This window comes from Coregonus clupeaformis, chromosome 5 (genome assembly GCF_020615455.1).
Source record: "Coregonus clupeaformis isolate EN_2021a chromosome 5, ASM2061545v1, whole genome shotgun sequence".
In the NCBI taxonomy this organism is placed as follows: Eukaryota; Metazoa; Chordata; class Actinopteri; order Salmoniformes; family Salmonidae; genus Coregonus; species Coregonus clupeaformis.
The window spans coordinates 11,825,885-11,886,832 of record NC_059196.1 but is presented as its reverse complement, the minus strand read 5'-3'; the positions used below and the strand labels follow the sequence as shown (position 1 = coordinate 11,886,832).

At 45.5% G+C, this 60,948-nt stretch overlaps 3 protein-coding genes across 5 annotated transcripts; 1 reads left to right on the top strand and 2 right to left on the bottom strand.

Annotated features, from left to right (window-relative positions):
* Positions 1–270: 270 nt before the first annotated feature.
* Positions 271–24,774, bottom strand: LOC121557026 (striatin-4). Its single transcript, XM_041870917.2, has 19 exons — positions 24,298–24,774; positions 15,222–15,325; positions 15,014–15,090; positions 14,192–14,270; positions 13,842–14,036; positions 13,422–13,599; positions 13,147–13,319; positions 12,866–12,871; positions 12,430–12,524; positions 11,976–12,094; positions 10,163–10,338; positions 9,843–9,890; positions 9,616–9,737; positions 7,254–7,421; positions 7,032–7,172; positions 4,572–4,670; positions 4,331–4,417; positions 3,832–4,039; positions 271–3,714 (listed from the first exon to the last, which is right to left on the bottom strand). Exons 1-18 carry the CDS (start codon positions 24,586–24,588, stop codon positions 3,870–3,872), a joined length of 2,328 nt encoding a protein of 775 aa, XP_041726851.1. The 5' UTR covers positions 24,589–24,774; the 3' UTR covers positions 271–3,714; positions 3,832–3,869.
* A 77-nt stretch (positions 24,775–24,851) lies between these two features.
* LOC121562124 (fukutin-related protein-like) lies at positions 24,852–29,033 on the top strand. Of its 3 annotated transcripts, none has more exons than XM_045212580.1 (2): positions 24,852–25,071; positions 25,731–29,033. In XM_045212580.1, the coding sequence occupies exon 2, from the start codon at positions 25,885–25,887 to the stop codon at positions 27,490–27,492; it is 1,608 nt and encodes a 535-aa protein (XP_045068515.1). In that variant the 5' UTR covers positions 24,852–25,071; positions 25,731–25,884; the 3' UTR covers positions 27,493–29,033. The 3 variants fall into 3 exon arrangements, with proteins under 3 accessions (XP_045068515.1, XP_045068513.1, XP_041730429.1); XM_045212578.1 differs by having other exon boundaries at positions 24,852–25,085; XM_041874495.1 differs by having other exon boundaries at positions 24,866–24,910.
* Positions 29,034–31,680: 2,647 nt separating this feature from the next.
* On the bottom strand, positions 31,681–45,568 carry LOC121562113 (neutral amino acid transporter B(0)). The gene is made up of 8 exons (XM_041874487.2): positions 44,540–45,568; positions 36,122–36,164; positions 35,591–35,659; positions 35,276–35,442; positions 34,727–34,960; positions 34,250–34,444; positions 33,899–34,033; positions 31,681–33,736 (listed from the first exon to the last, which is right to left on the bottom strand). Exons 1-8 carry the CDS (start codon positions 45,067–45,069, stop codon positions 33,499–33,501), a joined length of 1,611 nt encoding a protein of 536 aa, XP_041730421.1. The 5' UTR covers positions 45,070–45,568; the 3' UTR covers positions 31,681–33,498.
* Positions 45,569–60,948: the final 15,380 nt, after the last annotated feature.

The window sequence follows — 60,948 nt, the reverse complement described above, 5'->3', positions numbered from 1 at the left end:
AACATTTTTTAATTTTCTATGTGGTCTATATTAAAAAAGGGCACTACATTTAATATAACAGGCTTTTAAAATTCAATATTGGTGCGAAATGTCTACTTAAAATATCAAAGCGATGCAAAAGGGCTCATTTCATGGAACAACCCTACTATGTTGCTATTCAAGTAACATATAAGAGGGAAACCCTGGATCATTAGGTAGATCATTAACATGTAGTAATACAGTAATAAATTACAGTTGACAAAATACAATGAATGACAACATTGCTCTCAATTCCCTGTACAAAATCGTTATTTTATTAGAATGTTTTGTGTTTTTCTTCTTTAAATGACACGAGACCCGCAAAGTAAACAAACCCAAAGAAGAGAAGGAAAATCTGTCATTTGATATAAGCTAGAATGCAGTTCGAAAAATATATATAATAAAACAAACTCAATAAAAAGCAGGTCTCTTATCCCTTGTAGTTAGAGGAAATTGTTTGAATACAGCTTAATATGATGTACAAAATATCACACAGTGATAAGTTGCTATTAAAAAAATAAAAACACAAAGAAACAAGAGTCCTTTACCTTGGCCTCGGACTGATCACTTTTTGATGTTTTTGTTTTTTTGTCATTTTTCTGATTTGTTAACAGTTTTGTTTTTTTACAAGGTATACATTGTCATTATCAATCACAAGCAAGTTCTAAGCCTAGCAAAGAAGAATGATTTCACTTATGATACTACAGTATTCTTACATAATAATTATAATCAAAGGGAAAAAAGCAACAAATAAAAAATGAAAATGGACATGTACATCACATAATGGCAGCTCTAGTCTTTTATCATTTACAGTCACTTTTATTTTCCTCTCGCTTTTTCACATTGATTTGTCTATTCTCAGAAGAGGGACATATTTGAGCATATCAGGACCAGTCTATAGCTCAATGCTGCAGATGTACATGTAGACTCTGACTGACACACAGACACTGAGTGCAGAGTTCGTCCAACACAGTCATGCAGTCTTAATATTTACGTGAAAGGAGGAAAAATACCAGTGAGACACTTCAGGGCCTGGTTTCCCGATAGCGATGAAATTTAGGCTTTCAAGTGTTTTAACAACGCATCGTTCCTACAACGGCCGAAGATGTAACATGCGTTTTCCAAAACACCACGCAGAAAGAATGTTCGCCAAGTGCCTCGTTAGAGCATGTGTTGATACTGATAGGATAGAAAGGCAACGCTGCTCTCAGATCAGCTTTCTCTATTCATATCTTACCTTAACATTAGAATTATTTCACAATACTGACAACGGATCAGCTCCTAGAGAGATTATCACCTAATGGCTGCAAATATTGAGGTGGCTTATTCTAATGCTTACCCAATAACAAAGCACAAATCACATATTTGGCATATCATTGTGCAACAATAGCACTTAGGCATTCTTTCTGCCTCATCATATTCAATACATCTTAAACCATCATGTAAAAGCACATGAGGCTGACATTTACCAAACCAAGCCCACAGATACCTGTCTGACCAGACCAGAGAGTGTTTTCCCATAAGGAGTTGCAGTGGAGAGGAAAACATTGACCTCTGTCATTTCTACCAGTAACCTTTGATTCTCTGACCCCTGTAGTGACCCTGTTGAATGTAGGGGCTCTTGGTTAAAGTTGACCTTATCCACATTTCTAGGATTAGATTACCCTAACCCCAATGCTGACTTTAACCATTAAGCGGATAAAAAAATACCTGATCTGGAATCAGTGGTTTGGGACGACTTCTACCCCCCTCACTCTGGCGTGTGCTAGGGATTGATTAGTAGGGTTGGGGGCAGCTCGGGGACAGTTAATGATTGACATGGTGCTACTGGACCATTCATTCTTTACTGCCATGCCCTGCTCTGCCCTGGACTGGCGGAACCATGTTGAACCATGTTTCCACAACCAGAGATCTGCCCTCAGGGCTCCCCCGCCTCTGTTCCACCCTGGAAAGTTCACAAATAATCTTGAAGGATCCAGGAGGCCGGCTACCCAACGACATCACCCCTGATCTCTGACCTATATGTCAGTCTTTAGCGGACGCCCACGGCTCCGCTCTTTGTCCAACCTTGTTTTCCCTTCCAGGAAAAATAGCTCCACAATAATCCAAGCACAAAGTGACCGCTTGGTGAACAGTCACCTACCCTGTCTAGTTCAGTCTTTGTCGGAGGCCAATGTAACGGGGCTTGGGGGTTAGGTAGTGTTTGTTCTTGTTTCCTCTCTATCTTTATGTGGCTTTTGTTCCCATATCCTGGGGGCAATTTCCCCTGCTGGCTCCACTGACACGGGAGAGGCGCCACTTTCCCACTATGAGCACTATGGGCAATTCAGTGCAGTGCAACTGCGACCCGCCTCGCACCAGAAACAGAAACCTAATCAACAACAGTCATTTCAATGGATAATATGATTGTTTCCAAGCACAAGCCTAAATAAATACACCAAGGACCATTCTGACTTGATGCCGACTAAAGGAACGGAGAGAGAATACAGGACGCCATCTTGGGAGTAGTGCCACTTTCTGGTAATGTCAACCGTTTCAGTCAGAGGGCTCCACTGTGGCATCAACGTTAAATTACTCCCATTATCTCCACATACTCTTTCACAAACCAGCTATCCTGATGAAATGACAAAGGCCAACTTCACACACACACACACACACACACAAATATTAAAGGAAACCAATAGAAAAGTGTCTGCTTAGCATAGCGTGTTAGTCTTCCTATGAGATAAAAATGACCCATACAGTATCTCAACACAAACAGATGGCATGGCTGGAGAGTGACGCATGATACAAGCCATATCACACTACTGTTGATGACAAATATCCCAAAGAGAGAGAAACAGGACCCACACACACCTCGAATGCAAACAGGTCCCTGATTCAGACTCGGACTGACGAGGTCTTAGCACCAAGATTAAACAAGTGCAACACACACACACACCTTTCCTATCACACTTGATTCTACTGAAATGGATGACCGTACAATACTGGACACACAAACACTCAGACAGTGTCTTGGCGATGAGGCTGAAATTAAAGCTGTTTGTCCAACACCGGTTAGGAGGCGCCTCCAAAACACACACAAACTAAAACCTTCAGAAGTCTTTGGAATGAAATGCATTGTTCCCCCACACTGTAGTGCAGTAGAAAATGGCTACTGCCATCACTGGGTGGGTACTGGACTCTACTGTAGTTAGGTACTTATGTGTGTTAGCAACTGGTGAGCTAAGCTTCTTATCTCTAAAAGAACAAGTTTCAAACAGAAAGTGAACCTGTGTGCGCGCCTGTCACTCTAGTTGTAGTAGGTGTTGCATCAGCATGCGTAGTGATCAAAGTCAACACACACCGCCTTATAATAACCATGAGTGGACTGTAAAAGTTGAAATTAATAGAGTATTGTAGTGTAGTAAACTGACCTAATAAATCAAGCAGTCAGATGAGTCGTTAGAAAAGCAGTATGGTTAGTATCGCAACAAGTTACTGAGGCATCATGGGACAGCTAGAGAACTGTGGGTAATAGTGTCCTGTGGCGATGACCCAGCCAGTGGGGTGCAGGACACAGTTTTGTGTGTGTATATGTAACTGTGAATGTGTAATTGTGTGTGTGTAACTGTGAATGTGTAATTGTGTGTAGAGGCAGGTGAGGTTTGTCCATTGTAGTCATCACTCTCCTCTGGCCAAGTTCTTTTAGTCAGGCTGTAATGAAAAGGAGGCACAAGTTCATATAAGTAGAAACTGTAAAGAAAAGAAACTCAAACAGATTGTAAGATAAAGCACACACACACACTCTCTCTCTGTACCCTAGTGTCTCACCAGTGAGGATGATGGTGAATCCCTGTCTGTGCCTCCTCTCAGACGAAGATCTTGGCGAGTGCGTCGGCGCCGGCCGACGCGATGAAGGGCTGCGAGGGGTGGAAGGCCACGTCGTGAATGGCCTCGTCGTGCTTCTTCCTGTGGGCAGTGATCTCCTGCACACACGTCCTGTTATCCAGCATCCACAGACGCACCGAACAGTCGTGGCCTGCAGAGGGAAGCGGAGAGCACAGTTAGAGTACAGGGGAATCAGTGTTGTGGTTAGAAACAGCGTTTCCTAATCCTGGTCCTGGGGACCCAAAGGGGTACACACTTTTTTTTTTGCCCTAGCACTACACACATGATTCCACGACTAATCGACTCATCATCAAACCTTTGATTAGTGGAATCAGGTATGTAGTGCTAGGGCAAAAAATCTAAACATTACAGCCCTTTTGGTCCCCAGGACCAGGATTAACGAACACTGGGTTAGAGTTCCAATACAAGACAAGGTACTTACTGCCAGAGATGAGGTAAGTGCCTTTGGGGTCCGTGGTCAGACAGGTGACAGCATCCAGGTGTGCCACCATGGAGTGGATCACTTTACCTGGTAACACACACACAGATGGGCATTCAATTAAAAGGAAAAAGCAAGTTATGGAGCTATGGGCTAGTTCGACCCAGATAAAGCAGATCAAGCACGAGGCCTAATTCTGGCGTAGTTACATAAAGATAGGATTTAGCAGTGGACAGGGGCTGACCTGTCTTGTTGTCGAGATAGCGGATAGTGCGATTCTCGTGTGCGGTGATGGAGATGGGCTCAGAGGGGTGGCTGACCACACAGTTAATCAGCTCACTGCCTGCAGGGGGCGACACACAGATAATAATAATAATAATATGCCATTTAGCAGTCAGAGCAGCTCACAGACCCACTCAGATCAGCTTACAGACACACACAGATCAGTATTGAGGGAGATCCTCCTGGCTCCTCTCAAGGAAGGGAGGTACAGAAGGATTGATTTGTTCAATATATATATTTTAAGGTATTTTATTATTTTATTGTACAGAGAGAGGATGACAGTGGGGAAAGATAGAGAGAGGTTGCGTCCTAGGACAGTATACCTGATTTGAACCTATGCCGACTAGGGGTGTAAGGGTACAGGTTTTCGTACCGAACCGTTCGGTACAGGTACCTCGGTTCGGTCCGTACTGTGAACCCGAATGAATACATAAAAAATATAAAAATACAACATTTAAACACTAGGCCTACAGGCTTTGCCGATGATGCATTGTAGGCCTATGCTTCTTGAGTAAATCTGAGCTGAAAAAAACAATTTAGACCATTCCGTTAACAACTAGAGCCAATATGCACATTGTAATCAAAATTCTAATCTTAATTGGCACATTTTAAAACTGTCATTTTGTGAGGATACTCCATCATTGTTTAAATCTCCAGTTTGGGAACATTTTGGTTTCCCAGTATATTACAACGGCGATGGACAGAGAGTTGTGGATAAAAAGTTAACAGTATGTCGCCACGTGCAACGAGAATAGCCTATGCAGCTGGCAACACCTCAAATATGTTGACACGTTTACGCCGACATCACCCCAGCAAAACAGATACGCAAAGAAACAACAACACAACACAGTCTCCCCTTGGCAGCTGATTCTGACCGGGCCAAAGAAATTACAAGAGCGATAGGTAGGCTATGTTTATATATTTTACAGTCTTTGGTTTATAGCCGCGGATATGCGCCCATTCTCAGTGGTTGAGAATAGGGGGTTTCAGCACCTCGTGAAAGTGCTCGAGCGACATTACGAACTTCCCTCTTGCACCCATTTCAGCAAACAGGTAGTACCCGCTCTGTATAAGCAAGCCAAAGCTGACGTTTTCAATGAATTGGCCAATGCACCCTGTGTTGCGCTTGCTTAACAGTGACAGCCCATCACATTACTCTGCAGTGGGAGATGTACAGTGCTACAGACACGCCCCTTTATGAGAGTCACAAGTGCGTATCTGGCACTGAAGGAGGCAATGTCATGGTGCGTTCGTAACCATGTGGGAAGTGGGAATTTACCACATACGACTTGGAAAAATCCACTTGAATGGCCTTCCAACTGGTAATTACTATGGGAAACTCATCTACCATTCTAGGCACCCACTTCTCCCACATGTTGACATCTGACATCATCTACTAAGGAAATGGCCTCTATAACAGCATTTTTGGCAGTTAAATGCAACAACAAAATAAGATATATAAAAAGCAATCTATAATTTTGTATTTCTTTACTCTATAATTTGTTTAAAAGCATGATAGCTGGGCCTCCCGAGTGGCGCAGCGGTCTAAGGCACTACATTGCAGTGTAGCGGCGTCACTACAGCCTGGGGTTCGATCCCTACAGCCTGTGTTACCAGCCGTGACCGGGAGTTCCATAGGGCGGCGCACAATTGGACCAGCGTCGTCCGGGTTAGGGGAGGGTTTGGCCAGGGGGGCTTTACTTGGCTCATTGCACTCTGGTGACTCCTTGTGGCGGGCCGGGAGCCTGCAGGCTGACCTCGGTCGTCAGTTGAACGGTGACACATTGGTGCGGCTGGCTTCCGGGTTAAGCGAGTGGGTGTTAAGAAGCGCGGTTTGGCGGGTCATGTTTCAGAGGACTCATGCCTCGACCTTTGCCTCTCCCGAGCCCGTTGGGGAGTTGCAGCGATGAGACAAGATCATAATCACGAAATTGGGGAGAAAAAGGGAGTACAAAAAAATAAAAATAAAAATAAAAAAGCATGATAGCTGTACTTTTGGTTTATGGTTTCCGCAGCTTGTTGGCCATTAGCCAATCGCCTTTTCTCAACGAGTTCAAATCACATGAATGCATCCAACTGGTATCTACAACCTCACAACTGGTAAATTCCCACCTCCCACATGATTACAAACGGAAAATCAGAGTGGAAACTTGAGAGGCCCAACAACAATCCTGTCACAACAGACAATGGCAAGAAACATTGTGAATGCTAAACATTGTGAATTGCATTTAATTTTCCCGCTGTACTGAAATTGAATCGAACTGTGACCCCAAAACCGCAATAGGTACCGAACCATGGGTTTGGTGAACCATTACACCCCTAGCCAACACGTACACATGTGTGCCAGAGGCTGCGCCATTAACGCTAGACCAGCCAGGCCACAGGAAGCATTCTGATAGTTAGAACAGGCCCTAGGACTCACCGTCCTTAGTCCCAGTCTCCAGGACCATGATGCTCTGCTCTGTGTTGAGGTCATAGAGCAGCGTCTCGCCACCGTCGAATGACACCACCGCCTGGTCGGGGTCAGAGTTCACAAAGGCCACAGAGGTGGGCATTCCGTGTTCTGAGGGAGGGGGGGAGGAAAGCGTTAAGATATAAACAGACATACATACACATACACACACACACACACACACACGCTCACCTTTCTCCTTGTTGAAGACGGAGAGACAGGGGGTAGAGTTCTGGGGGTCCCAGATGCGAATGGTCCCGTCTGCAGAGCAGGAGGCCAGGCGATGGTGGGTGGCAGAGTACGTCAGACTCCACACTGAGTCCTCATGACCCGACAACACACTGCTCTCTATGCCCGGGTCTACACAACAAAGAGACACACAGACACAAATGGATTCTACAACGTGATGGAACTGTGTTGCTCCTTGCTGAAACAAGCAAGGTGTTGTAGCTAACGAGTCTACGGTTGACTAGGCCAGGGATTTCCAAACTGGGGTCCGCGGCCCCTATAGGGGGTCTGTGATTTTCTTTTGGGGGTATTTTTTTATGTGGAAAATAATATTTTTTATGAATATCGCTAGCTACAACAGAATACCATCGTGATGTCTCTGCGTCCAGTATGAAGGAAGTTAGTGGTAGTTTCACAAGCAAATGCTAACTAGCGTTAGTGCAATGACTGGATGTCTACAGGAACAGTTAGCATGCTAGCTGTTCCTGTTCATCTGACTCTGGGGAAGTATGGAGATAAATGGCTTCATTGCCAAAATCTCTAACTATCCCTTAAATATGGAGGAAATTACAGTCATTGGAGCTAATTACAGGATTTTTTTCTGCATAGAAGATTTTTAGGCGGGCCGTCTAAGTGGTAATTTTCGGGATGGAAAACAGTTTGTGTCAACTTAAACAACCAAATAGAAATCATGCAGAAAAGATATTGAACTATATATTTTTTTAAATAATACAATCTTTCAGAAATAAAATAAAAGCTAGACAGTCAGGGATAATGAAAAACTCCAAAAACCGGGCATTCAGAGCACATGCCCATTGATTTTGTTCTAACGTTTGCGCAGAGGAACACAGCATTAGCCATGGCAAAATGCATAGAATTGCAGGAAATGTGCTTTAATACTGCAAAATTGTCTCTCAGCTCCACGCCAAACTGGAAATTGCTGAAAATGTGCTTCAAATCTGCAAAAAAATGCTAATTTATTAAAAATACAAAACTAAATATCACATTTAGATAAGTATTCAGACCCTCTACTAAGTACTTTGTTGAAGCACCTTTGGCAGCGATTACAGCCTCGAGTCTTCTTGGGTATGACGCTACAAGCTTGGTACACCTGTATCTGGGGAGTTTCTCCCATTCTTCTCTGCAGACCCACGCAGGCTCTGCCAGGTTGGATGAGGAGCATCACTGCACAGCTATTTTCAGGTCTCTGCAAAGATGTTAGATCGGGTTCAAGTCCGGGCTCTGGCTGGGCCACTCAAGGACCTTCAGAGACTTGTCCCGAAGCCACTCCTGCATTGTCTTGGCTGTGTGCATAGGGTCGTTATCCTGTTGGAAGGTGAACCGTCACCCCAGTCTGAGGTCCTGAGCGCTCTGGAGGAGGTTTTCCTCAAGGATCTCTCTGTACTTTGCTCCATTCATCTTTGCCTTGATCCTGACTAGTCTTCCAGTCCCTGCCGCTGAAAAACATCCCCACAGCATGATGCTGCCACCCCCATGCTTCACCGTAGGGATGGTGCCAGGTTTCCTCCAGACGTGATGCTTGGCATTCAGGCCAAAGAGTTCAATCTTGGTTTCATCAGACCAGAGAATCTTGTTTCTCATGGTCTGAGAGTTCACTTTACGTGGCTTTTGGCAAACTCCAAGCGGGATGTCATAGCAAAGGGTCTGAATAGTTATGTAAATAAGGCATTTCTGTTTTGCTTTGTCATTATGGGGTTGTGTGTAGATTGATGAGGGATTTTTTAATTTTTAATCCATTTTAGAACAAGGCTGTAACATAACAAAGTGTGGTTAAAGTCAAGGGGTCTGAATACTTTCCGAATGCACTGTATGTTAGAGTTTACACTTCCTCTTCCAACAAACTGTGTGGAGGTCAAAATAAGGAAACTGTCCACCAAATCTATTCATTTTAAAATTGATTACTTTTACTTGCCATTATCATTCACCTGATGATAAGGCATTATTTTTTGCTAACCGGTTTTCCTGGGCGGGGGTCCCTGGGCAAGAAAAGTTTGAAAACCCCTGGCATAGGCAACGCCCCCTTCCCTGCAGCAGCACAAAATGTGTGTCTTAAAAAAAGAATACAGTTATTATGGTGACCGTGGTCATTTGGCTGACCAATAACCGCCATCCAAAATTCCATGACCGTCACAGCCCACTGTCAGTCAATCTGTTTTCATGGAGATAATAGATGATCATGTGTAATCCACTGACTCAGAGCTGAATATGTTAGCTGGGGATAAACCTGGCTAGTCCTGACTGGTTGACCAGAGGTGAAAGGAGACAGGGGTCAGACAGAGGGGTCCGACAGGGGTCAAGGACTGACCGTAGTTATCGTAGGGATCCACGTTGATGTCTGGGATCTTCCAGCAGCGCACGGTTCCGTCCAGACCCCCGCTGTAGCATGAGTCGCCGTCCTCACCCATGGCCAGAGACAGAACTGCACCACTGTACGCACACACAATTACACAAAGATTAGCTATTAACCCAGAAACACACCAAAACACGTGATAGTTGCAACAAATGTGTGTGTTTGCATGCATGCATGCTCACCTGTGGGCTCTGAAGGTGTAGATGGGCTCAACGTCCAGCGCTGCATTTCTGTGGCGGCAAAGACCAAAATCCATTTACACATTACAGCAGTGTTATAGCACACTACCAAACCACATTCAGTTTCTTTCCCACTCTTGGGCCTGTATTCAGAAAGCATCTCAGAGTAGGAGTGAGTGCTGATCTGGGATCCGTCTTTCCCTTTAAATAACAATGAATAAGATTTACATGGACAGGAGGGACCTGATCCCTTTATGATACACTTTTTGAATACAGGCCCTGATATTCGTGTGTTATGTTCCTGCTATTCCTTAGGCTCTTACTTCTTGGAATGTATGGCCTTGTTGAGGTTCCACAGCTTCAGGGTTCCGTCCTCGGAGGCTGTGAGTAGAACGGCCTGGCTGGGGTGGAACGTCAAAGCTCTGATGGCATCAAAATGGCTACGCAGCGTGAAGCGAGGGTTCCACGTCTTCTTGAACTCCTCCCGGTTATCCTGCAGCTACACGCACACAGGTGTCATAGTGTTGGTGAGTGTATTAATTTAGCAGCAGCGGGCCGCCACTGCTAAATTGTTGCAGCCAAAAATATATATACACACTACCGTTCAAATGTTTTAGAACACCTACTCATTCAAGGGTTTTTCTTTATTTTTACTATTTTCTATATTGTAGAATAATAGTGAAGACATCAAAAATATGAAATAACACATATGGAATCATGTAGTAACCAAAAAAAAAGTGTTAAATAAATCAAAATATATTTTATTTAAAAAGAATACACATGCAGAGATCATCCGTTCACCCACACCGCGTCTCACAAAGACACAGCGGTTGGAACCAAAAAACTCAAATTTGGACTCCAACCCAAAGGACAGATTTCCACCGGTCCATGTCCATTGCTCTTGTTTCTTGACCCAAGCAAGTCTCTTCTTCTTATTGGTGTCCTTTAGTAAATTATTTATTTGCAGCAATTCGACCATGAAGGCCTGATTCACACAGTCTTCTCTGAACAGTTGATGTTGAGATGTGTCTGTTACTTGAACTTTGAAACATTTATTTGGGCTGCAATCTAAGGTGCAGTTAACTCTAATGAACTTATCCTCTGCAGCAGAGGTAACTCTGGGTCTTCCTTTCCTGTGGCAGTCCTCATGAGAGCCAGTTTCATCATAGCGCTTGATGGTTTTTGCAACTGCACTTGAAGAAACTTTAAAAGTTATTGACATTTTCCAGATTGACTGACCTTCATGTCTAAAAGAAATGATGGACTGTTGTTTCTCTTTGCTTATTTGAGCTGTTCTTGCCATAATATAGACTTGGTCTTTTACCAAATAGGGCTATCTTCTGTATACCACCCCTACCTTGTCACAACACAACTGATTGACTCAAACGCATTAAGTAAAGGAAAGAAATTCCACAAATTAACTTTTAACAAGGCACACCTGTTAATTGAAATGCATTCCAGGTGACTACCTCATGAAGCTGGTTGAGAGAATGCCAAGAGTGTGCAAAGCTGTCATCAAGGCAAAGGGTGGCTACTTTGAAGAATCTCAAATATATTTTAATTTGTTTAACACTTATTTGGTTACAACATGATTCCATATGTGTTATTTCATAGTTTTGATGTCTTCACTATTATTCTACAATGTAGAAAATAGTAAAAATAAAGAAAAACCCTGGAATGAGTAGGTGTGTCCAAACTTTTGACTGGTACTGTATATGCGGTGAGGGGATGGTCCAAATGTTTTTAGTGTAAACTTAAACGACTAAAACCAGATATAAAGTACATAAAAAAGATAATGGAGCTGTATATTTATAAAATCATCTTTGAAAACTAACAACCACCTAAATAAAAACTAGACGGAGGGAGAATCTAAAATTCCCAAAATGTCATTGCATGGGGCTCCCATTGATTTTGTTATAATGTTTGAGTCATTCAGATAGCATAAGAACACGGCTTAAGCCATGGCAAAATGTGTAGAATTGCAGGAAATCAGCTTTAAAACTGCAAATGTTCTCTCAGCCCCATGGCAAAATGTATAGGATTTTAGGAAATTAGCTTTAAAACTGCAATTGTCTCAGCCTCACCATCCCCTCCTCTGTTGTATGTGTGTGTGCACGTGTGTGTTCAAGTACTCACATCCACGGTGAGGTCGTTGTCATTGGCGACGGTGAGGTCAGCCAGCTCTCCCAGGTTCATGTCTCCACCCCCGACGGCGTCCAGGATGAAGACGTCAGAGGAAAAACCCAGAGCGCCACCTTAAGGAGCGGAGGAAGAACAGCTCTCAATCCTAAACCCACTACCACATTAACCCACAATCTTATCAAAAACATATCCCTTCCCCTTTTCTAATACTAAAACAATGACCTCTTCAGAGCAGTATCCCTTCAGATGAGAGAGAGAGAAGCAATTGAGCTACTTTGGTATTTATTTATTTTTTATCAGGATCCCCATTAGCTGTTGCGAAAGCAGCATCTACTCTTCCTGGGGTCCACGCAAAACATGAAACATGACACAATACAGAACATTGTTGAACATTTGGCACAGCCAGACAGGGAGAGGGGGAGAGTTTTGGGGGCGGGTGTTGGCTTACCTTCCCCGGAGCGAGACTGTCCCGAAACAGAGGGGGGCGGGGAGGGTTTGGGGGGAAGTCCGACATCATGCCCTGGAACTTGTTCCTGCGGTTCTCTGAACCAAGCCAGAGGAGAGAGACAAACACACACAGTCATGCAGAGGGAGGGAGGGAGGGAGGGAGGGAGGGAGGGAGGGAGGGAGGGAGGGAGGGAGGGAGGGAGGGAGGGAGGGCAAGAAAGAAAGGAGAGAGCGAGAAAGAGAGACAGAAGGAAAAGAGACGAACAGAAAGAGAGAGAACACATGGCCATGCATACAGAAGGAGAGACGATGAGCGAACAGAGAAGTAGAAAGAGACAAACCCACAAACAAACGAAGAGACACGGACCGAGAGACAGGAGGTGGATAAAGAGATAAAGTAGACAGACACCAAACAGCATGCTTTATGCTAACAGAACACATTGCTCCAGATAGAGAGACACACGTGGATGACAAAGGCACACATCCAAACAACAAATGTGATAGTGAGACACAGACAATGGTTCACTATTGCAATGGTTTATTGGCAGTAGAGGTGAGAGTACAGAACATATAACTCCCTAGAAAGAGAGAGACGGATAGGGATGAAGGGAGAAAAGGACAGACAGACAGACAGACAGACAGACAGACAGACAGAAAGAGAAGACAGACAATAAGCTAGACAGACGGAGAGACAGACAGGTGTGGTTGAGGCGGTTGCTATGATGATGGCGTACCTAACTCCCGGCCGTCCCCTGAGATACGGGCCTCTCCCGCCCCCTCCCCCTCCTCCCCTGATCCCAGGAAGTCAAACTCGCTCAGGGCATCCTCAGAGTCGTCTTCATCCTCCTCATCATCAGGGTCCAGGTCTGTGGTCATGGGCTCAGTCCCTATCTACACACACAGAGAGAGAAGGGCTTTAATACACACACACACACACACACAGGGGGGTATAATCTAACACACAAACACTTTGCCGTGTTGACGTGCTCGAACCTTAACGCGGGGCTTCTTGTTCTTGTTGCGCTGCCCGTCTATACAGTCCGTGCCCTGGAAGTCATCTTCCTCATCACTGTCATCCTCATCATCATCCTCACAGCCATGTAGGAAGGGGATCTTATCCAGCACCGAGCCGCCCAGACGCTCCTTAGAACCATCCTTCCCCGCCGCGTTCCTACTGACACACACACACACACACATCAGAGGCGACACACACATACACACATCCGAGGCAACCTACAACAATACTGACAGTACATTACTGACAGTTATAAAAATATGACAAAAATATGCAATACACCACCACAGACATACTACTGATCAACTTCACAGCGACTACTGTGGAGACAAGCTTTGATTCATCACTGTCCACAGCACCCTACACCGAGGACAGGGGTGTGTGTATGGGGGTCTCACCTCTTGATCTGCTCTTCTATCTGTCTGATGAGGAGTGGCTCCCCCCCTGCCAGGGGCTCGGGGTCTGGGGTGGGCTGCTGCTCGCTGCTGGCCGGGGCACCGTTAGCCTCGGGGCTGGTATGACCCAGCAGTGAGCGCACACGCTTTGAACGCATGTCCAGGATGGTGTCCGAGTAGCCCACCTCCTCCAGGTACCTACACACACACACCCCGAACACAGACACACACACACACACACACACACACACGCAAACCATGGCCACACACACACACAATTAGCCTCTTCATTCAGACTCAACAGTTTATTAAAAGAGGACAGTGCTGCTCTTGCTATGGGGAGGAAGCCTTACTTGCGCAGTAGCTGACGGCCCTCCTTCCAGGACATCTGATTGGCTTGCTCAGATTCAGACTCTGCTGGCCCATTGGGCACTGCGGGGTAGAGGAAGAGTCAATCAGAGGAGGAAGCTCTGATGTAACAGAAGCAAGCACCGGAGCAACCCTCAAAGCTCTGTGCATCCGCCCCACACACAAACACACACAGTTAAATGGGACAGATGTGGAAACATAAGCATGGGGAAGTTACTCGTTCTGCTTTAGAATACATTAGATTAGATCTAGGCTACATAGAATCAATCACTGATGCAATCATTAGACCATCCAGACATTCTCCACAGTGAAAAACCCAAGTCTGGTATCAAATATAGTGAGCTGACATAAGAGGGATGCCGTGACAGTTTTACATGTCTAGAGCAGGCCTGTCAAACATACGGCCGTGTGCCGGATCTGAGAGGGTCCAATCCGGCCCGCGGGTGGTTTGAGTTGTTTTTTGTGTGTTTTCTTATATATTTTTTGGGGGGTATGGAGGAACAAACCCAATATACTTTTAAATGACTGAAACCGAGTGTAGAAATGATAATGGACCTACATTCATACAGTTTCTTGACTGTGTCCAGCTCGCTAATAATCACCGACATGAAAGCTAGAAAGTCAGGGAGCCTCAAAAACTATGGCTAGAGGACAATTTTTTTGCAAATCTTGACGGCAATGAAATATAACGAATTTTCAGCGACGCCCTCCAGACCTCGTTGAAGATAGAATGCGGCCCCCGGGGCAAAATGAGTGTGACACCTCTGGCCTAGAGCATACATAGAGGCTACATAGAGCCTGCATACCTTGTTCTGCCTCGGTTTCTGGTTTCTTCTCCCCTGGGCTCTGGTCACTGCCTGTCTTCAGCTTCTGGTGTTTGGTCCTGCAGAGAGAGAGAAAGAACCACAAGATGGCAGTGTTACCCAAGCCCTACACTGTGTGTGTGGTGTGTGTGTGTGTGGTGTGTGTGTGTGTGGTGTGTGTGTGTGTGTGTGGTGTGTGCACGCGTCTGACCTCTCCTGTTTAAGGGCGTACTCCAACATCTTGATCCGCCTGACCAGGTCCTGCTTCATGTTCTCCTGCCCCTTCCTCTCACCCTGCAGGAAGGTCACCTGAGCCTGCGCGCACACACACACACACACACACACACACACACGCACATGTCAAGGATATGCACACACAACTTTATCTGTTAAAATACCAATCATCACAACTGAATTGAGTATACCATTTCACAGTTATTTTGAGTGAAATTTGTTTGGACCCACTAAACAAATACAATGTACAGTGCAGAAATACTGTTTGTTTGGTTTCGCAACCGACGTTCCTTACAAGTCCCAGGCTAAGTAGTGGGTTGTGGAGGGAGCTGCGTTCTGTATTTAGAACTTCTCCTGACCAGCAAACCCTACCCAGACATCTGGAGGGGAAACAATCGTGAGGAGTGCATGTGTGTGTGTGTTGCGTGAGTGCGTAGTCCCATTGCTCTTCCGAGACAGCAAAACACACACTCGCTAACACACAGAGCCCCAGAAAAGTATATCCGTCTAAAAATGCCATCTCATCAGGTCTGCACGACGCCAGCAAGATCATACAGCTGGGACACACAAACCGTACTCATGAAAACAAAATAAATGTCAATGTGCTACTTCAAAAACGACCTCTGCTGATGGCGCATCACTTTGATTACTGGGACACGCTATATCTGTTAAACTGGCTATTTTGAGAACACAGCATCTCCTCTGTGTTTCAGCTAGAACTGTCTATCTGGTTTAGCAGCAGCTACAGTCATGCCTACAGACTCCAGGTACTAAAATAGACCTGAAGCGCACCATGCTCAGGGCTGTTTCTGTCTAAGGTGGCAGCGGAGCAGCCAAGCCAGGTAGTGAAGGAAGCTACTAGTAGATGCACTGTGCTGGGTGCAGCCAGGAGAGCAGAGCCCTGGGAGACAGAGAGGGGGCGTTGTGGAATGGATCTACCTCGTCGTTATGTGGGTGGGGTTCTCACAGGGTTCTGTTCCTTCCCTGACAGAGGGACGAGCTGCGACCTGTCATTCTAATTATTTTTCTAACTCTTTTTACACATACGTTTGTGTTGTGCCACAGTGTACACACAGGAGGAGCATGTCATCTGTCCATGTCAGAGTACATGATGATCCATGAACATCACGTCCACTCCCTGTCTGAACAACAGGACTTTGTCCAATCCAGGGCCCCGTTTGAACACTTCAGACATGCACCTTTCCTTCCTTCCTTACTTCCTGGAAGAGCTGGACTGCAGACAGAAATAAGGTGGGAATTGAACTTCACAAAGGCCATCCAATCGCATACAGATCAGCAATGACCTCATGGGAGGGAGGAAGGAAGGAAGCATTTCAAATCCTGAGTTTGGAAGTGTGGCCAGTAGAGGTCAGAGAAGGAGTAAATGAGTCTACTGTAGGTGATTTAGTTCACTGAGAGGGCTTCCCTACAGATCAGTGACCTGTGATCAACTACACATCATGAAATGTTCAAGCATATACACTATATATATACACAAAAGTATGTGGACACCCCTTCCTATTAGTGGATTCGGCTATTTCAGCCACTCCCACGGCTGACAGGTGTATAGAATCGAGCACAGCCATGCAATCTCTATAGACAAACATTGGCAGTAGAATGGCCTTACTGAAGAGCTCAGTGACTTTCAACGTGGCACAGTCATAGGATGGCACCTTTCCAACAAGTAAGTTCTTCAAATGTCTGCCCTGCTAGACACCTTCTACCACTCTAAATTCCAAGCATCTGCCTCTAACCCTAGGAAGCTCTTTGCCACATTTTCCTCCCTCCTGAATCCTCCCCCCCTCCTCTCTCTCTGTGGATGACTTCGTCAACCACTTTGAAAAGAAGGTTGACGACATCCGATCCTCGTTTGTTAAGTCTAATGACACTGCTGGTCCTGCTCACACTGCCCTACCCTATGCTTTGACTTCTTTCTCCCCTCTCTCTCCAGATAAAATCCTGCGACTTGTGACTGCAGGCCGCCCAACAACCTGCCCGCTTGACCCCATCCCCTCCTCCCTTCTCCAGACCATCTCCGGTGACCTTCTCCCCTACCTCACCTCGCTGATCAACTCATCCTTGACCGCTGGCCATGTCCCTTCCGTCTTCAAGAGAGCGAGAGTTGCTCCCCTTCTCAAAAAACCAACACTCGACCCCACTGATGTCAACAACTACAGACCAGTATCCCTTCTTTCTTTTCTTTCCAAAACTATTGAGCGTGCCGTCTTTAGCCAACTCTCTTGCTATCTCTCTCAGAATGACCTTCTTGATCCAAACCAATCAGGTTTCAGGACTGGTCATTCAACTGAGACTGCTCTTCTCTGTGTCACGGAGACTCTCCGCACTGCTAAAGCTAACTCTCTCTCCTCTGCTCTTGTCCTTCTAGACCTGTCTGCTGCCTTTGATACTGTGAACCATCAGATCCTCCTCTCCACCCTCTCCGAGCTGGGCATCTCCGGCGCGGCTCACTCCTGGATTGCGTCCTACCTGACCGGTCGCTCCTACCAAGTGGCGTGGCGAGAAGCTGTCTCCGCACCACGTGCTCTCACCACTGGTGTCCCCCAGGGCTCAGTTCTAGGCCCTCTCCTTTTCTCCCTATACACCAAGTCACTTGGCTCTGTCATATCCTCACATGGCCTTTCCTATCATTGCTACGCTGACGATACACAACTAATCTTCTCCTTTCCCCCTTCTGATAACCAGGTGGCGAATCGCATCTCTGCATGTCTGGCAGACATATCAGTATGGATGACGGATCACCACCTCAAGCTGAACCCTGGCAAGACGGAGCTGCTCTTCCTCCCGGGGAAGGACTGCCCGTTCCATGATCTCGCCATCACGGTTGACAACTCCGCTGTGTCCTCCTCCCAGAGTGCGAAGAGCCTAGGCGTGACCCTGGACAACACCCTGTCGTTCTCCGCCAACATCAAGGCGGTGACCCGCTCCTGCAGGTTCATGCTCTACAACATTCGGAGAGTACGACCCTGCCTTACACAGGAAGCGGCACAGGTCCTAATCCAGGCACTTGTCATCTCCCGTCTGGACTACTGCAACTCGCTGTTGGCTGGCCTCCCTGCCTGTGCCATTAAACCCCTACAACTCATCCAGAATGCCGCAGCCCGTCTGGTGTTCAACCTTCCCAAGTTCTCTCACGTCACCCCCCTCCTCCGCACACTCCACTGGCTTCCAGTTGAAGCTCGCATCCGCTACAAGACCATGGTGCTTGCCTATGGAGCAGTGAGGGGAACGGCACCTCTGTACCTTCAGGCTCTGATCAGTCCCTACACCCAAACGAGGGCATTGCGTTCATCCACCTCTGGCCTGCTGGCTCCCTTCCTCTGCGGAAGCATAGCTCCCGCTCAGCCCAGTCAAAACTGTTCGCTGCTCTGGCACCCCAATGGTGGAACAAGCTCCCTCACGACGCCAGGACAGCGGAGTCACTCACCACCTTCCGGAGACATTTGAAACCCCACCTCTTTAAGGAATACCTGGGATAGGATAAAGTAATCCTTCTAACCCCCCAAATTGTAAAGTGGTTATCCCACTGGCTATAGGGTGAACGCACCAATTTGTGAGTCGCTCTGGCTAAGAGCGTCTGCTAAATGACGTTAATGTGCCCTTGAGCAAGGCACTTAACCCTAATTGTTCCTGTAAGTCGCTCTGGATAAGAGCGTCTGCTAAATGACTAAAATGTAAATGTAAATGTAGAGCTGCCCCGGTCAAATGTAAGTGCTGTTATTGTGAAGTGGAAACATCTAGGAGCAACAACGGCTCAGCCACGAAGTGGTAGGCCACACGAGCTCACAGAACGGAACCGCCGAGTGCTGAAGCACGTAGCGCGTAAAAAAAGTCTGTCCTCGGTTGCAACACTCACTACCGAGTTCCAAACTGCCTCTGGAAGCAACGTCAGCACAATAACTGTTTGTCGGGAGCGTCATGAAATGGGTTCCATGGCCGAGCAGCCGCACACAAGCCTAAGATCACCATGCGCAATCCCAAGCGTCGGCTGGAGTGGTGTAAAGCTCGCAGCCATTGGACTCTGGAGCAGTGGAAACGCGTTCTCTGGTGTGATGAATCACGCTTCACCATCTGGCAGCGAGGTCCATACAGAAAAGGTTTGTTGAGATCGGTGTGGAAGAACTTGACTGGTCTGCACAGAGCCCTGACCTCAACTCCATCAAACACCTTTGGGGATGAATTGGAACGCCGACTGCGAGCCAGGCCTAATTATCGCCCAACATCAGTGCCGATCTCACTAATGCTCTTGTGGCTGAATGGAAGGAAGTCCCCGCAGCAATGTTCCAACATCTAGTGGAAAGCCTTCCCAGAAGATTGGAGGCTGTTATAGCAGCAAAGGGGGGTCCAACTCCATATTAATGCCCATGATTTTGGAATGAGATGGTTGACGAGCAGGTGTCCACATACTTTTGGTAGTGTATCTCATAGGATCTATGAACAAACTCACTCATCATTTTGGTGTAGACTCTAATGTAGTGGGCTGGATCCTTGACTTTCTTACTAACAGAACCCAGAGGGTGAGGGTGAATGGGTGCCTGTCAGGGAAGCGGTCATCATCCACAGGCTCATCCATTTTTACATTTACATTTTATTCATTTAGCAGACGCTCTTATCCAGAGCGACTTACAGTTAGTGAGTGCAAACATTTTTCATACTGGCCCCCCGTGGGAAATGAACCCACAACCCTGGCGTTGCAAACGCCATGCTCTACCAACTGAGCTACACGGGGCCGTCATCCCAGGGGTGTGTTCTCGCCACTCTATATCCTGTACACTGATGTCGTAGCCAGTACGAGAACCAACACATCCTAAACTTGGCGGATGACTCAGTAATAGTCAGTCTGCTTCATGCCGATGAAACTAGCCATTGTCCTGTTGTTAAGGATGTTGTACACTGGTGCCACACTGCTTTCTTACAACCGAATGTGACAAAAACCAAAGATATGTGTATTGACTTCAGGTGTCAACCCCCTACCCCTCATAACACTATCCTTAAGGGCCAGGTGGTAGACACTGTAGCCAATTATAAGTATCTTGGGACCATGATTGATGATAAATTGAGCGTAACACTGACATGTTGTGTAAGAAGGGCCAGCAACATATTTTTTGAGTCAGGAAACCGGCAAAGTTCCAGGTCGACAGGACCTTGAAGACTCTCTTTTATATAGCGTACATTGAGTCTTTCCAACCATTTCCTTTGATCTGTTGGTATGGTATCAAAGCATAAAATGCACTAGCTAGAATAGTGAAAGTGGTCAGTAAGATCACGGAAGTCCAGCAGAGTAGCATGTCTGACCTGTACAACAGATCATTTGTGAGAAAGGCAGAATCCATCCTGTCGGACTGTGCCCACCCCCTACACCAGGAGTTCCATGTCCTACCCTCTGGCTCCTGGTGTAGATTCCCCACTGTTAAGACTAAAACAGGTACAAGCACTCCTTTACCATTTACCCCTTCGGCCATTGGCCTTTTGAATACAGGGAAGGAGGAGGAGATAGGTTAGTCTGTCCTAACTCTTTTTATTGTCTCCCTCTTGGTTGTCATTACATGGGATGATGATGGAAATGTATTCAGTATTTTTTATCAGCATACTGTATTTTGATGATGTTGACGTGATGTTTTTCAGAATGTGCACAGCGCACTTTACTTACCTTCTATGTAGGCCTTACTTTATACTACTGCTGTTGCTAAAGTTGATCATTAGCATTGTTATATTGATGGCTGCCAACTAGCATTGTATGTACATCTCATGTGCTCCTTGCTGTAAAACTAATTGCCCTCTGGGACTAATTAAGTTGAAACTTGAACCAAAATAAACAGCTGTGAACTGTAATTTAAGGGCATAAACTATGTTGAACATTGGCACATACACCAACAACATTCTTAGCACAAATATAGGCTAAAGAATTACTGTTCTAAGTAAAAGCATTACAGCACTCCCTATATGCTCCCTGTATGGCCATCTCAGAAGTTGGCCTTGTGAGGAGTTCTGACTGACACATTTCCTCAGTCAGTCCCACCCACCTGCCACTGAACAGGGTCAAGGGGAGCTCTCCCTCTCCATCACCTCTCTGCCATCCTCCATCCCTCTGAGACCCATCAGCCAACAAGTAGAGCAGACAACTTTTCTGGGACAGGGAAATGGTGTGTGTGTGTTGTGTGTGTGTGTGCGTGTAGCGTGCGTACGTGCGTATGTGAGTGTGCGAGAGCGCTTACGTTCTGCAAAAAGTCTGCTTGTGTGCGTGTGTCTTTACGTGCGTATGAGTGTGAGAAAGAGAGGTCAATTGGAGTGGGAGAGATAGTGTCAGTGAGGGAACGTACAGTGAGAGCCCAGAAGTGTGTGTGGGCGAGCGAAGCAAAGTACTGTACATATGTGTGTCATGCATGAGAGCACTGGGCTTTTTATTAGAGCTGAGAGAAGGGCACGACGGGCCCCACTTAACATGCTCCAGCAGGAAGTGATGCCATCTGGGTCACCACTAGTCGGAGTGCCACTGATCTTGAGTGTCAATGGCTACAAAGCGCTCTGTCCTTCTATTTATGGCAAGTAGCAACTGTGATCGCAAAGTTTCAATCTAATCAGACATTTATTAGCCAACTAGGAGTGCTGTAGGTCCTTGATCAGCACCAACTGTATTAGCATAATGAAGTAAGTAGGACAAGAGCAGACACACACTTTTCTCTACAGACTAGGAGTATATTCAGATATTCAGTAGAGAAATGACTGCTTGATTTGGACCCCATCTACAGGACAGATATAGCCTAACAGAGCTGAGGGGCCTGCAGGTTTTATAGTAGTATCCCTCATCCTCTCTTTCTTGAAGGAATCACTGATCTTACCTGACTGGATAGGCTTAAGCAAGGGGTGCTGCTACAGAGCTTTGGCCTATCCCCAGTCATATGAGATCAGTGATGACTAACAGGTCCCAGAGCAGTGCCCTCTGCACTTCCACCTGTCTGTCTGTCTGTCCCCTGGCCTGGCCTGCTGGTTGTAATCACATGGCCCTGTGGCTCTGCTCTGGGAACGTCACACCTGGCCCACCCTCCACGGGGTCGTAAACAACCGGACGCATCCAGTTTTCAGGGGAAATGGAAAGAGAGCCTGTGATGCGACTTCCACTTTTGGACGTTAACAAGGCGACACTCCACTTGATTGGTTGAACAGTGCAGAAGAGAACCTCCCTCTAAAAAAAAAGTATATCTCGTCAGGACCAGAAAGAAACGGCTGCTACGTTAGGTTACACCTGGCCCAGCCAACTGCTCGGCCTGGCCCGCCACAGCCTGCCTGGCTGTCACAGGAGACAGAGCGCCACAAGTGTTCCCGTTTAACGACCTGATTCAGCCCTAAAAAAATACCACTGGCACACCATACACACACTGTCAATGTCACATACACACACGCACACAGTCACATGGGAGGGAAGGCCAATAATGTTTTCCACACACCGGGCAGTCATCAATCGACAACTTTTGGTTTGAGACAGCAGCAGCCCAGAGGCAACTGTAGGCTATATTCTGTATAGCGTTGTGTGTTCTGTGTGTATGTGCATGGAGGCTATGTAGGCCTACATACATACATGTGTTTGTGGGAGATGAGAGAGCACATGTGAGTTACAATATACACGTGTGTGCCATGTCCACATGGTCCCAGAGCATGCCTACTGGCACATTGTAGGCTCAAGAGGGTTGGCAGAGAAAACACACCAGGCATTGCCTTCTGTGTGTGTGTGTGCCACTGGACTTTCCCTAGTTTAGCAGCCACTGGGGTAGCTGCTGGGCTACTGTTTGAACAGGGCACTCAACCGCTCCACTCTCTCTCTCCCCCGGCCCAGGTTCTGCCGCTAATTGGGCCTGTGAAAACCAGACCACACTCACGTTCACCATGCACAGTATTCCTTCCCAGTAAGAGACTCTAGTGGTGGTGGTGACACACCTCTGACTTCCATCCCCACACTGATATAAGATCAGCTCGACCAGTGTGTTATGGTTCATCCATATTATATAAAGTTCCTATTTATAACTAGGCTATAGCCTATAGGGTAGAGTGAGAAGGCTAGTGAAATACACTGACAGCAGTGGAATGGTATTGTTTTCCTACACAGGCCTTTAGGCTACTGTAAATAATCAAGCAACTCCTATTTCATCAGCTCATGTTCATTCAGCATGCTTATAAGCAAACGTGCTGACAGGAGAGGCCACATATGGGGAAAGCAATGAAAAAGCACGCTTTGCACTCCCCAGGCAGGCATGAGTGAAAATGTTAACGTGTGTAAACGGCGGCAGGGACCGCATTACGTCATCTGCCTTTTTTGTGTGTGTTTGTGAGTGCCTCGGGATTTACAAACGCATTCCTGAATCCCTGTTGTAATTGACAGTGAGTCACGTGACCCACCGTAATCTCGCACAGAGAAAAATCGAAACCATGAAGGGGTGAGACCAGCGGAGGCCAACCGTCTGGCGTTAATTCTAACAGTGTTAATTGCCGTTGGAGCAGCTCGACATAGTTTATTGACACCTCCACCTGTGTAATCCGCTATAAGTAGACAATGCCGAATATATGTCTGGCTGCGTTGGGATCAGGAGGTGGCTCTGACAGTGACTGCGCCTCAATGTAACACTGCAAATAACACACACGGACAATTGAAAGTCCTGTGATTGATGCAAGACATTAACTGAATTCACAATCCAGTGTTTTGGACTAGTCAAGAATGGTGACATCATTTTTGGAATCCCCAAATATTGGGTTTGCTTTGATCACAGAATAGCGCGTGCGTCTAAGCCACATCAAAGGTTTTGAACTGAAGCAAATATAGTAACATTGTTTGAAGTTATTCTAGCTAATATCCAGGAGCACAGGGTGAATAGATTCGTGATTATGTGGACAGTATTCTGTCCGATTAGGGAAGCTATGAGGAGCGGTCGTGACTTCTGTGGGATATGGATAATGGCAATGCTAGGCTAGCTTTTTTCTAAATCGTAGCTAAATAGTACTAAATAGTCTACATAGTTATAGCTAGATAAGAACATTATAATTACCCTGAGTTCGTCTCTCTCGGCTTCCCAACGATATTTCTCGGCCTGGAAGCGTCCCCATTCGAACTGGATAAAGTGCAAGATCCCAGGAAGCGATAGGCCTGCGTCGCCGTCTTGCGGTTCCCGAGGCTGCGACGAACCAGCCATCGCCCCGGCTGTTGCTGCCGCGGCGGCCGCTTCTGTTGTCCCCTGCCCGAGTACTGATTTCGGTCCGTTCGGGTTGCGCCCCACACCGCTGCCTCCAGAGTTCTGGTTTGTTCCCCCTGCTACTCCGCCGGATCTTTCCGCCTCCATTTTAGCGCTCGCGCTTTCGCCAGGACAAGGAGGTGGAAACAAGCAGCGATAATAGTAATTACCCAACCCTCACAAACCCAGCACTAGCTCTCTACCCTTCCTTCTTCCTCTCTCACGTAAAGAGCAAATGCAAGAACTCACATGAAGAAAGCGTGCCAAAAAATGAGCTACGAGCAAATCTACTACAGCGTCGACGGGAATCTTTTTTTTGTTTCATTAGTTGTAACTAAGGATGTCGCTTCCTGCCATATTGTGATCTCACGCAAGCTTCCTGTGATAATTTCCGAAACAGCAAAGCAAGGGTACAGTGTAACAGACCGCGGTATTGAAATTAATCTAAAAGTCTAAGTATAATAACACTATTTTAGTTAATTTGTCAGTATTACATAAGTATTTTACACTGTAAGTAAAAGCTATTACAATGGTGGTGTCTCCATGTTGTGCTTAGCTCAGCCACCTTTGCACACAGAGAGCGAATTCGATGTGCGTGCATTATGGTTTGTATGCTCTGTTTTATTCTAACGATTTGGGGAATGTTAGGCAATATAACGCTGAGAACGTGATTCACATTTGAAGACAGATGAGTTCTGCATATGAAGCGTTTAGAAGAGTCATTCATGGTGTGGTCTATATGAAATTATGTATATGAAATGATTCAATGGTTATTTTTCATGATAACATCAATTATTGAGAATGATCATTGTTGCATTGGTTCTATGGTTGCATAGAAACCATGCAGTATAGGTGTAGTCTACTGTCAGCATTAAATTACAGAATAAAAAGTATATTGCATTATGCAGACAATTCTAGGCACTGGAAATGTGGTATTATTGCCGTAGCAATACTTGATAGCCTACTGTACCAATTCTAGAAGGGAGCATAGGCCTATACTTAAATGGAGCATCAATTTTAAGCATCTCATTGTGCTGCAATTGATAGTCAAGGATACAATCTAGGTCAAATAATTGGCTGAAGAGAACTAGGGCAAGCCAGTCCATGTATGGGAGACACACTGCACCTAGTTCCTTGATGTTTGAATATAATGTAATAAACTAGACTACAGCCTCTAAAGCCTATCACAGCCATCTGAAGTGCATTTTTTAGGACACGTTTTAAATTCCTATATTTTCTGTGTATTTCAGCTATTCCAGCAGCTGGCCATTACTCTTCCGGCGCACATAGGCTATAGCTCTTTACTGATGGGGTCCTGATGTTTATGGATTGGCTTTCTGAATAGAGAGCTCCATCCTATACCTTCTCCTTTCCCTGAGCTAGACGAGCGCAGCGAAAGGTGTCATGCGGGTGAGTTTCTGCCAGGGCCTTCTGACTGGAGCCATCGCTCTGAACCTGCTCATCCTCTACTATGTGTCCCGAGCCCAGCAGCAGATGATGGAGAAACGCCGGGATCCAGGAAGGGGCTCCAGGAAGGCTGCTTTACCTGCATCCGGGCTGGGGGGTGGCATGGGGGGCCTGGTGGGGGTTGGCGGGGGGATGGTTGGCGCTGGAGGTGTCAGGGGAGAGGGGAACAGCCGCGGCCCCCGTGTGACTGTCCTCCTACGGGAGTTTGAGGACTTTGAGAACTACGTCGGTGATGTGGCACGCTCCTTCCTGCACCAGAGACCTGAGCTGCCCTTCCTGGCTGTGTCTGACACCCCACCCTATCCCCCTCTGTCTCTCCCCGAGGGGGCCCGTCTCCTGGTGCTCTCCCCCAGCCCCGAGCAGCCTCCGCAGGCCCACCGGCCAGAGTTCCACGTCCAGACAGAGTTTGTGCTGCTGGTGCCTGACGGGGTGGAGCTGGAGCAGGGCCGGGCTGTGGAGAGGCTGATCCGGGAGCTGGAGGGGGAGGGTGGGGGGCCCGTGAGGCTGGTGGCAGCCCCTGTGTTGGCACGCTCGGCCGTCCAGTGCCTGCACCTGCGGGTCAGTCTGAGAGAGTGGACGGCCACCTACACCCCAGCGGCGTCTGGGAGCAGTGGTAGCGTGTGTACAGCCCTTCAGGGGGATGCGGTGGTCCTCATCCGCTCCGAGGACCTCTTCAACCTGTCTGTTCCGCTGGGGAGGCCCCTGCTGCCCTCGCTCTTCATCCAGACCTCCCTGCATGGCTGGAAGGTCAAGCTCCTGGAGAGCCCCTGCTTCTCCGCCAGCCACCGGCCCCTCTTCAGCTCAGCCCACAACCAGTGGAAGGCAGATGGCCATCTGAAGGAGGCCACTAGCCGGCTGATGAGGAACTTTGGACTAAAGCGTCTCCTACTGGCTGATGGGAAGGAGCAGTGGCACGGCTGTGGGAAGGAGACGGCGCGTTGCTTCGGTACGGTCCGAGACGACACCCCTGAGTACCTGTACCTGGAGCGCTGGACCCCTCCCTGCTGCCTGCGTGCCCTCCGCGAGACCACCAAGTATGTGATCAACATTCTGGAGAGTTCCGGGGTGCGCTACTGGCTGGAAGGAGGCTCCCTGCTGGGTGCGGCCCGCCACCAGGACATCATCCCCTGGGACTATGATGTGGACCTGGGCATCTACCTGGAGGACGTGCCCAACTGTGACTACCTGAAGAACCTGGACTCTGGTTCTCTGGTGGACGCTAACGGCTATGTGTGGGAGCGGGCAGTGGAAGGTGACTTCTATAGGGTGCAATACAGTGAAGCTAACCACCTCCACGTGGACCTGTGGCCCTTCTACCCACGAAACGGCGTTATGACCAAAGACACGTGGATGGAGCACAAGCAGGATGTGGAGTTCCCCGAGCACTTCCTGCAGCCGCTGGTGCCAATGCCATTCGCCGGCGTCACCGCCTACGGCCCGAACAACTACCGCGCCTTCCTGGAGCTCAAGTTTGGGGAGGGGGTCATCGAGAACCCCCAATACCCAAACCCTGCCAAGAAGAGGCTGGACAGGAGCCGGCTTTGAGGGAGGGGTTTGGCTGGGACCTTTGGAGTTTTCATGTGGCCCACCAAAAGGACAAAACGATTCTAGCCACAACCCAAAACATAATAGCAATCCATGAGTAGCAATCCATGAGTGGGTCACAAGTGGGTACCATTTGGGAACTGTCCTTAAGCTGCCAAAATGCACTGATCAATTAATACTCCCTGAAGGGAAGTGGTTAACAGAGAGCCAACAGACACTACCGCTCTAACCCGGCCAGCTACACTGATGCTATGACACGTGTTTTATTTATTATCTGTCTTTAACACAATATCCTTATCATGGGTGAAGCAGCGGACTGCATTACACTAAATGTTACGTCATGAGGTGTGACTGACTGACCTCTGTCAGAATGTGCCTGTCACTACTACTGAGACAGTCTGGAAGACTGTGGAACAGAGTCTGTATTCATAAAGTATCTCAGAGTAGGAGTGCTGATCTAGGATCAGGGCCCCGTCATCCATGTAATCTTATTCTTTATGATCTAAAAGGCACAACCGATCCTAGATCAGCACTTTATGAGACACAAGGAGACTGCTGCTGACCTACATTACTGGTCAACTGAAGACTCCTTGTAGAGGTCCATTATTCTGGATAAGCTGTAAATTAAGTATAGAGACAGAGTATTTATACATTCAAAATGGTATTCTGTTGCACATCATTTTCCAGTACATAAATGACCAGGTATTTAGAAAGAAATTATATGGTAATTACACAGTAGTTATATATCAGTTATTTACAAGATTTTGGGGGGCACCATTAGGTACAAGGTGGTTATCAATTGTTTTGAATTCTTTGAAGTAGTACCAGAAAGTATTAGCTATTATTACCACATAGTTTCCTAGTAATTATCAGGTGATCGTCAAAGTGCTAGAAGATATCCAATGACATTTCCACCACAATATCAGCAATATCTGACAGATTCAGTGTTGATAGCTGTGTTATTATTGATATTATGAATATAAATGTGTGGTCAATTCTGTCCTAAAGCTAAATATATATTTCATGGTGTACATGTGTGGATATGTTGCACTGATTCACTTCATGTTCAGTGTATGACTTTTGACCTTTTGAACTGTCAACTGATGCCACTGGATAGGCCTTGGCATGTTCCATCAGGATGCCTATTATGGCCGTCCATTTCCCAGCGGTAAAATGAGGAGCTTTCTCTTAAACTCTGACTTGGATATTCCGGGCCATAGAAAAAGCTCTATCAGTCCATGCAGGTGCATTCAAATCCCAGGTATGAATTCTGAAAAACGAAACGATCCAATAGTGTATCCAATATACTAAATTAAATGTGTGTGTCATCTGTTGAGTGTTGCTGTCACATTTGTGTCCCGCCTTGACTGGAATGTAAAAAGTAATCTGAATTGTGAGGGAAAGACTGATATCTGATAGGTGCCACTTGTTGCACTTGACCTATAATTTTACAAGTGACAAAAAATGCACCAGATTCTTGCTGTCAATGTGTGTCACTCCATTTCATGGACTGAAAAAATAATAAATGAATTATAACACTACTATTATTTGTCTTTCGTCATTTGAGGTTTATGGATTTGATGAGACAGCTTTGTATACCTTCCAGTGTTTCAGGAATCATTTAAGAAATTCATTTACCAGGAGGGCCTAAAGCTGTCTTTGGGTTTGACAAAAATAGCAGGGTTTAGTATTCAACTCCCTTGTCTCACCAGCAGGTGACAGAAGAGCCTTAACATTTGCACCGTTTCCTTGGCCACGTATAACCACCTCTGATTGAGAGACAGCATGTAGTGGACATTGAATGGGGAAACGGATGAATATTGCCGTGGTAAAGTCACTAGCTGACAAAATATATCCAACTAAATAAAATGTCTGAATCCTACATTGATAAGCTAAATCCAAGTACAAGAACACAATAACACATTTCAGTGTACTCAATATACTTCCCTCTCTTCTTTCTTTCCCTTGGAATGTAAAGTTGAACCACTGGCTGAATTAAATTGAGAGGGGTGTACAGTTACCATATTATTAACAGAAGAACAATGAGTAGATCTAATAGGAGACCGAGGAATCACAGGAGGTTGGTGGCACCTTAATTGGGGAGGATGGGCTCGTGGTAATGGCTGGAGAGGAATTGGTGGAATGGTATCAAATACATAAAACACGTGTTAGATACCATTCCATTCGCTCCGTTCCAGACATTATTATGAGCCGTCCTCCCCTCAGCAGCCTCCACTGCCAGGAATGTCACTGTAGTAAGATTTAGCCTAAATGTCCCCTGTTGTAAAACCTAATGCCAGCTATTCTTCCACTAACAGAGAGGGCCATTTAGCACTAAACCTCATATGATTATATGAAACCACTCAGCACCTGTTAGTGTGGGATCAATAAGTTGTGCATTTTCTGTGTACACAACCCAGGTGGGTGATGTAGTATTGTAATGTTGGTGACTGCATTGTGTGTGTGTTGGGAAAGTTCTATATAGCCAGGGGCATATTTGGGTGTTTTTGAAGTTACATTAGATTGAATAGAAGTGCATTCTTTACATGCCTCTCCATCAACACCTCGTGGAGGAAGGACACAGCACCAGGTAGTCTGTGTAATGTGTTCATTCATGGGTATTGCCATTAACTACAACCTGACAAGCTTGTCTTGTCCGGAGGGTCTATTCACAATGTGTCATACTATATACACAGTGTACAAAATGCCCTAGACTGACCAGGTGAATCCAGGTGAAAGCTATGATCCCTTATTGATATAACTTGTTTAATCCATTTCAATCAGTGTTGATGAAGGGGAGGATACCGGTTAAAGAAGGATTTTTAAGCCTTAAGACAATTGAGACATTTTGAGGATTGTGTATGTGTGCCATTCAGAGGGTGACGTGCCTTTGAACGAGGTATGATAGTAGGTGCCAGACACACCGGTTTGAGTGTGTCAAGAATGGTCCAACACCCAAAGGCCATCCAGCCAACTTGACACAACTGTGTGAAGCATTGGAGTCAACATGGGCCCGTATCCCTGTGGAATTCTTTCGACACCTTGTAGAGTCCATGCCCCGACGAATTGAGGCTGTTCTAAGGGCAAAAGGAGGTGCAACTCAATATTAGGAAGGTGTTCCTTACAATGTGTCTATACATCATCCTTTGTGATGTGTATGTACACATCCATTACCATTAATTGTGGTCCTCTGAAGCTCTGTTGGTAGACCATGATACTGGGTTTGATTCACGGGGCCACCCATATGTAAAATGCATGCGCGCATGACTAAGTCGCTTTGGATAAAAGCGTCTGCTAAATGGCATAGATTATAGTATTATTATATATTAATTAGAAATGTGAAATAAGATGCAAAGTCAACAAGTGAATATAAAAAAAAAAGCATTTTTATTTCTAGAACTAACAGAGTACAATTCAGAGCCCACCCAGAGCAACACTGTGGTTCTCTACAGCACTGGTAACTATGTCATCATGTAACCATGGTGACTGACTACACATCCACCATCACCACACATCCATCTGTACACATGCTGACTCACACACACACACATAGATACACACCACACCCATACAACGTGGTGACGGCACTCCTAAGACCCTGTGGAATGATAAGCGTTTTTTTTTACAGCATTGCACAAAACATAAAGACAGACAGCAGGGGGAAAAGGCTGCAGAATCAGAGGTGGCACCACAGGTTCAAAAGTGGTGTGGCACTTTTTCCTAATCTCATGACCTGGTCAGATAAAACTCTGGGTCCTATTCATAGGCTATGGCAGGGTTCAACATTATCTCACTTGCCCGATCAGGCCAGTTGGCCAAAAATCAACTGTCCCGAACAGAATAAATGCATTGGGGTCATGCAGAGCCTATAGGTTGGCATGCTTTCTCACTATATGCAGCTATTAATAGGCTATTGGTTATTATATGTATTAAACATCTGTTTAATATTATTAAACATGGAGAATATTTTTTTTAAATCTCAAAATAGGACACTTCCCCTTTAAGACAATTGCGTTCCAAAATAGATTTTATAAACCAGGTGGTTCGAGCCCTGAATGCTGATTGGCTGACAAAACATTTATTTTTACTGCTCTAATTATGTTGGTAACCAGTTTATAATAGCAATAAGGCACCTCGGAGGATTGTGGTATATTGCCAATATATCACAGCTAAGGGCTGTATCCAGGCACTTTGCGTTGTGCATAAGAACAGCCCTTACCCGTGGTATATTGGCCATATACCACACCCCCTCTGGCCTTATTCCTTAATCAACCTGGCTAGTACAGTAAGCTAGCCAAGACAAATGCTAAAAAGCATATTTTTGTAGCTTTCTTTTTGCAGACTTTCACCAATAGCCAGCATATTGCTAGTATGTTCACTATTGAAGGTTTATCTTTGTAAATCACTTTCCCTAAAATAAATAAGCTCAGCGAGTAGATTTATAGTCACTTATTTTTGCTCAGGAAAACAGTTTTCAATGGTAGACTGTGACAGAGCAGGTAAATGTTGAACTGGAATGCAAGTAACTGGCCCGTAGGTGCTGCTGCTTTGAAAGTGGTAATAGTACTGGGGCAAATGCTGTCTCACCACAGGTTTTGAGGTGGCTCTGTGCAGTATAATAAGCATTGTTCTAGGGCAAGTCTTCATTGTCAGCCTCAAATGATGTTGGTTAAGACTGGATAATCAGAGGACTGATTCATGGCCTACGATAGGGGGTGTATCATTTCAAGACAGACAGTGAGGTTATGAAACCAAATCTTCAGAGAAAGGAGATTAATTGTTAAAGCTAGAATCCTTAGTTGCTACATACATTTTTGGACATATAAATTAATGAAACAGTACACCCATTGATTCTTGAAGAATATAACTTATAAATGCTCATCAGCTTAGCTCAACTGTTGTACCCCATCAGAACCCAAAATATAAGCTTGTTATACTCCAGTGTTTGTAAACAAACAGCCAATAACGCTTGCTTTGTATGTGTGTATTAGCTAGCTAGCCAGACAGTTTGAGGAATGATTCTATACATTTTTTCAAATTAACTGCTAATATGCCAACATTCCATTCAAACAATGCAGTCAATCCACAGCCATACACTAGTTCAAATCAGTATTTCTATAACACAATTTCTGATGTATAACATGCCTTACTCCCTGGCCAACATGGCTGCCATTTTGTCCCATTCTGGAACTTGGAGGGATTATGACATAGCCCCTCTAGTAATTTAATAGGATTTCTATGGCAACACCTCTCACAAATTATTTTAACATTGTAAAACTGTTGTGACAACAAGAGGCCTTCATTTGGACTGTGCAAAAACGTTGTGTGCTTGGCATGGATGCGAGCCCCTGACTGACTAACTGACTGAAATGACACAGTTTGGGATAAAAACAGCTACAGATTAGAAGCATTGAGCAGAGCCACAGTGTGTGTAATATTACAGAGAGTTCTTGTGTGAGAAAGGTCCTTTTTCCAGCAGTGGAACACAATTTAGGATTTAACTTAAATTTGGTACATCATACAGTACAGAGGATCTTGTGTGATAACTTTGGAATCTTCATAATCTACTGTCACAGAGTACAGAGATAATTAGTGCTGGCTACTTCATACACAGAGAAACATAATGCACATGTGGCTATGATACAGAAAACATGGAGATATTTGCCTTTTAAAGGCTGGCTACTGTTAAAAATATTTAAAAGACAGGAAGTCAGGGCCAGCTCTTCTGAACCAAAGCAGGATTCAAAGGATTCCAACCTAGAGTCCTTAAAAAAAAATACTGTCACGTTAAAATCTGAACAGCCTCTCTTCAAGCTCTCCTTTGCCCCCCCCAACCTGGATCTCTCAGTCTCTCTTAGAAAGAGAGAAGACACAAGGAGAGGAATCGTCTTTAAATGGAAGTCTAAAAAGGTCCTCTCCCCTCCTTTCTGCATGGGGGGGTCACGTATGGAGAAGCTGGATTGTTGGGTCAAACGGAGTGTCATCGATGACATAGCAGGGAACCATCTACATGAAGGACTCTTTCTCAGAGATGTGAGCCGCCGCCTTCTCGTCGGCCGCACCCATGTTCTTCTTCTCCTCGATGAGGGGCAAGTGCTCCGGCATGGCGGGCGTGTCATTCTCCATCTTCACCTCGCTTAGCTCCGCCCCCTCCTTGGGCTTGTCAGATCGGTCCACGTACCACTGCAGCAGCCCGGCTCCGAAGGCGTCACCCTCCACATTCAGAACGGTGCAGGTACGGTCACTGAAACAATGGTCCAATCACGGTTAAACCAGTCAAACCCAGGGTGATCACCGTATGCATAATTATGTCATGTCAATGCTATGTCAAACGGTCACGGATGCTATGACATTTATATGAGATGGATGAGCTGTTCCAATAGAACAGTAAACATGAGGTACTCACACGAGCCAGTCGACGGCGAGGATGAGGGAGATGTCGTTGGTGGGCAGTCCCACTGCCTCCAGGATGATGGCCAGTGTCAGCACACCCCCCGCAGGGATCCCTGCTGCTCCCACACTGGACGCTGTGGCTGTCACTCTGACAGAGGGGGCGGGACATGCAGAGAATTAGCCACTCAAGAGCACTGCGTTTCCTAATACTCAGCCTAGCAAGTTTGACCCAAGCTTTATACAAGTCTGTTTTGTATGCGGGTATACAGCTAATACATTTGAATTTGCTCCGCTTTACCCAACACAACTGCCCCTTAGAATCAAACTGAATTGAATCAAACAGACTAGAGAGAGCGTGACTCACAGGATGGTGAAGACTTGGATGAAGTTGAGTGGGATGTTGTTGAGCTGAGCGATGAAGACTGCAGCCACACACTGGAAGAGAGCTGCACCATCCATGTTCACTGTGGCCCCGATGGGCAGGATGAAACGACTGATGTGCTTTGACACGCCATTCTTCTCCTCCACGCACTTCATCATCAGCGGCAGGGTGGCAGAGCTGAGAGAGAGTGAGTGAGCATGAGTGTGTGTGAGAGCGCTAGCCGTAAATGAACAAATACCTCATATATGCTCATCAGTTCTGACGTAATTACCAATGTTTATCTTCTCTGTAACACTTTTGCACTGGGAACATGTTGTTACATAGCACTTGAATGATTGTATTTTAACTGCATAGTAATGGAGTTGAGCATTTTTGGTACGGTATAGAGCAACCTTGGTATAAGAGCAATTAAGGATTACCATCCTCTCTAGCATGGTGATCTAGTGACTGCAACAGTACCTGGAGCAGGTTCCAAAGGCTGTGGCCAGAGCAGTGAAGATGCCCCACAGGAAGGTGTAGGGGTTCTTGCGGGTGATGATAAAGTAGATGCCTGGCAGGACCAGCAGGCCGTGGATGGCATGGCCGATGATACAGCAGGCGATGTACTTGCCCAGGCTGGCAAACAGCGTTCCCACGTCCTCCATCTCCACGATCTTCCCTGCCACCAAGAACATGATACCAAGGGGGGCATACCTGGAGAGAGAAGGAGGAGGGAGAGGTGGGTTGCCATTAGGAATTTGTAAAGACGCGGTCCAAAGTACAAATACAATTTAAAAAACAAATATGTATCAATATTACCACATATGAAGCAAGTACAAATACAACAACAATTAGTGACTTTGGATCCTTGAAAAATGCTATTTAAATACCATATTATTTTTATAACAATTACGAGATGATATGTGAAAGATAAACGCGGGGTGGCAAAACTCATATACATCATGCGTGTATCCTCTCTCACACCCAGATCTATTCCCTACAGTGCTGCTGGGCAAACGGCTCCCTTACCACATGATCCAGGACACCAGTACCATGGTGGCCTCGTTAAAGGAGTTGAAGAACTTGATGAGAATCTCTCCCTCCTCTCCTAGCTTCCTCAGGGCTACACCAAACACTATGGCAAACACCACCAGCCCTAGGATGTTCATACCGTCCTGGTCTGTGCCAAAGGGAACCTATATGGATACACAACGCAATAACTCAGGTCAGCGTGAGTGATGCATTTTAGACACGTTCAAACTGTCAACAGCAACAGATATTTGACAGTCAAATGTGACATCCTATATAGATTTCGAACTCATTTTGGCATTTAAGTCGATTCACCTTCTCAACTGTGATGTCGGGCAAGCCATTAGTGCCATTCTTGGTCACAAACTTGTAGCTGGTAGCATACTGCAGACAGAGAGGAAAATATTTCATTAGTACACGTATACAAATATAGGCAAAACGTCTTCTGTTTAACTAACAAATTATGTGGATTCCAAAAAAGCCTTAAAGGAACAATACACACAAAATAAAACTACATTTGGTATTTTTTTCGTTAGTCCACTGTTGATACAGTCCCAACACGTTTTGCACGTCAGCAATCAAGTTTTCTAGATATTTGACTTTCAAACAGCAAATTGTAACTTGCCACATCATCATGATGCGTTTTGCATCATGTGGCAAATTACAATTTGCTTTTTGAAAGTCCTGTATCTTGAAAACGTGATTGCTGACATGCAAACACAATTGGGATTGTATCACCAGTGGACAAATGAAAAAAAAAATGCCATCAAATTGTTTGCGTGGATTATTCCTTTAAGTCTCAGTTTCTCTCTTTCTATTATATGTGTGGTACAAGAGGATACTCACAGACTGAAAGGCAGCAGACACCAAGTTGGAGGGGAAAATGTTTCTGTAAGAGAGAACAAGAGACACATTCAGTACACTACACAGGCACCAGCTGTGCTGACAGTGATGCTATGATGATCAGAAACCATGGCCACAGCTAGAAACCAAAATGGAGGGGATCACAGGAAGTGAAACATTCAGTCACTTCAGCTCTGAGGGACACAGGTGCCAATGCAGGTGTGAAACAGCCTTGGTGAGGACCCTGTATCCTTTAGTGTGCTACAAGGGGTAGAAGTTGCAACAAGACATTCATCTACGGTCAGGTTTGAGTTTCCCCCCCTTAGTGGTTAAAGCTAGAATACTTAATTGAAACCATAATTAAGCTTTCTTCGCACCTCTGTTTATCTAAAAAGCTATGGGATGGGGCTGAAGAAATGTAAACACTCAGATTCATACAGAGCTATGGATGCAAGACCTGACCATTCACATAGCTTTAACGCTATTCAGTGTTTGTTTACATTTACGTTGTTTACAAACATTGGAGTAAAATAAGCGTATATTTTGGTACAACAGTTGAACTAAGCTAATGAGGCATTTATAAATTAACTTATATTATTCAAGAATCAATGGGTAAATACATTTTACATTTACATTTTAGTCATTTAGCAGACGCTCTTATCCAGAGCGACTTACAGTTAGTGCATACATTATTTTTTTTCATACCCCCTGTGGGAATCAAACCCACAACCCTGGCGTTGCAAACGCCATGCTCTATCAACTGAGCTACATCCCTGCCGGCCATTCCCTCCCCTACCCTGGACGACGCTGAGCCAATTGCGCGCCGCCCCATGGGTCTCCCGGTCGGCTACGACAGAGCCTGGATTCGAACCAGGATCTCTAGTGGCACAGCTAGCACTGCGATGCAGTGCCTTAGACCACTGCGCCACTCGGGTCTAATATACACTACCAGTGATGTTTGGACACACCAACTCATTCAAGGGTTTTTCTTTATTTTTACTATTTTTTACTATTTTTACTATTTTTTACATTGTAGAATAATAGTGAAGACATCAAAATTATGAAATAACACATATGGAATCATGTAGTAACCAAAAAAAGTGTTAAACAAATCAAAACATATTTTATATTTGAGATTCTTCAAATAGCCACCCTTTGCCTTGATGACAGCTTTGCACACTCTTGGCATTCTCTCAACCAGCTTCATGAGGTAGTCACCTAAAATGCATTTCATTTACCAAGTTAATTTGTGGAATTTCTTTCCTTCTTAATGCATTTGAGCCAATCAGTTGTGTTGTGACAAGGTAGGGGTGGTACACAGAAGATAGCCCTATTTGGTAAAAGACTAAGTCCATATTATGGCAAGAACAGTTCAAATAAGCAAAGAGAAACAACAGTCCATCATTACTTTAAGACATGGTCAGTCAATACGGAACATTTCAAGAACTTTGAAAGTTCCTTCAAGTGCAGTCGCAAAAACCATCAAGCGCTATGATGAAACTGGCTCTCATGAACACCGCCACAGGAATGGAAGACCCAGTTACCTCTGCTGCAGAGGATAAGTTCATTAGAGTTACCAGCCTCAGAAATTGCAGCCCAAATAAATGCTTCACAGAGTTGAAGTAACAGACACATCTCAACATCAACTGTTCAGAGAAGACTGTGTGAATCAGGCCTTCATGGTTGAATTGATGCAAATAAACCACTACTAAATGACATCAATAAGAAGAAGAAGAGACTTGCTTGGGCCAAGAAACACGAGCAATGGACATTAGACCGGTGGAAATCCAAATTGGAGATTTTTGGTTCCAACCGCTGTGTCTTTGTGAGACGCGGTGTGGGTGAATGGATGATCTCCGCATGTGTATTTCCCACCGTAAAGCATGGACGAGGAGGTGTTATGGTGTGGGGGTGCTTTGCTGGTGACACTGTCTGTGATTTATTTAGAATTCAAGGCACACTTAACCAGCATTGCTACCACAGCATTCTGCAGCGATACATCATCCCATCTGGTTTGGGCTTAGTGGGACTATAATTTGTTTTTCAACAGGACAATGACCCAACACACCTCCAGGCTGTGTAAGGGCTATTTTACCAAGAAGGAGAGTGATGGAGTGCTGCATCAGATGACCTGGCCTCCACAATCCCCTGACCTCAACCCAATTGAGATGGTTTGGGATGAGTTGGACCACAGAGTGAAGGAAAAGCAGCCAACAAGTGCTAAGCATACGTGGGAACTCCTTCAAGACTGTTGGAAAAGCATTCCAGGTGAAGCTGGTTAAGAGAATGCCAAGAGTGTGTGAAGCTGTCATCAAGGCAAAGGGTGGCTAGTTGAAGAATCTCAAATATAAAATATTGGTTACTACATGATTCCATATGTGTTATTTCATCGTTTTGATGTCTTCACTATTATTCTACAATGTAGAAAATAGTAAAAAAATAAAGAAAAACCCTTGAATGAGTAGGTGTATCCAAACTTTTGACTGGTGCTGTATATATCATTAATTTATCATTCCAAAACTGGAATTTGGGAAAGGTAAACTGATCCTAGGTCTGATACTAAAGGTAACATCCCACGGGATACAACCACTAACTGAACTCCTTGTTCTAACTTCTAAGCTATCTTTCCAGGATTCCTTTATGCTAACTTGGCGCCTATACCCTTGGGCACCGAGGCCTCACGAGGGAGCCAACCATGAGTTCTGTCCTGTGGAAATATTGGGAAGCATTTCAGTGTTTTAATCCTCCAACTGCCCACAAAACTGCTGCTGCTGGGATTTCAGGCCCAAACCCAGATCTCCCTGAGAGGGGTGGGCAGATTACTGCTCTACAATACAGTACACACACACACACACACCAGTGGAGTTACTGTATCACCCCTGCCACCACCCCTCAACATAGAGAACTCTCCTCAGAGCACTAGGCCACCCCCACCCCTCACTCTTAGTCAACCTACATACGGATTTAGAGTAATAAGGGATTAACTTCTTTCATGTTTTTATCCTACATCTCTTTCTGACCTGAATACATACGTGACAGGAAACTATGCATTGTGGGATTAAATGGTCACACCATGTGACTGAGGATAGAATGACTTAAGGTAGAAGTTGCCCTTAAACCACATTTCTAGGAAGGTGACCTGTATCAGTCTAACAAACCTTGTCAATTCAAAACCCTCCATTCACATGGTTGTTGCAGGACTTGGTCAAACAGGGAACGTAAATGCCCTCTCTAGAACCCTCTCTCACTCTGGCTGAGACAGAAGGTTCCACAGAAACAGGAAGCAGTGACGTTAATGTGGGTGTCAGATTTCACCGGACACTCCGAGCAGTACAACCGTCTGCCTGCCCAAAACTCGCTGGACACTGGCCACATATCCCTGTTTAGATTAAATACCCGGGTGACTCCACCTACCCCCCCTATTTTTACTTCCTGATATGCCGTGTCATGACAACCCAATGCCACCACGCCCATTAAAGCTAAATTAACCCGGCTAGACGCTGGAACATTGGGTGATGGTTGGAATAAACCGACGGAAAAAGAGAACGCAAATTGGACTGCACATGTAGGCCTATTAAACCCACACTGACATGTACAGACACACCATAAAACAAAACACACAAACATTCTGTGTGGCAGTATCTATGCCAAAGACCCAAGGAAAAGTAGACAAACTACTGTGAATGTGCAACGGCACTCATTTAAATAGTAACCCCTCTCTGTCAGGGTCCAGTTTTGGCATGCAGTCTGTGCGTTCATCCATCCATGCACCTCCATTTGTCATATTACTGTAAAAATGTGCAGTTGACATTTTGCCATCAATGCTGTGTACACGCTTGTGTAATAGCAGGTTGGTACTGTATTTAGATTTTAGATTTACATTCCCATGGTGTTTGAGTAATGAGCGAAGGGGCTGGTAAAACAGCATAAATACACACAACACAGCCTGCCTGATCTTCTGGGTACACGTGAAGTGTGGTGGTGGATGTGTTGTGTTTACACCCTTCAGTAGACCTCTTCAGTGTTGTTGACACCTCACTTTCATGTCCCCGCGTCCACCTGAGATCGCCTCTACCTGGTCAAACCGAATCTTCGACTGCGTGTTAAAGGTGGCAACCATAGCAGCAGTACCTTGTATTTATTTGCATACCAGTATGAATACGCTCCCGTCCTGGTCCTCTCTTTAGACCAATGAGAACCCATGGGCTCCTCCTGGCTGTATGTGGCTAACTGATGCAGATAGTAGACATCTTCTCCATTTCGGTCACTCCTGACATACTGCTTAGGTAGGTGAGCCAAATGCCACAGAGACAGAGAGAGACAGAGCTGTAGAGGCATGTCACAGGAGGGGGGCAGGTCAGAGAGGGTGGCTGATGCAACACACCTGATACTTTACCTCCGCCTTTCTTTGTTCCTGCCGACCCATTATTTTGTCCCGAAGCGTTTTAAATTACTTGCCTCCCATTCCAACCGAGTGAATAATAGTACCGCCCATCTCTCTAGCTCTTAATGCCATCTACGTATAACAGCTATGGTCCATTGTCCTGTACGTTTGTCTCTTTGTTTAGTCTCAGGGTCAGACTAATAAGTCAAAAAGGGACAGACAATGACTTGCAGGTAGGTCAGTAAGAGCGAAGGGCATCCTTTTAACTGAAGACCAACACTACCAGTCATTTATGTAAATGAGCAAATGGATGAAAGCCAGATGGAGATAAGCAGTGGAGGCTGCTGAAGGGAGGACGGGCTCGTGGTAATGGCTGGAACGGAGCGAATGGCATCAAACACCTGGAAACCATGTGTTTGATGCCATTCCACCGATTCCGCTCCAGCCATTACCACGAGCCCGTCCTCTGCAATGAAGGTGCCACCAACCTCTTGTGGAGATAAGATCAGCAAAGTATACAAGGATGTGAAGGGGAGGGAGGGGATATTTGGGAAATGTGATGCCTTGTCCCTCTTCAGTTGGTTTACCTTTATTTAACCTATTGACTGGTTTAAGCCAGTAAGTTATTGAGGTCATTTGTAACTATGAGAACCTGCCACAACTTTTGGGGATATTGTGTTAGTATGTATGCGAGAGAACGGAGAGAGAGAGGAGGGAGCGAAAGACAGTGTGTGCGAGCGTGCTCCTTGTTTCCGCTGTAGTGAACCGCTCCTCGGCCGGCCGCTGCTGTTGCCAAAACGGGACCCCGACAGAGAGCGGTCGCTTTAATGAGCCACATGAGTCACGAACCGTCATCCTTTGTGGCCTTTCTGTGTGTCTGTGTGTGTCCTCCCGAGACTGACAACCTTTCTCATTGATTCCCTGCCAAGAGCCACGCGCATCCAAGAAAGACTTATTCGATTTTTTTAAAGATCAAAATAGAGCACAATGCATTATAAACAAGTGGATTCCTTATGCGTTGGATTTGGAAGGAGAGACCACCCTGTTGCAACTTGTAGATCGTATTATGCAAGAGCGAGTTACTAAGTCATAATGACAACTATAGGTGAAGGAATTACAATCCGTTAATAGAAGGATTAGGAATTAAACCATATTCATTACCCCCACCGGTGTAATCTGGCTTTAACAGTTTGAAGTGTATTTAAGACGTTTTCCTGGAATGGGACCTAGGGGTCTAGACTAGCTGGAGGCTGAGAGGGATTTTGGAAAGTAGCCTATGACTTTCACCATCACAATGAATTTTGAGGTTTAGAGGTCACCCATATTGCTGACCAGGAGGAACAGAGCAACTGACTGACAAAAGAAAAAGAGTGTGTCACATGTTTTTGGCTGCTTCCCTTTGCCAGATAGAGAAAAACAGTAAATCTGCCTTGCTAGCGAATTGATTTACAAGAAGTAAGTTGTTTGTGGAAACGGGCATCAATCTATACTAGGCTACATCACAAGGAGTGTGGAGACTGGCTGCATGGCTTCAATTTAGAGACACTACAGGTGCTTCTCTTTATAAACCCAAAGAAACAGACATAGGCCTAATTTAGGTTGCGTGAAGAATGGGCCTCCAAATGAATGTAAATAACCTGAGCGAGGCTTTTTTTATGGTGAAAAGTCGAGAGAGCACACCATAAACAATAACTTCTCTGTAGATGGAGCATGGTCTAGTCAAGTTTCTAACCCTACTGAAAACACAGGGTCCTTTAGTTTGGTTCAAGCCCTGGAGAATAGTCTAAATGATTGGCAAGATGTTTAGGTTTTAAAACTCCTAACTAGTAGGCCTAATCTTGCCTAATGACCCGATTTAGGACAGAGCGGTGGGCAGGGGGGAGTTTGGTCACATGGTTGCCAGCTCCTTGTGGTAGCATGACTCCCCTCACCTATGATGTGTCTGTGATGCTGGAATTTTGTGACATGTGCACGAAGGACATTTTGACAGTGGAGTATTTCCTGTCAACAGTCACTGTCAGGGGTAACTATGTAACGCAACTTGATGCTATGGAACATCAGTGTACTGAGATGGTTTACAACACCCAAGGTCCAGTAAATAGTTTGTTTTATGATATCCGTTATATTGTAGTAAGGACTCACGGCAGAATGCCACTGACTGTGCCACATTTCTAGTATATTTTGAGTACTGTATGTGCCAACAGGAGGCATTAGTGACCAACTGTTCACCACTTCCTTTCTAAATCAAACTGCATGGTGAGGTTTCATTGAGAGTGTGTATAAGTAGGATCAATGTCAGTATGAATGTACAGTATATTAAATTAGTAAGAAGGATGGTTTGTTTCTGAATCAAGGCTCAGTTTGGCATAGCCATGGTCATCCTTTAGATAAATGGAAATACAAGGGGAGTGGCTAGAGACACACACATTCCCCCACTACCTCCTTTTTGTTCATTTAGAAGAGGTGATGCTATCCCGGCCAGTCAAAATGACTTTGCTCATTGCATTTTGCTTGAGAGGCTTTTAGGGCATCAAAGCAGTAGAAGTGTACACTGTAATAGAACTAATCTAACCACTTAAAACTAGAATACACAACCATAATAAAGGAATGCTAATCATTTTGCCCACTGATTTGGTTTGCACTTCCATATAACTTTCATTGCCTGGCAATACAGAGGTAACATAGGACAATCGGTTGTAATGACTAAATTGACATGTATTTCTTAGTAAATGTGTCACCCCTAGTAAATGGACAAACTTATTCTGATTGTAGGGTTTTTTGTTGGAGCACTGAGGTTGTCACATTTGTCAGGAAAGTGTGCTGCAAGCAATGACCATGCAATCATTTCGTTGGACAATGCTGTCTGAGACTTGTTAAAAGTCTGCCAAAGTGTGGCAAACAAAGAAAGAACGGAATGTTCAAGATATCTTTCCTCATCTGTGCCTAAAAACACGTGGCTGGAACGAAATGTAATGCCCATTTTTGGAAATACAAGAGTCTATCCCAGAAAGAAAGGGGCCAGCCCAAAAGCTACTCAGAACTACGACGAACGTTTCCTACACGTGTATTGGTACTAAGCACATACATGTGTTACATAATATCGCGTATGTAGGCTAAACAGGTTGTAATTTTCTGATGATAGAGGGTTGGCATGACAAGAGGGGACAGCTCAAGACACCACCTGTCGTTGGACACTGAACACACATCGCGTATTAACGGGCTGCATCTTGAGCTGATGCAACTACTCCCCTATGTTACAGCAAGAGGAATTCATTGCTAGCACTACTGTAGATCCTTAGCACATCAAATCACATTGTATTTGTCACATGCGCCGAATACAACAGGTGTGACCATTAAATGCTTATTTACAAGCCCTTAACCAACAATGCTGTTCAAGAAATATATTTAAGAAAATATTTACTAAATAAAATAAAGTAAAAATAAAATAAAAAGTAACAATAAAATTATATTACAACAACAACCTTCTCAACGGTCTCGCTATCATGGCACTGTGTGTGGACTTGACCTAGGCATGCGACCTTTTTCCTGGGCGCACGGCAAAGGGAACCCCGGCCGGTTGGGTTAACTGTGCCTTTAATTAAATTGGATGGCGCGGATGTCGCCAACAACCACAGAAAGCAGGGCTGTCAGTACCCCTTTCAAAGTTTCAAGAGACCTTATTTGTATTGACCCAGCAAGATAGCACTGACTGTAAACATTTTCAAGACAATACAAGTGCATTCAGACTGCTTTGCTCGGTTTTCTAATTCATATGTGGGAAGTTATGCCTAATTTGGGGGGAACAACGCAATATCCAAAGGAGCCCCGCTCATATTCAAACAGTGGGCTCATTAGCTTGCTGATGGTCTGCCACGTTTGAGCACTTCTGTCATTGTGACAAATAAGGATGGGGACAAAACAAGGCACGCGCGCTGCCACTTCAGTGAACGACCCACAAATGGCTAGATGCCACATCAGCCTGTCTGCCCATTTTGCTTAGCCTAAGTCACCACCCCTGCCAGACATTTGAATCTCACCTGATCAGGTCCAAGAAGGAGTCCACCACTTCTTTGGCCTGGGGCAGCTCACCGTCACCGGACAAAATCGGCTTGGAGCCGGTGTTTGATCCGGGGGAGATGATGAACGCCATGATCACCCCGATGGCTGACGCAATTAAAGTGGTGACCAAAAAGAAAAGCATCGCCCAGCCGCCCAGCTTGCCCAGTGCTTTGGGGTCGATGCTGGCCGCCCCAGACACCAGACTGCACACGACCAGGGGGATGATGATCATCTTCAGCAGCCGGATGAGCAGCTCGCCAGGGAAGCCCACGTAGAGGATCTGTGTCCTGCTCAGCTCCATGTGGCGCACACCAAGTCCGATGAACACCCCGATGATCACCCCGGCCACGGTGAGAATCACCAGCAAGTTGGCCATGACAAGCCTCTTGATTTTCTCCGCCGTTGTCTCGTTGGAACACTTCTTGTGGCCGAGTCCGTTGGCTACCTGCTCATCGAGATGCGCCTCTCCGTTGGATGCCTTCCCCTCAATGTCAATTTTTTCTGCCATTGTGTACCTTAAAACCTAAACGAAATAGTTATGTGGAGAAAATGTTAGTTTGTTTCCCTATAGGATCTTGTTGGTGTAGCTGTTGGAGATAGTAGTGGGCTTTTATTTTAGCGAAATGACCCCCGTTGTCCGTGAGTTCCTGTGCCTCTCAGCCAGTAATATATAGCCCAAAAGACGCGCTGGTAAGAACGTCCCACAGGGGGCGGGCTCATGGAGGTGGGTGGCCAATCAGAACCAATCAGTCAATTTATCCAGAAAAATCAACGTTTCATATCGTGGTGTCCATGTACTGTATTGACAATGACACAATAACGCGAGATCACATTTCCAGCATGGCCGACAACCAGACCTCCCTTTCCCGCCATAGGAAGCAAAAAGGTAATTAATAAATAATAAGTTAGCATTGCATTTGCAGCACCTTAATTAATAAAAACATTTCAAACGTAAAACGTCAACTCTGAACGAGCTCCGGCAACTCGTGGCCCAGCTGGCTGCTGGCTCACGTGATTAGACAACAACCCCCACAATGCTAGCCAGCGGGCTTGTTGCAGGTAGACACGGGGTGCGTTCATTGCTAGGCTTCGGTTGCAGGTCTACACGGGTGCGTTCCAGATGGACTACATTGTTTTTTTGTTGTTTTTTTTTGTTTTTTTGGGGGGGGGGGGGTAGATCAGCTTTAATATTGTAGATAGATTGTAACTTCCATCAATGTAAATGTTTGCATCACCCATATGTTTTTTCTTCTTCTCGCAAATATATATATACAGTGGGGAGAACAAGTATTTGATACACTGCCGATTTTGCAGGTTTTCCTACTTACAAAGCATGTAGAGGTCTGTAATTTTTATCATAGGTACCCTTCAACTGTGAGAAACGGAATCTAAAACAAAAATCCAGAAAATCACATTGTATGATTTTTAAGTAATTAATTTGCATTTTATTGCATGACATAAGTATTTGATACATCAGAAAAGCAGAACTTAATATTTGGTACAGAAACCTTTGTTTGCAATTACAGAGATCATACGTTTCCTGTAGGTCTTGACCAGGTTTGCACACACTGCAGCAGGGATTTTGGCCCACTCCTCCATACAGACCTTCTCCAGATCCTTCAGGTTTCGGGGCTGTCGCTGGGCCATACGGACTTTCGGCTCCCTCCAAAGATTTTCTATTGGGTTCAGGCCTGGAGACTGGCTAGGCCATTCCAGGACCTTGAGATGCTTCTTACGGAGCCACTCCTTAGTTGCCCTGGCTGTGTGTTTCGGGTCGTTGTCATGCTGGAAGACCCAGCCACGACCCATCTTCAATGCTCTTACTGAGGGAAGGAGGTTGTTGGCCAAGATCTCGCGATACATGGCCCCATCCATCCTCCCCTCAATACGGTGCAGTCATCCTGTCCCCTTTGTAGAAAAGCATCCCCAAAGAATGATGTTTCCACCTCCATGCTTCACGGTTGGGATGGTGTTCTTGGGGTTGTACTCATCCTTCTTCTTCCTCCAAACACGGCGAGTGGAGTTTAGACCAAAAGCTCAATTTTTGTCTCATCAGACCACATGACCTTCTCCCATTCCTCCTCTGGATCATCTAGATGGTCATTGGCAAACTTCAGACGGGCCTGGACATGCGCTGGCTTGAGCAGGGGGACCTTGCGTGCGCTGCAGGATTTTAATCCATGATGGCGTAGTGTGTTACTAATGGTTTTCTTTGAGACTGTGGTCCCAGCTCTCTTCAGGTCATTGACCAGGTCCTGCCGTGTAGTTCTGGGCTGATCCCTCACCTTCCTCATGATCATTGATGCCCCACGAGGTGAGATCTTGCATGGAGTCCCAGACCAAGGGTGATTGACCATCATCTTGAACTTCTTCCATTTTCTAATAATTGCGCCAACAGTTGTTGCCTTCTCACCAAGCTGCTTGCCTATTGTCCTGTAGCCCATCCCAGCCTTGTGCAGGTCTACAATTTTATCCCTGATGTCCTTACACAGCTCTCTGGTCTTGGCCATTGTGGAGAGGTTGGAGTCTGTTTGATTGAGTGTGTGGACAGGTGTCTTTTATACAGGTAACGAGTTCAAACAGGTGCAGTTAATACAGGTAATGAGTGGAGAACAGGAGGGCTCTTGCTGGTTGGTAGGTGATCAAATACTTATGTCATGCAATAAAATGCAAATTAATTACTTAAAAATCATACAATGTGATTTTCTGGATTTTTGTTTTAGATTCCGTCTCTCACAGTTGAAGTGTACCTATGATAAAAATTACAGACCTCTACATGCTTTGTAAGTAGGAAAACCTGCAAAATCGGCAGTGTATCAAATACTTGTTCTCCCCACTGTATACTTTTTCCAACATACCTATACACATACATACATATAAATACATATACATACATATATATATTCTTAAAATATATATATTTCCCATTATTACTTTCTAACCCCACCACCCCTTCCCTAATTGGAGTAGACTAGTGAACAACAACGCTTAGGCCTCTACTTCCAGCTTATGTAGTTGAAGTCGGAAGTTTACATACACCTTAGCCAAATACATTTAAACTCAGTTTTTCACAATTCCTGACATTTAATCCTAGTACAAATTCCCTGCCTTAGGTCAGTTAGGATCACCACTTTATTTTAAGAATGTTAAATGTTAGAATAATAGTAGAGAGAGATTTATTTCATCTTTTATTTCTTTCATCACATCCCCAGTGGATCAGAAGTTTACATACACTCAATTAGTATTTGGTAGCATTGCCTTTAAATTGTTTAACTTGGGTCAAACGTTTCGGGTAGCCTTCCACAAGCTTCCCACATTAAGTTGGGTGAATTTTGGCCCATTCCTCCAAGCTTTAACTTCCTGACTGATGTCTTGAGATGTTGCTTCAATTACTCCCAAGGATGAACCAGACTTGTGGAGGTCTACAATTGTTTTTCTGAGGTCTTGGCTGATTTCTTTTGATTTTCCCATGATGTCAACCAAAGAGGCACTGAGTTTGAAGGTAGGCCTTGAAATACATCCACAGATACACCTCCAATTGACTCAAATTATGTCAATTAGCTTATCAGAAGCTTTTAATGCCATGACATCATTTTCTGGAATTTTCCAAGCTGTTTAAAGGCACAGTCAACTTAGTGTAGGTAAACTTCTGACCCACTGGAATTGTGATACAGTGAATTATAAGTGAAATAATCTGTCTGTAAACAATTGTTGGAAAAATTACTTGTGTCATGCACAAAGTAGATGTCCTAAACGACTTGCCAAAATGATCGTTTGTTAACAAGAAATTTGTGGAGTGGTAGAAAAACTAGTTTTAATGACTCCAACCTAAGTGTATGTAAACTTCCAACTTTAATTGTACATACTATATACATTTTATGGACGCAGTCAATTTTACAATAATTCTATTTTGTTTGTTTTTACTCCTGAACTTCCTCTACCCTCAACCTCTCCGATCATTTTCATGATGTCTTCATTGCTTCTTAATTTATGGGTGTATTACAACATTTGGATAGTTAACATAACAGAATAGCATAATTAGTTCAGATTATTTGATGATTTATTGGCCCCTACTTTTTGTTTGTTTGTTGTACAAATCCCAAATCACTATTGGAGGGCTTACCACCTCTGTTCCTGTAGAGCTACCATCCTGTAGGTTTTCGCTCCAAACCCAGTAGTAACTTAACGTGATTCAGCTTATCAACCAGTTAGTTAGGTGCGCTAGAAAAGGGTTGGAAGAAAAACCTACACTCCCATTCAAACCCAGAATCCTATACTGGATTTCTCAAGATTTCCAACACGATTCAACGAGGCAAGATTTGGAAGGATGGCCACACGAGGCTATTGTTGAACATATCAGCTAACCACATATTGGGGGTGTTTCTGCCTGATTACGTTGAAGACATTGCTTTGCATCAACCAATGGTTGTGCGCCACGTCATCGACTGTCAGGCATTACATTGCTATATCATATGATGTGTTTAGCTGATATGTTAAACACCTATCCAAGCTTTGTGAGATCTGGCAGCCGTCTGCAATGTAGTCAAGCAGGAATGCGACCCAAATGATATAGCGGTATAGCAATCTAATGCCCGACTGCGCAGTCGATGACGTGGCATGCAAATGACGTGCTATGCAACTATTGGTTGATGCAATGCATTATCTGCAATTTGGTCAGGGCCTGGAACATGACCCTCAACTAGCTGAATCAGGTATGTTAGGTTCGGGTTGGACTGAAAACCCACAAGAGGGTAAATCTCCAGGAAGAGGGTTAGGTAGCTCTGTTGTAACCTATGTACAGTGAGGGAAAAAAGTATTTGATCCCCTGCTGATTTTGTACGTTTGCCCACTGACAAAGACATGATCAGTCTATAATTTTAATGGTAGGTTTATTTGAACAGTGAGAGACAGAATAACAACAAAAAAATCCAGAAAAACGCATGTAAAAAATGTTATAAATTGATTTGCATTTTAATGAGGGAAATAAGTATTTGACCCCTCTGCAAAACATGACTTAGTACTTGGTGGCAAAACCCTTGTTGGCAATCACAGAGGTCAGACGTTTCTTGTAGTTGGCCACCAGGTTTGCACACATCTCAGGAGGGATTTTGTCCCACTCCTCTTTGCAGATCTTCTCCAAGTCAGTAAGGTTTCGAGGCTGACGTTTGGCAACTCGAACCTTCAGCTCCCTCCACAGATTTTCTATGGGATTAAGGTCTGGAGACTGGCTAGGCCACTCCAGGACCTTAATGTGCTTCTTCTCGAGTCACTCCTTTGTTGCCTTGGCCATATGTTTTGGGTCATTGTCATGCTGGAATACCCCATCCACGACCCATTTTCAATGCCCTGGCTGAGGGAAGGAGGTTCTCACCCAAGATTTGACGGTACATGGCCCCATCCATCGTCCCTTTGATGCGGTGAAGTTGTCCTGTCCCCTTAGCAGAAAAGCACCCCCAAAGCATAATGTTTCCACCTCCATGTTTGACGGTGGGGATGGTGTTCTTGGGGTCATAGGCATCCTTCCTCCTCCTCCAAACACGGCAAGTTGAGTTGATGCCAAAGAGCTTGATTTTGGTCTCATCTGACCACAACACTTTCACCCAGTTCTCCTCTGAATCATTCAGATGTTCATTGGCAAACTTCAGACGGGCCTGTATATGTGCTTTCTTGAGCAGGGGGACCTTGCGGGCGCTGCAGGATTTCAGTACTTCACGGCGTAGTGTGTTACCAATTGTTTTCTTGGTGACTATGGTCCCAGCTGCCTTGAGATCATTGACAAGATCCTCCTGTGTAGTTCTGGGCTGATTCCTCACCGTTCTCGTGATCATAGCAACTCCACGAGGTGAGATCTTGCATGGAGCCCCAGGCCGAGGGAGATTGACAGTTATTTTGTGTTTCTTCCATTTGCGAATAATCGCACCAACTGTTGTCACCTTCTCACCAAGCTGTTTGGCGATGGTCTTGTAGCCCATTCCAGCCTTGTGTAGGTCTACAATCTTGTCCCTGACATCCTTGGAGAGCTCTTTGGTCTTGGCCATGGTGGAGAGTTTGTAATCTGATTGATTGATTGCTTCTGTGGACAGGTGTCTTTTATACAGGTAACAAACTGAGATTAGGAGCACTCCCTTTAATAGTGTGCTCCTAATCTCAGCTAGTTACCTGTATAAAAGACACCTGGGAGCCAGAAATCTGTCTGATTGAGAGGGGGTCAAATACTTATTTCCCTCATTAAAATGCAAATCAATTTATAAAATTTTTGACATGCATTATTCTGGATTTTGTTGTTGTTATTCTGTCTCTCACTGTTCAAATAAACCTACCATTAAAATTATAGACGGATCATTTCTTTCTCAGTGGGCAAACGTACAAAATCAGCAGGGGATCAAATACTTTTTTCCCTCACTGTAAGTACTAGGTTGTATTTATTGGTTTTGACCGTAGCAAAACTCCCTTGCAATGAAAAACAAGTGTTTCTTATAGGACAAGTTCAGGTAGTCCCTTGCAGTTTCAGTCAATTTTCATTATGTTTGGTGCCTAGTGAATATGACCCTGTACTGCCTGCAACCAAGTCCCAGGCTTTTGTGGGCACACTGCCCCACGACGGCTCATTTGCAGTTCTATAGTTTCAGTTTTGTTTTTATGTAGAGAGCAGTCTCGCGCATTGGTTGTTGACCGATGGCCGACCCAGATTGTACGAATTCAGAAAGACTGCTACTGCTCACAGGAAAGATCAAAAGGAATAATATGACGGACTGGTCGTGGTCTCCCATCTCGTGTAGTGTCTTTAGATTGTTCTGTTACACTGGTCGCAGCAATACTCTTTATTGCCACACAATCAGAGTTGGTGGTCATTGCTTTTGGTACAGCATGATAGGCAAAAACTCTCACACTTTTTTAGATTTAATTTATTAGTAGACAAGTAGAACATGTTAAGGCACAGTGTGAATTGCATTGACTCTTGAATTGCAAGAGACAAAACAATATAGAACAGCCAGGAAAATAACCTCTCCCTCAACTTCAACAAAACGAAAGAGATGATCGACTTCAGGAGACAGCAGAGGGAGCACGCCCCCATCCACATCGACGAGACCGCAGTGGAGAAGGTGTTAAGCTTCAATTTCCTCACATCACTGACAATCTGAAATGGTCCACCCACACAGTCAATGAGGTGAAGAAGGCACAAGAGCACCTCTTCAACCTCAGGAGGCTGAAGAAATTTGGCTTGGCCCCTGAGACCATCACAAACTTCTACAGATGCACCATTGAGAGCGTCCTGTCAGGCTGTATCACCACCTGGTACGGCAACTGCACCGCCCACAAACGCAGGGCTCTCCAGAAGTTGGTGCGGTCTGCCCAACGCATCACCGGGGGCACACTGCCTGCCCTCCAGGACACCTACAGCACCCGATGTCACAGGAATGCCAAAAAGATCATCAAGGACATCAACCACCCGAGCCACGGCCTGTTTACCCCACTATCATCCAGAAGGTGAGGTCAGTACAGGTGAATCAAAGCTGGGACCAAGAGACTGAAAAATGCCATCAGACTGTTAAATAGCCATCACTAGCCGGCCTCCACCCAGTACCCTACCCTTAACTTAGTCACTGTCATTAGCCGGCTACCACCCGGTTACTCAACCCTGCACCTTAGAGGCTGCTGCCCTATGTACATAGACATGGAATCACTGGTCACTTTAATAATGGAACAATGGCCACTTTAATAATGTTTAAATACTGTTTTTGTAAGGGTTGGGGTGAGGTGTGACCCAGGTGCGGTGCAGGATATACAGTAGGCAGTAGGCAGAGATGGTGAAACAAGGATCTTTACTGGTGGTCACGAAGCCAAAATACAAAATAACGGACTTATCACGATAAAAGAAAGGCGGAGCAAAAAAGTATCCAAAAACCGGCTGACAGCCAAAATACGAAATACTACCTAAGACTGAAACAAATAACGAAACAGGGAGAACACTTCTCAAGTACCTGTACATAGATCTCCGATCAGACACTGAGTAGTACTGCTGGACATAGAGAAACTAGCAGAGAAAACTGAGCAAGAGAACACAGGGAAGTGAGGGCATAAATACACATGTGAACCGATAGACACAGGTGACACCAATAGGATGATGATTAGTCCCGACTGTGAGTGAGGAGGTGCCTAAGGTTGTCGGAGGATGACACCTATTGGGTCGCTCCGGAACTGCGACCCCATCTTGTAACAGTGCCCCCCGACGAAAGGCCCCAGCAGTTCACCTCGGCAACGGAATGTTGTTATCAGCCCTGGGTCCAGAATGTCCCTCCTGGGCACCCAGGACCACTCCTCCGGCCCATAACCCTCCCAGGCCACCAGAAATTGGAGACCCCTCCCCACCAGCCAGCAGTCCAGGATCCGGTCCACAGTAAAAGCCGGCTACCCTCCGACGAGGCGCAGCGGGGGAACAGGACGAGGAGGGGGAGCCAGGGGACAGGTGGCGACGGGCTTGAGGAGGGACACATGGAATGTGGGATGCACCCGCATGGTGGGGGGAAGTTGCAGGCGGTAGGCCACTGGGTTGACTCGCCGGACCACTCTGAATGGCCCGACGAACCGGGGGGACAGCTTCCTGGACTCCACACGGAGAGGAAGATCACGCGTGGAGAGCCACACCCTCTGTCCCAGGCGAAAGACCGGGGCCGGGCGACGCCTGCGGTTGGCCTGATGTTGAGACCTGACCGAGGCCCGCTATAAGCGCCGCCCGTACCTGTCTCCAGGTGGGCCTGGACCGACGGGACCGCCGCCTCCTCCTCTTGCTCCGGGAATAGGTGGGGTTGATACCCGTATTGGCACTGGAAGGGGGACAGGCCGGTGGATGAGCAGAGAAGGGTGTTGTGGGTGTACTCCGCCCACGCCAGTCGCTGACTCCACGTAGCTGGGTTGCTGGAGGCATAGCATCTCAGCACCCACTCCAAATCCTGGTTGACACGCTCCGTCTGCCCGTATGACTGGGGATGGAAGCCGGAAGACAAGCTGACGGAGGCGCCGAGGCAGGTGGCAAACGCCTTCCAGAACCTGGAGGCGAACTGAGGGCCCCGATCCGGCACCACATCTTGGGGAAGGCCATGGACCCGTAAAACGTGCTGCACAACCAACTTAGCCATCTCTCGGGCCGACGGGAGTTTGGTAAGGGCAATGAAGTGGGCAGCCTTCGAGAACCGGTCCACAATGACCAGGATGACTGTGTATCCATCAGAGGGGGTAGGGCGGAAATTAAATCCAGCGAGATGTGGGACCAGGGGCGCTTGGGGATAGGCAGGGTTCAGCGCAGTCCTGCCGCGGGCTGACGTGAGCTCTTCGTGTACACGCACACCGGGCAAACAGCCACAAAGGCGCGCGTATCCCCCTCAGCAGATGGCCACCACAACCTCCTACGCAGGAACTCCAACGTCCTGGCGCCCACCGGATGGCTGGTGAGGTCGGACGCGTGTGCCCACTGAAGCAGTCGCGAGCGCACAGCCTAGGGTACGTACATCCTCCCGATAAACCTTCGCCCGGATCGGGTTCGCCCCTATCATTTCCCCACGAAACTGGAGCAGCAATCAGGGCGTTGGGGACAATGGGGTCGTCCCTCTCCACCAGGTCAACAGGGTCGATCTGCCGGGAGAGCATGTCAGGCTTGGTGTTCTTCGACCCCGGTCAGTATGAGATGGTGAACCGGAACCTGGTGAAGAACAGCGCACACCTGGCCTGGCGCGAGTTGAGCCTCTTGGCCCCCTGAATGTAGGCTAAGTTCTTGTGGTCCATCCATACGACGAATGGATGGGCGGCCCCCTCTAGCCAATGCCTCCACTTGACCGCTAGCCGTTCACGGTTCCCCACGTCGTAATTCCGCTCCGCCGGGGACAGCCGACGGGAGAAAAACGCGCAGGGATGAGTCTTACCGTCCGTGAGGAATCGCTGGGACAGGATTGCTCCCACCGCAACGTCTGAAGCATCCACCTCCACAATGAACGGCAGGGACGGATCATCATCATATTGGTGTCACCTGTGTCTATTGGTTCACCTGTGTATTTATGCCCTCACTTCCCTGTGTTCACTTGTTCAGTTTTCTGTAAGGGTTGGGGTGAGGTGTGACCCAGGTGCGGTACAGGATATACAGTAGGCAGTAGGCAGAGATGTTGAAACAAGGATCTTTACTGGTGGTCCCGAAGCCAAAATATAAAATAACGGACTTATCACAATAAAAGAAAGGCGGAGCAAATAAGTCTCCAAAAACCAGCTGGCAGCCAAAATACGAAATACTACCTAAGACTGAAACAAATAACAAAACAGGGAGAACACTTCTCAAGTACCTGTACATAGATCATAGTTTACTCATTTCATATGTATATACTGTATTCTACTGTTTTCTAGTCAATGCCACTCCGACATTGCTCGTCCTAATATTTATATATTTCTTAATTCCATTCTTTTACTTTTAGATTTGTGTGTATTGTTGTGAATTGTTAGATACTACTGCACTGTTGGAGCTAGGAACACAAGCATTTTGTTACACCTGCAATGACATCTACTAAATATGTGTATGCAACCAGTAAAATTCTATTTGATTTGAATATATCATAGAATCATGTAGACGTTAAATGTATCTCTACCAGTATAGAGTCTGATAGCAGAAGGTAGGAAATGGTTGGGATGACTTTGTCCTAGCAGGTGGAACTGAGATGCCGTGAACTGTTGGTGCTCTCTGAGTGGAGGGAGGTCGTGAAGAGGATGTGATGGATCTCATGTCTTTGAGGGGTAAAATTGTGGCTTCCTATCTACATTCCGTTAAAGTCACCAACCATGGCCAAAAAACGTGAGGGTAGAGCTGGGGAACAGGGTAGAAAAATATAGCCATCTGTATTGTACTCGCTCAAGCTCCTTCTCTAGTGCTTTGGTGCAACTGACAAGCTGAACATCAGCATACTCCAGCACAACATACTTGAATACATGAGCCCTTGTAATATTCTTATAATATTCTTATAATCCATATACTGTATATCAGCACCATGTCACCAGGTCAAATTCCTGGTACATGTAAATATTCTTGGTGAATAAAGTTGTTCTGGTTTTACCGCCTATTGTTACAAAGTTAGTTACAAACAGAAGCAAAATCACCATGTCAATAGCAACACAACATGGAGCAAATTGTTTCAAGCCAATCATAAAACTGTATCAAGCGATTTATGAATCTCTTACTACAGGGTGGTGGTTAAATATTAAATACATTATCTAATGTATTATAATAGCTAACATATACTTATCTATCAAATTTACATGTAAATGAGGCTTCAGCTGGCATGCAATGTCATAGTGAAGAAACATTGTGATGTTTGGTCCCTGCATTGCTTTTAGGTCCCCCAGCAAGAACACAGCATTTGCAAGCCTGAAATGACAGTTCAACATCAGTCATCGTAGCCAATGTTATATATAACTAAAATACATCAGCTATACATCAGCTACACATCTGAAGCATCCATCCTTCCATCCATCTATCCATCCATTCACATGCATCCATCGACATACTTCTCTCCTCTCTTCAGGTTCAGGAACTTCAGCGGATGCTCGTAGCTGCAGGCCATCCCAAACACACCAGTTATGTCCAGTTTCTGGGTTTTGTGTTTGGATCGTAGCACAACCCACGGCTTGAAATCCCGGGCACCCCTGTAAAATGAAGTCAAAAATGTCACATTCACTAAGCAGTTCATGTTTCCTCCAATCTGTTCAACTTCAAAAAAATTTTATTATGGACAGAATAGTCCAATGGTAGAGTCGCATCACCAAGGATAAATGGCATCTCCTGATTTCAATCAAACCTTTAAACTTCTCCAACATTAGCCCAGCTTTGGTAATACACACAAACACACGTCACACAAGTCACACAGAAGAGGGCTAGTGAAACTAACTGATTGTGAGATACATCCCATTCTTCAAAATCCAGTATACCTCAGTTGGTGTGTCTGATGCTCCTCCTACAAAGCAGTCAACTTTGTCTTGGTCACAAAAGAACTGCCCAGCATGTTTGGGACCCTCAATGCTGGTCCCAGACAATCTTTTTCTGGGAAGCACAAATATGGCATCAGCTGCAATAATTTGATGACCGTTTTCCTTTAAAATAATAATGCAAATAATTAATTATACAACATTATTAGGGATACAGGGAATGGACATTTGCAAGGGTATTACTTAAACCCTTGTAGTTTAATTGTGAATGTATCTGTAAACAGTAGTATCCACTAAGCAGATGATTGGTCCACCAAGCTTTACCAGAGCCCCGTTATCCATCGTGTTGTGGATCCAGACAGGCCTTAATGGAAACCGTAGCGGCCTGGGTAGCAAAACCACCCACAAAACTTTGCCCTGTCTGGCAATCCCATACTTGACCTGTTTCTGCCTCCCACGACTTGGACGAAAGGTTGGGTTTTTGAGAGGCTTGCAATGGTATTGCCACATAACATTACTACTGTTTGGCAAGGCAATGATACAGTGCCTTGCAAAAGTATTCAGCCCCCTTGGCGTTTTTCCTATTTTGTTGCATTACAACCTGTAATTGAAATTGATTTTATTTGGATTTCATGTAATGGACATACACACAATAGTCCAAATTGGTGAAGTGAAATGAAAAAAAGAACTTGTTTCAAAAAAATTAATAACGGAAAAGTGGTGCGTGCATATGTATTCACACCCTTTGCTATGAAGCCCCTAAATAAGATCTGGTGCAACCAATTACCCTCAGAAGTCACATAATTAGTTAGATAAAGTCCACCTGTGTGCAATCTAAGTGTCACATGATCTCAATATATATACACCTGTTCTGAAAGGCCCCAGAGTCTGCAACACACTAAGCAAGGGGCACCACCAAGCAAGCGGCACCATGAAGACCAAGGAGCTCTCCAAACAGGTCAGGGACAAAGTTGTGGAAAAGTACAGATCAGGGTTGGGTTATAAAAAAATATCAGAAACTTTGAACATCCCACGGACCACCATTAAATCCATTATTTTAAAAAATGGAAAGAATATGGCACCACAACAAACCTGCCAAGAGAGGGCCGCCCACCAAAACTCACGGACCAGGCAAGGAGGGCATTAATCAGAGAGGCAACAAAGAGACCAAAGATAACCCTGAAGGAGTTGCAAAGCTCCACAGCGGAGATTGGAGTGTCTGTCCATAGGACCACTTTAAGCCGTACACTCCACAGAGCTGGGCTTTACAGAAGAGTGGCCAGAAAAAAGCCATTGCTTAAAGAAAGAAATAAGCACACACATTTGGTGTTCCCCAAAAGGCATGTGGGAGACTCCCCAAACATATGGAAGAAGGTACACTGTTCAGATGAGACTAAAATTGAGCTTTTTGTCCATCAAGGAAAACGCTATGTCTGGCGCAAACCCAACACCTCTCATCCCCCGAGAACACCATCCCCACGGTGAAGCATGGTGGTGGCAGCATCATGCTGTGGGGATGTTTTTCATTGGCAGGGACTGGGAAACTGGTCAGAATTGAAGGAATGATGAATGGCGCTAAATACAGGGAAATTCTTGAGGGAAACCTGTTTCAGTCTTCCAGAGATTTGAGACTGGGACGGAGGTTCACCTTCCAGCAGAACAATGACCCTAAGCATACTGCTAAAGCAACAATCGAGTGGTTTAAGGGGAAACATTTAAATGTCTTGGAATGGCCTAGTCAAAGCCCAGACCTCAATCCAATTGAGAATCTGTGGTATGATTTAAAGATTTCTGTACACCAGCGGAACCCATCCAACTTGAAGGAGCTGGAGCAGTTTTGCCTTGAAGAATGGGCAAAAATCCCAGTGGCTAGATGTGCCAAGCTTTTAGAGACATACCCTCACATGGCCTCTCCTATCATTGCTACGCAGACGACACACAACTAATCTTCTCCTTTCCCCCTTCTGATAACCAGGTGGCGAATCGCATCTCTGCATGTCTGGCAGACATATCAGTATGGATGACGGATCACCACCTCAAGCTGAACCTTAGCAAGACGGAGCTGCTCTTCCTCCCGGGGAATGACTGCCCGTTCCATGATCTCGCCATCACGGTTGACAACTCCGTTGTGTCCTCCTCCCAGAGTGCGAAGAGCCTTGGCGTGACCCTGGACAACACTCTGTCGTTCTCCGCTAACATCAAGGCGGTGACCCGATCCTGTAGGTTCATGCTCTACAACATTCGGAGAGTACGACCCTGCCTTACACAGGAAGCGGCACAGGTCCTAATCCAGGCACTTGTCATCTCCCGTCTGGATTACTGCAACTCGCTGTTGGCTGGGCTCCCTGCCTGTGCCATTAAACCCCTACAACTCATCCAGAATGCTGCAGCCCGTCTGGTGTTCAACCTTCCCAGGTTCTCTCACGTCACCCCGCTCCTCCGCACACTACACTGGCTTCCAGTTGAAGCTCGCATCTGCTGCAAGACCATGTTGCTTGCCTACGGAGCTGTGAGGGGAACTGCACCTCCGTACCTTCAGGCTCTTATCAGTCCCTACACCCAAACGAGGGCATTGCGTTCATCCACCTCTGGCCTGCTGGCTCCCCTACCTCTGCTGAAGCACAGTTCCCGCTCAGCCCAGTCAAAACTGTTCGCTGCTCTGGCACCCCAATGGTGGAACAAGCTCCCTCACGACGCCAGGACAGCGGAGTCACTCACCACCTTCCGGAGACATTTGAAACCCCACCTCTTTAAGGAACACCTGGGATAGGATAAAGTAATCCTTCTACTCCCCCCCTTACCCCCCAAAATAGAAAAATTGTAAAGGGGTTATCCCACTGGCTATAAGGTGAATGCACCAATTTGTAAGTCGCTCTGGATAAGAGCGTCTGCTAAATGACGTAAATGTAAAAAAAAATTTTTTCAATGTAATTCCCCAAGAGACTTGCAGCTGTAATTGCTGCAAAAGGTGGATCGACAAAGGGGGGGTTATGCATGCTCAAGTTTTCTGTTGTGTTGTCTTATTTCTTGTTTGTTTCACACAAAAAAATATTTTCCATCTTCAAAGTGGTAGGCATGTTGTGGAAATCAAATGAGACAAACCCCCAAAAAATCCATTTCAGGTTGTAAGGCAACAAAATAGGAAAAATGCCAAGGGGGGTGAATATTTTCGCAAGCCACTGTAGCTGCAGATTTTAAACTACACTATCAGGGGGATATTTCATTGCTCTGTGAATTATTTATTTGGGCTGCAATCTAATGAACTTATCCTCTGCAGCAGAGGTAACTCTGGGTCTTCCTTTCCTGTGGCGGTCCTCATGAGAGCCAGTTTCATCATAGCGCTTGATGGTTTCTGCGACTGCACTTGAAGAAACTTTAAAAATTATTGAAATGTTCCGTATTGACGGACCTTCATATCTTAAAGTAATGATGGACTGCCGTTCCTCTTTGCTTATTTGAGCTGTTCTTGCCATAATATGGACTTGGTCTTTTACCAAATAGGGCTAACTTCTGTGTACCACCTTGTCACAACACAACTGATTGGCTCAAACACATTAAGAAGGAAAGAAATTCCACAAATTAACTTTTAAGAAGGCACACCTGTTAATTGAAATGCATTCCAGGTGACTACCTCATGAAGCTGGTTGAGAGAATGCCAAGAGTGTGCAAAGCTGCCATCAAGGCAAAGGGTGTCTATTTGAATAATCTCAAATATAAAATATATTTTGATTTGTAAAAAAAAAAAAAAAAAGGTTACTACATGATTCCATGTGTTATTTCATAGTTTTGATGTCTTCACTATTATTCTACAATGTAGAAAATAGTCAAAATAAAGAAAAACCCTTGAATGAGTAGGTGTGTCCAAACTTTTGACTGGTACTGTACATTCAATGAAAATGTGGGGCAGAAAATAACCAATCACAGGCTTTCAAACAGGGCACCTCCCTGAACGTTCCATCTGTGCTATCCTTGAAATGTTATTTTGTGCTCTCCCTCCTCCCTGAAACAGAGAGAGAAACCTGACAAGACACCTGACCCAATCTCCCCACCTAGTCTTTTCCAAGCCATGTTTTTGGATTCGTAAAAAAAGAGACAGAATCTCAATGTCAGGGAGAACGCCGCCCCGTCTCTGATAGTAGGCAGTCTCTGTCGGGGTGCCAGTATCCTCCAGGTTAGCTTATACTGAGAAAATAATCAGAGCCCTCTTTGAACCTACCTCTCAAGGATACACATTGGTGGGAAAGGCACCTTTTAACAGTTAGATTCAAAATCAGCCATGAGAGAGCAGTAGGAAGCGCTCCTCTACGCCCTGGCTTGTGTTATCTCAGGCTTTGTCTTTGTTGCACCCCACTGGGTGAGTGATGTTTCGAAAAATCGTGGTGTCCCTGTGAAATTGTTCATTCTTCTGTGAGACTGTGAGAGAAGTGTA

Coding starts and splice junctions, on each gene's coding strand:
- LOC121562124 (XM_045212580.1), top strand. CDS start 25,885: ATGCGGGTGAGTTTCTGCCAGGGCCTTCTGACTGGAGCCATCGCTCTG.
- LOC121562113 (XM_041874487.2), bottom strand. CDS start 45,069: ATGGCAGAAAAAATTGACATTGAGGGGAAGGCATCCAACGGAGAGGCG. Junction 35,660..36,121: donor TGTCTGCTGCCTTTCAGTCT/GTGAGTATCCTC, acceptor CTCTGTCTGCAG/TATGCTACCAGCTACAAGTT. Junction 34,961..35,275: donor CTGGTGTCCTGGATCATGTG/GTAAGGGAGCCG, acceptor TTCTCTCTCCAG/GTATGCCCCCCTTGGTATCA.
- LOC121557026 (XM_041870917.2), bottom strand. CDS start 24,588: ATGGAGGCGGAAAGATCCGGCGGAGTAGCAGGGGGAACAAACCAGAAC. Junction 4,671..7,031: donor GGAGACTGGGACTAAGGACG/GTGAGTCCTAGG, acceptor CGCCCCCTGCAG/GCAGTGAGCTGATTAACTGT. Junction 4,040..4,330: donor CACTTACCTCATCTCTGGCA/GTAAGTACCTTG, acceptor TTCCCTCTGCAG/GCCACGACTGTTCGGTGCGT.